The sequence below is a fragment of the Natrix helvetica genome (genome assembly GCF_964273705.1).
Source record: "Natrix helvetica genome assembly, chromosome: Z".
Classification (NCBI taxonomy): Eukaryota; Metazoa; Chordata; class Lepidosauria; order Squamata; family Natricidae; genus Natrix; species Natrix helvetica.
In genome coordinates this window covers 35,137,660-35,209,748 of record NC_138554.1, presented here as the reverse complement: position 1 = coordinate 35,209,748, position 72,089 = coordinate 35,137,660, and the positions used below count along the sequence as shown (strand labels likewise).

The following is a 72,089-nucleotide window of genomic DNA, read 5'->3' as shown; positions in this document are numbered from 1 at the left end:
TTTCCCTGCGGTATTTGCTTCTATCTTCTGTCAAATTATTTTATTTTTAAAGATTAAAATCAGATAAGCAACTAAGGTCCACCAACTATTCAAGATTTCTTAAAATGTCTGGTGATTTATCTTAAAGCATTTCTTTCCATTTTCTTTTCATCTTTTCTTCTGCTAAATTTTCTAGTTTCACCATTGGGAGTTTATATTAATAAAGTTCATATGAAAAAGAATTCTGAATATGAACAAATTTATATATTCCTCAGTTATTGAGATCTATAAGAGGATGAATTGTGGGATTCCTTGGCTTTAACAGAGGATTTAACAATTATTGTTTGTCTTTCAGTTTCTCAATCCACTTGGTAAAAATCATGCCCAGCAAGGAGCTTGTCCGAACAGTTCTAAATTACATTCGATTCCAGATTCAATGTTGAAAACACAAATGAATGCTTGGAATTAGAGGTATATCTTAAAAAAGAAAATTGATGGGGAAAGTTTATTAAAGCATTCCAGATTGCTGCTGCCTCCAAATTTAAATTTTCCTTTATAACGAAGGCATCAACTTGGTGCAGTCAGCTAATATTCTTACAGCTCCCAATTGGCATGTTCCTAGGTAAAAGAGATGGGAATAGATACAATCATTCCAGTCCTACATCTTCTTATATGATGCAGAATGTTTGATCTGGTATTTTACATATGCTATCCTAGAATTCTATCAACCATCCATTCATTTATTATCAAGATTCCTGAGACATGGTGAAGTATATAATTAAGGGTGGTAGAGTAATGCCAAAGTTAATGGTTCTTTATTTTTGGAAATCTTCTACTTTTTCAGTAATCAGGATATATATATATATATATATATATATATATATATATATATATATATATATATATATATATATATATATATATATATATATATATATATATATATATATATATATATATATATATATATATATATATATATATATATATATATATATATATATATATATATATATATATATATATATATATATATATATATATATATATATATATATATATATATATATATATATATATATATATATATATATATATATATATATATATATATATATATATATATATATATATATATATATATATATATATATATATATATATATATATATATATATATATATATATATATATATATATATATATATATATATATATATATATATATATATATATATATATATATATATATATATATATATATATATATATATATAAATTTCAGCCTCCAAAATTCATCATCTCCTAGCTGGAAAGTTCCAATAATCTCAGGTGAGTCAATACCGAGACAGAACCTGTACATCAATTTTTCAGAGATTTTATGTTGATGATGCTTGAATGGGGGAAGCCTCACCCCAGCACCAAAATACAAATGTATGAATAAACCTGTATCTAGTATAACTTTACTATTATAATTAAATTCCTCAGCATCATCCAACCATTCCTTTATTATTTTGAAAAATCCAGGATGAATTAATTTGTCTCCTATATTCTCAAACTCCTTTAATTGAAATTAATATTTCTAGATTCCGCTGTATTTATAGCAGGCCATGACAAATAGGCATCTTAAATTATCTATTCATCAAACTGTCATAATGATAATTTCTGTTTTGTAACACAGAGAATCTTATTTAGTGTTGGTGTTATTTTTGGCTTCATTCCCATTTGCATTGTTATTTCCAAAATATGATTCATATAAAAAGTTGCAATGGCGTAGTAATAAAGTGTATTTCTTCCACAAAATTCAAAATTCATTTCCCTTTCCCTTCCCTTTCCCTTTCCTTTCACCTAGTTTTTGATAACTGAGTATATACTTCTTTGTTTTATTTATTTTATTTATTAATAAACTTCTATGCCATCCATCTCTGGGCAACTCTAGGCAGCTTATGTGTGTTATGTAGTTTTAAAACATAAAAAAGGTTAACTTTTACTCTTTTTTAATTGTGTGAATTGCTTGGCAAAATATTTTGCCTGATAGAAGTTGTCCTGTTTTTATCTTTGGTACCTGAAATTTTTTTAAAAAAACCTGATCTGCTTTTTTTTAAAGCTTTCATAATGGAAGAATGCTGGAGATAAAGTATCCAAATCGCCCCAAGAATCTTGATTTCTCCTTTAGTGTTATATTCAGAATTCTAATGTCAAGGTTACCAATTTAATCCTTGCGTAAACATTACTTCTTATGACAATGTTGCTCTCTTCAAAATGAAAATGAATGAAGTCTTTAAAATGAAAGATTGACTTGCTAATTAATGCTAAAAAATATGCCATTGGCATACCTTTGATTATTTGTCTGTACATGTATATTTGCTGTCTGTATTTGCGTGAAGGTGTATGTAAAAGCAATAATAAAATTCTGGAAACATTAAGAGGATTCAATAATCCACACAATAAAAATCAAGCAATAGCTATTAGCCATAGTTTCATACTGTTTATTCTGATCATTTAGTATCTCCTTCCTCCTAAAAGAGGCTGATAGCTTACATGTTTTCTTCCTGAATGTCCATAACTTTCTTCGTGAGTCAGACACATAAAATAATTTCTGGGTAATAAAAATCTCTTTTTGAAAAGTCCTGAAGTGGGTAATATCCTTTGCTTTGTTTGATAACCATTGCTGAATTGAAAAACCTACACAGAAGGTATCAGTATTGTCAACTCGCAAAGCATCCCTGGCCTGTTTTTGTTTCTTACTTTCTCTTTTAAAAAGTCAGGTTTTTTCAGACCTTGATTTAATTGTTCAGATTTGTATTGAATTTATAGTACTACTTTGGAAACACAGTGTAAAACCTTAGTCCCCAACGAATTCCTTCAATGGAATTTTCCAGAGAATGCACCAGTTTCTCTTCAATTTCATTCTGGGAATATTGAGAGGATTCAATAATCACTTCTCATCCAAGAAGACTTTCTCAGGCAGATATAGAATCTTAAAATAATTCAGGTATATTTATACTTCTTCATTATACAGGATGTGTTTGATGAATCCTCCTGAAAAATTTTTTCATCATGTTCCTACCATATTTTTGTAGCTTGGTACATTGTATCTCTCATAACACTTTGTACAGAGCAGAAAATAAGAAAAGAACATCATTTACCAAAGAAAAATGATTGATCTTTAAAGATTGAGGGAGACTGAAAGAATTTTGTGTCCTAAATGTAAGCACAACTTTGAATTAGACGCAATGTCTAATTCTTTGTTAATCTCTTAAAAAGATTGGCCAATGAACAGATATTTTCTGATATTTTCAAGTCTTACTGCCTACAGGCAAATAACTGAAATTATACTTTCCTTCTTTGAAAGCTGCTAGTTTAAAAAAGAGAGAGAATAGTTTTCCCTAAGAAACTTGTACTTATGCACTGCTACTTATTTGGGGGAGTGTGTGTTTGTATGTGTCTTCAGAGTCTAACAATCTCAAGTGAGTTAAAAGATTTTAAAAGAAAACTTGTCAAGTGTAAACGTTTATCACCAGAGCAAGTTAAAAATGCTCAAGGAATGTTCAGTCCAACTGCTGTGTAATTATATATTTTTATATAGTAGATAGCTAATAGATCACATCGCAGGAATATAGAGGATGAAAGATAAATGTGGTAATCGAAAAAGAAATGATCAATTTTGTTGACACCATAGAAAGGTAATGGAAAACTGAAGAAGGTGGTGACTGTGGCAGCCACAAGTCCAATCATCCAAGATATTGAATACAGATTGTACTGTGTTAAAAAAATAGCTTGAACCTATTTCACAATATATTTCTTGCATTCACAATATGGGTCACACTAACATATTATAAACACAAAACAGAACTATCTGACTTTAAACTCTTTGGTTTCTATGAAGAACCAATAACACTTGAGTGGGTATTATTAGGAACAGATGAAAAATTAATAAATAAAACATATAGCTATTTATTAAAACTTAAAATGGAAGATGAACAAGTGAAAGAAACAATGATAGCATGGGCAAATATTTGTTGATATACTATAAAATTAGATAAAAGGCAAAAACCATGGGGTAGAAATTATAAATTGATAACGGCAACTATGTATAAGGAAAATCTGTATAAAATGTTTTACAGGTGGTATTTACTAAAATTTTTAAAAAACATTTCTGCCAAATGTTGGAAATGCAATCAGTTCCTGGGCAACATCCTACCATATGTGGTGGACATGTTCAAAGGCAAAAAAAGTGGATGAAAATACATGTGAACAACACAACTACAATTTGTGTTATCATTGGTGGACCATTTCCTTTCAACCTGTGAAATACAAAATACCTTTCATTTTTACTATTTCATTTTAAATATGAAAATTCTTCAGCTCTAGCTTGCACAGTCCATCAACAATACTGAAAAGATCACTGAAGAGTCATTACCAAAAATCAAACATTCAGGGATGCAGAACTGGCTTTTGAAAAATGTGAAAATGAAAGACCAGTAAGCAATAGTAGATTAGTAGAACAACATAGATAACAAGAAAGGGAAATAGATATTAAATATGATAGCTTATAAGAGCAGGCCCTGAAACAACCTATAAACTGACATCCCCCCCCCCCCAAGAAGCATTAAAAGAGAAAATTATGACATACACAGAATTACCAGTAGAAAGACAAAAACTGCCAACACAGAGAGTGGTACAGCTGTTGGTTGCTGCCGGTGTTACTGCCAGTTTGCTTTGTGCATTCTTTCTAACTCTAGCTAATATTCAATTTACAAGACATTTTATGTGCTGCAACAGGAAACAGGAAAAGAAGACAGTTCTCTGTTATGGAGACATTATAGGTAAAAGGGCTTCTATTGAATGAGATCTTTAATGTATAAAATAGTGAAGTGGCCTGATACAATTTCTGAAAGTGAAAGGTGGAGCAATTCTAAGTATTACTTCATTTGACTTTTTGTCTAATAGTCTTGGTTTTCATTACCAATTCGAGAGGAAAAGTGCCAACAATATCCATAGTTGTTCTTGCCCTTCCATTTTGAAAATTAACCCTTTGATGTTTAAAAGGAGTCATTATAAGAGGCCGATTTATGTTGAATTACTGAAAATAAAATAAAACTAAGATAGTTTTCAGAGTCACAAAACTCTGTTACCTTCAGTTAGGGGCAACAGTTTTAGGATAAGCATGAAAAGAGAGATGAAAGTGTGCACTAGGCTAAAATACCTGTTTCTTTTATTTGGTACATTTTATCACTCTTAACACTCTGTACAGAGAATAAAATAAGAAAAGAACAACATCTACCCAAGAAAGATGATTCATCTTTACTGATTGAGGTGGACGGAAAGAATTTTGTGTCCTGAGCTGTAAGCACAGCTTTGAATTAAACACAATAGGATCATTCTTTTTTAAAGTCTTAAAAACATTGGGCAATGCATTGTTTTCTTTCCAGTAATCCTGCCTACAGGCAAAGATCTGAAATTATACTTTCCTTCTTTGAAAGATGCTAGTTTAGTTTTTTTGAAAAAGAGAGAGGAATGTTCACTAACAGACTCAATCATATTCACGACTGCTGCTTTGGGGAGTGTGCGTTTGTATTTGTCTTCAGAGCCTAAAACATCTAATATGAGTGAGAAGATTTTAACAGAAAACATTTTTTTCTTTTGTGTGTAAACAATGTTTACTACAGTCAAAGACCAGAGCAAGTTAAAAATGCTCAAGGAAAGTCCAGTTAAAACTTCCAGAATAAAATAATAAATAACAAATGAAATCTATATTAAAATCTTAATTTGGCATCTAATTTACTAGTTATACATGTACAAAACACAATGGGGCCTTACTATAATATGATATCAATCTTCAACTGCTGTGTAACTATCTATTTTTATATAGTAGACAGTTAATGGGTCACATTGGAGTAATATAGAGAATGAACACAAGACCAACATTGTCATTTTGATCTGCCCAGTGAGATTACATGAAAAAATTATAATGCTGTGTAATCAAAAAAGTTATTATCAATTTTGTTGACACCATAAAAAGTTAATGGAAAAGTGATGAAGGTGATGACTGTTGCAACCACAAGTTCAATCATCCAGGATATTGAATACAAGATTGCACTGTATTAGCTTGAACCTATTTCACAATATATTTTTTCATTCACAATATGGGTCACACTAACATCTTATAAACACAAAGTAGAATTACCTGAATTTAAGTTATTTGGTTTCTATAAAGGACCAATAACACTTGAGTGGATACTATTAGGAACGGATGAAAAATTAATAAAGAAAATATATAGCTATTCATTAAGCCTTAAAATGGAAGATGAACAAGTGAAAAAAAACAATGATAAAATGAGCAACATTTGTTGGATATACTATAGAATTACATAAATGGCAAAAACCGTTGGGTAGAAATTATAAATTGACAACGGCAACTATGTACAAGGAAAATCTGTATAAAATATTTTATAGATAGCATTTGCCACCAGCAAGGGTAGCTAAGATATTTAAAAACATGTCCACCAAATGTTGGAAATGAAATCAATTAAAAGTCCACATATTGTCATATGTGGTAGACATGTCCAAAGGCAAAAAGTGGCCAAAATGCATACATGGCTAAAGAAAATGATAAAGCAACATACAGATTTAAAGCCAGAAATATTTGGTTACATATATTGCCAGAAAAAGATGATAAAGGGGATTTATCTTTAATATTACTTGTTTTGTTAACAACAAGAATTGTATTTGCACAATGCTAGAAAAATGAAAAAAATGTCTATCGATTAAAACATAATTTAAAAAATATTGGACTATGTGGAAATGGATAAGGTAACATTAAAGATAAAGAACAAAGATGATACAGAATATTTTTTTTAACTTGAGCTTTGTTTTACCAATGGTTAGATAATAAAGATAGAAATTATAAGTTGTTCAACCAAGCAGTTATGGAGAACAAAATGATTGAAGCTTAGACACCAATAGAAAGTTATTCATGGCCTGTTACTTTTTGAATGTGCTTATATTTTGAGGGCTGGATCAAATGAACTCAGAAGAACTTGCTGGAAGTTTGATTCAAACTTATGTACTTTTTCTGAGAAATTGAAGAGAATAGGCTAAATAACTGGAATAAAAAAACGTTGCAATCTTTTCAAAGGAGGGAAAACAATAGAGGTAGAGTCAGTCTAAAATTAATATTTTACACAATGGAAGCCATCTGGGTGCCTTTGGGCCAATCTCTCTCTTTCTGTGGCTTTCAGTCAAAGTTATTAAAACATTTAATTAAATATATCGCTGATTACACAGAATAAAAATTACACAGAAAAATTACACAGAACTATTCAAGAACAAGCTTAACATCACTGATAACCAAGATGGGGTGGTCACTGATCTCAAGCCAGACATCCTGGAATGTGAAGTCAAATGGGCATTAGGAAGTCTGAGAAACAGCAAAGCTATTGAAGGTGACAGTATTCCAGCTGAGCTATTCGAAATCTGAAAAGACGATGCAATAAAAGTGCTATACTTAATTTTCCAGCAAATATGGAAAACTCAACAGTGGCCACAGGATTGAAAAAGGTCAGTTAACATTCCAATTCCAAGGAAGGGCCATGCCAAAGAATGTTCAAACTATCGCACCATTGCACTCATTTCACATGTAAGCAAAGTTATGCTCAAAATCCTACAAGTTAGTCTCCAGCAGTATGTGGACTGAGAACTACCAGAAGGACAGAGAGGATTTTGAAGAGGCAGAATAACTAGAGATCAATTTGCCAACATAGCTGGATCATAGAGAAAACTAGGGATTTCCAGAAAAAAACATCTACTTCTGCTTCATTGACTATGCTAAAGCCTTTGATTGTATGGATCACAACAAATTGTGGCAAGTTCTTAAAGAGATGGGAGTGCCAGACCATCTTATTTGTCTCTTGAGAAACCTATATGAGAGTCAAGAAGCAACAGTGAAAACTGGACATGGAACCACTGACTGGTTCAAAATTAGGAAAGGAGTCTGGCAAGGCTAAATACTGTCACCCTGCCTATTTAACATATGCAGAGCACATCATGAGAAAGGTGGGGCTAGATGAATCAAAAGTTGGAATTAAGATTGCTGGGAGAAATATCAACAATCTCAGATATGCAGATGATACCACTCTAACGGCAGAAAGTGAAGAGGAACTAGAGAGCCTCTTGATGCGGGTGAAGAAGGAGAGTGTAAAAGTTGTCTTGAAACTCAACATTAAGAAAACGAAGATCATGGCATCTGGCTCTCTCAATTCCTGGCAAATAGATGGAGAAGAAATGGAGGTAATGCCAGATTTTATTTTCCTTGGTTCCAAGATCACAGCAGATAGGGCTACAGCCAAGAAATTAAAAGATGCTTGCTCCTGAGAGGAGGAGCTATGCGTCACAGCGAGACTGTGAATTTCCGGTCACTCCGAAATAGCAGTTGAATCCGGATCGTCTGGACAGTCCAATTTGGACCCAAGCCGTCCCGAAGAGATGGTGAGAGAAAGGGGAACACCCGAGGCATCCAGAGACACTCTCAAAGTCTCTGGAGACCTGGGAAAAAGCGCCTTTTGCCGGCGATCAAGTGCCAGCCCCCGGGCTGCCGAAGCTGCTGACAGCTCCATAAAGCTGAGAGCAGGAGAGAGAAGCATGCCGTTTTGGTGAGACTTTTTCTAATTTTTTTAATGCAAAAAGAGCACCCTAAATTTGGAAACTTAAGGTAAAATAGAGAAGAACCGGCGATTTTAAGCATAGTTAATTGAAACCGTCCGTGTCCCCCCCACTTTTATTACCGAAAGCCAGGCTGGACTTTCGCTACAGTTTAAAGTGGATTCGTTGTTGGAGCTTTCTCTTTATTGCTAATTTCTTAACTTTTTGAAATGAATTGAATAGACTTATCCTTTTATTTTTAAACTGCCCTAATTTTTTCTTTCTTTCCTTATTATCTTTTTACTCTTTGGGCTTTTTCCTTTGAACATTCCATTCTAAAGGCAGAATTGTAAGAGGCTTGAGATTGGATACAATTTAATACTGCCACCTAGCAGATCTTGAAACAAAGTTGCCAATTCTTACTGCTGGAACTGTTTAGAGAGAAACTCTTTTACTCAAGGTTAAGACCTGATAAGAGGCAAGAACACAGTTGTTTATGCAGGTGTTTAGCATCTGGAAACCTATTTTGGAAGATGAATGAAAACATATAAGGGAAAATTGGAGTGACCTTGGAAAAGCCTCAACACTAAAAGGGAAAAAACTTTGAATTCTCTCTTCCCCCTCCCCCCTTTTTTTGCTGACAGTGTTTACACTACTTTGCCTGAGATGTGATGATTTCTTTTTGTCCACCCTCTTTTCTCTTTTTTGTTGAAGCTTTGAAGTTTTGAAGTGTTGAATATTGTTTTTTATCCTTTTCTTCTTACCTTTTTGAGATATTTGAGATATATGAGACATCTGGATGGTTTGTTTTTAAATCTAAATGGACTGAACTAAAAGAATCTGCAAGCAAAATTTTTCTTGCTCCTTTTTTCTTTTTAGTCCCCTCCCATTTTTATAATGTTCCAATTCCCCTATTCTTCTTTTTTCACTTTTTTAAGTTGGACTTTATGATTTGGAACTAATTGGACAAGGTGGTTAAGACTTTTATTGTCTTTTTGGTTTTTTTTTTAATACTACATTTAATATATTCTTTTTTAATTTAACTTTGACCTTCTTGCCCATTTTTTATACTAATTTACTCTTTCTTGTTCTATATTCTTGAGATATCCCAGTGGTCTTCTGGGATATCTTTTTCTCACTTTTTTCTCTGCCCTTTCTTTTTTTTCCTGATAGTCAATCTTAATTGGACATGACTTCACAACTAACAAAAACATATGATTATATTATTTTTTTAAATTAAGAACTTGAAAATCATTGATCTAGCAACCATTGATTGGGGTGATGATAATGATAATAATAAGCACACACACACATACACACTTCTGTGTTTGGAACAAGGAGATGCGGGTTCTATTCCTCCTTTATACATGGAAGCCAACTGGATGACTTAAATCTGTCACTTTATCTTATCCCTATCCTTACAATATTTCTGTATCACCCAGTACTGGATCAGAATGATAGTTAATGGTCCTTAAATTTCAAGGAAGGGATGGCACAGACTTAGACATAAGTTATATTAAAACTACTTATTCTTCTTTCTCACAGCTTTCTACCCTTGCAAACTAGTCTCATGTCATATGCAGACACCACTTCATATGGTAACCTTTTATTATTTGATTCTATCACCCAGTACTGGATCAAGATGATAGTTAAAGGTCCTTAAATTTCAATGAAGAAATGGCAGGTACATAGACATAGGCATAGGCCCACTTCGTGTGATGATATGCATAAAGTAGTAGTGATTCCCATTCTACTAGTTATTAGGGTCTAGTTCAGAATTGCAAAAGTCAAATGTTTACTCAGATGTGTAGCCTTGAAAATTAACATCATGGACCTTTGCTATGAAAGTGACACAATACTGCTAGTCCAATCACATCAGTTAAAATCACTTTTGAACAAACTTTTAAAGGGCCTAAGGTTATAGGGCAGCAAAAAACAACAACAGTGCAATAAGTTTGAAGTCTATGTACCCATTTTTTTTTATTTGCAGACATTTCTTGAGGCAAGACTTGTCTTTAAAAATGAAATGGGCACAAATTTTTTTACAGTAATTATCAACAAGAGTTCCTTTTTTTCTTTCCTATGGTAATAGCATGACATATGTGGTAATTAGCCTGAGATCCAGGGACATATAGCAGTAGCACTAGGACTTAAACTTATGGTATATTCTACTTCAAAGTGCTTTACAGCCCTCTCTGAGTGGCTAAAAGAATCAGCATATTGCCCCCAATGTGTTACTTGTTCTTAAAAAATTGTTGACCTTGGTTTATTTCAAAATTCTAAGCAGGATCATATTTAATTAATGGTTATATAATAGATTACTAAGAAATATGCTACAGACGGGTAGTTATATTCAGGCACCTAAAGAATCCGTGAAAAGAGGGAAATGGTAAAACTAATTTGCTTTGTCACTAAGAAGGCCACATAAGAAGTCTTCAAGTAATTCCTGAGAACTGCATTACCTGTACTATTCTCTTTTATTTCATTACAAAAGGAATCAAATTTTAAAACACAATTATTTTGTAAATATTTTTATATATTGGTAGATTTCAAATTTACCAAAGGTACAAAGTATATTAATTCTTTGTGGAATAGTGAATAACATTTGTTCATTAATTTCTTTACAGAAGACCATCATTGGACCAATGGCCTTGCCTCTCAAGTATCAACTAAAAATGTTGTTGCAATGCAATTATTTCAGAAAATTGTTTTATATGTTTTATTATTTAAAACAAAATAATAAAGAGATTGAAATATATACTGTATATATTTATTTATATATATATATATATATATATATATATATATATATATATATATATATATATATATATATATACATACACACACATACATACATACATACATACATACATACATACATACATACATACATACATACATACATACATATATATATATATATATATATATATATATATATATATATATATATATATATAATTAGTGTGGTGGGTTAAGGCCAACATTAATTGTTCTTTATTTTTGGTCATCTTCTGCTTTTTCAGCAATCAGGATAGCTTATAGCAATAAACAATATAAAATTGAAACTTCAAAGTAAAAATATTGTGTATGTGTGCATTATTGAAAACAAAGTTGCAGACCAAAAGTCCACATCATGCAAGTTTTATCCTTTTCTGTTTTGGAAATACCTTCTCCAAAATTGGTTTGGTCTAGTGCAGGGCCTGTAACCTTCAACACTCAAAGAGCCATTTAGACCCATTCCCAACAGAAAATAAAGCACAGGGAGGCAAAAAATCTGGGTGGATATGGCCAACTCTACATCACTCATTCCCACCCAATCACATGACCTCCACCCCCACCCAGCCATGCCTATCCAGGTCTTGGGGCGCCTGGTGCTTTCTGGTCTGTACCAAACAGATATTTCTCCCTCTCCCTCTCCCTCGCCCTCTCCCTCTCCCTCTCCCTCTCCCTCTCTCTCTCTCTCTCTCTCTCTCTGGCTTTCTGTCTCTCTTTCTCTCTCTCTCATTCTCTCTTTGCTTCTGTCTCTTTCTCTCTCTCTCTTTCCCTCTCTTTCTCTCTCTCCCTCTGTCTCATTCTCTCTGTGTCTCTCTCTCTATCCCTCTGTTTCTGTCTCTCTGTCCTTTCTCTTACTCTGTTTCTCTCTTTCCTCTCTCTTACTCTCTCTCTCTCTCTCTCTCTCTCTCTCTCTCTCTCTCTCTCTTTGTCTCTCTTTTTCTCTGTCTCTTTGTCTCAATTATCCATCCATTCATCCACCCACCCACTTACCTACCTACCTACGTACCTATTTACCTACCTACCTATCTATTTCTCCATGCTCTCCTGGCCAGCTTCACGTGTTATGTGAATTCAAGCACTTGGACTGTGAAGGGGAAATGGAGGCTGACAGGCAAAGCAAAGCATTGGAGATCCATGCAAAATAAGGCAACTCCAACCTGAATCCTGTTCAGAGAGATGCTCCCCTTCCCTCTTCCTCTATCTCTCCCACAGTGGAGGCCTGGGTGGAGGGAGGTGATGACAGCAAGAACCAGGCAGAGGCTTATGGGTGGAGTTAAAGTAGATGCCTGACAAATTGTAAACCAATATGATCTTATACATTTGGGAGAGGAACCATCTTCCTTCCTTCCTTCCTTCCTTCCTTCCTTCCTTCCTTCCTTCCTTCCTTCCTTCCTTCCTTCCTTCCTTCCTTCCTTCCTTCCTTCCTTCCTTCCTTCTCACTGTTAATTTATTCTTTATCTGTGACATTTTGCTTCAAAAAGTCCGTAGATGTAATAGTATTTTAGAATATGATTGTAGAAATAATTAGTGAAAACTCCATGGACTGTATGATTCATTTATCTTGTGAATTTATATAATTTCTAGATGCCACTTGATGTATTATGCAAAAGATGTGAAAACCAGGCTCTCTATCTTTAACAGTACTTTTGATTGTCCATTTGTTTTCTCACTGCCTTTGCTCTTGTTTCTCCTCTGCTTTATTATTATTTTTTTGGCAATTTGAAAATCTGTAATATTTTAATACCTTTATGACGAAATCATTTTTATGCGTTTTCACAATAACATTTTTATATATTTCAATCACCAAAAATAAAAAACAAATGAATTTTAAGTTTTCATGTAAATCATCATAACTGTAACATTAGCTCAATTGTTATTATATGTGGAAATTTTCCTGCCCTACATACACATATGTAGGCGCAGACTTAGGGGTTTTTTAGCTAAATGTCTGATTCGTTTTTTAGGGGGGTCTAGGGTGGGGGGAGGGGCTAGTCAGACTGAGGGAGGGACCAATGCCAAGCCGGCGGGTGGAGTTAATAAGGAAGTGAGCGGAGCCATTAAGGGGGGGGGGAGTAGTAGTGATACTCCAGAAGAGGGTCTTTTTATTCTGACAGTCGTGGGGAGGGGCAGGTGCGAGGGTAGCTAGAGATTACATCACCGGTTGGGAGACCGTGGCCGTGGTCGTTGGGTACGGCCGGTCATATGCCCCAACCCCCGCAATCAAGGTGGTCAGGCCCTACAGAGCCAGCGCCTGAGACTGATGCTATGCAATGCCAGGTCTGTTGTCAACAAAGCCCCCCTCATTAACGACTTGGTGTCGGAGGGGGAGCCGGACCTGGCAGGAATCACGGAGACCTGGCTGGGCCACGAGGGAGGTCTCCCTCTCGTGGAAATGTGCCCGCCAGGTTACCGCGCATTTCATCAGTCACGGGCACTAGGCAGGGGTGGTGGGGTAGCGGTCATTGTGAGGGAAGGTCTTGAGCCGAGAGAGACCACTGTGCCACAGATAACCAGGTGTGAGTCCCTATGTGTGAAGTAGGGCCCAGGGAGACAGTTGGGCTTGCTGATTGCATACTTGGCTCCTCGCTATGCATCAGCAGCCCTGCCCGAGCTCCTCGAGGTGATCGCCGAGATGGCAGTTGAGACCCCCAGGCTGTTGGTCATGGGGGACTTTAATTTGCCATCGGTAGGGGAGACATCCGAGGTAGCTCGGGAGTTCATGGCCTCCATGACAGCCATGGACCTGACCTGAGTAATTCAGGGCCCCACACATGAGGGAGGTCACACACTGGATCTTATCTTTGTCTCTGGCCGGTGGAGGAGTGATCTGGGAGTAGGGGACTTAGTTATTACACCCCTGTCATGGTCAGATCACTCACTTCTCTGGCTCGACTTCCCAGCCACTACTCCCCATTGCGGGGAGGCGGAACCGGAATGTCCAAGATCGTTCCGCCCCAGAAACCTGATGGAACCTGACAGGTTCCAGACGGAGCTTGGGCCATTTCCTGTAGCCCTGACCCGCACCCGGATGGAGGTCCTAGTGGCTGCATGGAACAGTGCGGCCACCGGGGCCTTGGACCGGGTTGCGTCTTTGTGTCCTCTCTTGCGGCAGCGAACCACCCAGGCCCCTTGGTTTACCGAGGGGCTGAGGGTGATGAAGCGCCGCAAGAGACGCCTAGAGAGCAGATGGAGATCGTCACGCTCTGAATCTGACCGATCACAGGTGAGAGCCCATTTACGGACTTACCTTGTGGCGTTAAGAGTGGCCAAGCATCAGTATTGTGCCACTCTTATTGCGTCCGCAGATAACCGCCCTGCCGCCCTGTTTGGGGTAACCCACTCCCTCCTTCAACAGAGGCCGCGGGAAGCCCCTTTGCAGGGTAGAGCAGAGGAATTTGGGGAGTATCTGCAGGACAAAATCGCTCAGATTCGAAGCGAGTTGGTCCCTACCAGTGGTCCGGAGGGGACGTTGGAGGTAGGTCTTGAGGTTCCTCTCTGGGAGAAGTTTGACTCTGTTACTTCCGACGATATGGACAGGTTGCGTAGGTGACTGCGAGCCACCACATGTTTACTGGACCCATGTCCCTCCTGGCTTGTACTGGCATCCTGGGAGGTTACACGAGGCTGGCTCCAGGAGTTAGTCAATGCTTCTTTGAGTGAGGGGTTCTTGCCGGCCGTCCTGAAAGAGGCGGTGGTGAGGCCCCTACTCAAGAAGCCTTCCCTGGACCCAGCTGTGTTAGCCAACTACCGTCCCGTCTCCAACCTTTGCTTTCTGGCAAAGGTTGTAGAGAGTGTGGTGGCACAACAGTTTCCATGCCACTTGGAGGAAACTGATTATCTGGACCCGCACCAGTCCGGTTTCCGGCCCAGTCACAGCACGGAGACAGCATTGGTCGCATTGGTGGATGATCTCTGGAGGGCCAGAGATGGGGGTTGTTCCTCCATCCTGGTCCTATTAGACCTCTAGGTGGCTTTTGATACCATCGACCATGGTATCCTATTGCATCGACTGGAGGGGCTGGGGGTGAGGGGCACCATTTTGTGGTGGTTCTCCTCCTACCTCTCTGGCCGAGTGCAATTTGTGTTGGTAGGGGGGCAGAGGTCGACATCGAGGCCGCTCACTTGTGGGGTGCCACAAGGGTTGGTCCTCTCACCTCTCCTGTTCAACACATATATGAAGCCGCTGGGCGAGATCATTCGTGGGTTTGGGGTAGACTACCATCTGTATGCGGATGATATCCAGCTGTACATCTCTACCCCAAACCACCCCAACGATGCCATCAAAGTGATGTCCCGATGTCTGGAAGCCGTACAGATCTGGATGGGAAGTAACAGACTCAGGCTCAACCCGTCCAAGACGGAGTGGCTGTGGCTACCGGCACCGCGGTTCAACCAGCTGATTCCATCACTGGTCATTGGGGGCGAACATCTGGCCCCCGTGGATCGGGTACGCAATCTGGGTGTCCTCCTAGATGCCCGGCTGTCAATGGACGACCATGTGACAGCCGTGGCAAGGGGGGCGTTTCACCAGGTTCACCTGGTGGGCCAATTGCGTCCCCTATTGGACCGGAACGCCCTTCGCACAGTCACCCATGCACTTGTGACGTCCCGGCTGTAATGCTCTCTACATGGGATGCACCCGAAGACTGCAGTTGGTTCAGAATGCGGCCGCGCGGGCAGTTTCGGGAGTCGCCAGATACTCCCACATAACACCTCTCCTGCGCGGGCTGCACTGGCTACCTGTAGCTTTTCGGGTGCGTTTCAAGGTGCTGATTATCATCTTCAAAGCGCTCCATGGCACAGGACCGAGTTACTTGCGGGATCGTATCCTGCCCCATACATCCCTTCGGCCGATCCGCTCACACAGAGAGGGACTCCTCCGGGTGCCATCCACTAGGCTGTGCCAGCGGGCAATGCCCAGGGGAAGGGCCTTCTCTGTGATGGGCCTGACCCTCTGGAATGACCTTCCCCCCGATATTAGAACAACCACGGACCTCCGCTCCTTCCGCAAGAAGCTCAAAACCCACCTGTTTAATCTAGCCGGCTTGGCCTAACTCCAGCTCTCCCACCTCAGTCTGTATTTTTAAATTTTACGGGTTGGTCTTAAAGCTAAGTTTTTAATTTTTATAAATTTGTACAGGGGTTTAAAGTTTAATCTGGTTTTAATTATATTTATTGTTATCTGTAGGGTTTTTAATTTGGTACCTGTACACCGCCCCAAGTCCCTTCGGGGAGAGGGGGCAATCTAGAAATCAAATAAAATAAATAAATAAAATAATAAATATATTTCTAATATAATTTTGCATAAGACAACACTCAACATCAATGAAATGAATGCAAAATGTTAAAAAAAACCCACCTAATTACAATATAGTAGGAAGAATCATGGAACTAGTTAATAAAGTTCACCCTAAGTTACAATTTAAAGGAAGCTGGTACATATTGTTTTACAATCATATGCATCTTCATTGGTAAGTGCCTAAATGCATAAGTCACATAGTAATAAATGCCATGATTGAAAAAGAACACTTTACTACATGCCGTGCGTGCGAAATGTTTCACAGATAGAAAGAGGGGATCTTGTATATGACATCTTGATTTATATTTTGTCATTTTTATGAAGTCACTAAATTTGGATATATCTGTTTAGTCACCAAGATTTGGTCAGTTAAGGTGTGCAATGCCTTGTTTATGCAAGCTTGACGGCAACAGAAAACAGGAAAAGAAGACAGTTCTCTGTTATGGAGACATTATAGGTAAAAGGGATTCTATTGAATGAGATCTTTAATGTATAAAATAGAGAAATAGCCTGATACTATTTCTTAAAGTGAAAGGTGGAACAGTTCTAAGCATTACTGTATTCGGGTTTTTTTTGTCGAATAGTCTTAGGAAAAAGTGAATATTTAGCTAATTATGTGATATCAAACGGGCAAACTTTTGTGCCCAACAGCTGTATTAAAAATTGGGGCAATGAGGAACTTATAATATGGGTGTAGACATAAAGCATAATTGGATTCAGGGTAATATGATAGAAAGTGTTGAAAAAAATGATAGAAGGTGTTGAAGCCACAGGAAACCTGGGGGCAAGTGACCATGCAATATTGGAATTCAACATTATGCAAATGAAAGTATTAGAACAAAGTGCAACTAGAGTTGGACTTCAAGAGAGCTAATTTCAATAAACTTAGAGAGAGCTTGGGAAAAATTCCATGGATGAGAATCCTCAAGGGGAAAACAACTCAAGAAGCTTAGGAAATTTTGAAAAATGAGATTACAAAAGCCCAATCTAGCACAATATCAATGAAGAAGAAAAATAACTGCTCCCAAAAGAAACCAGCATGGCTGCATAAATAACTCTCTGACAAATTGAAAGACAAAAAAGATAAGTATAAAAAGTGGAAAGGGGGGGACATAACTAAGGCAGAATATCAGCAAATAGCCGGAGCATGTAAAGATGAAGTGAGGAAAGCTAAGGCTCACAATGAAGAAAGGCTTGCCACAAAAGTAAAAAATAGCAAGAAAAGCTTCTTCCAACATGTTGAAAACAAGAAAAAGGTTAAGGAAATAATTGGTCCATTGCTGGGAGAAAGTGGCAAGAAAGTAACAAGCAACAGGGAGAAAGCAGAACTATTTAACTCATGTTTTGCATCAGTCTTTACACAAAGGGATAAAACAGTCCAACCTATCAAAAACAGCACCGCAAAAATCAGATTAGGAACACAAGTTGAAATAGGGAAGAAAATGGTAAGTGAGCACCTGTCTACCTTAGATGAGTTCAAATCACCAGGACTGGATGGATTACACACCAGGGTTCTGAAGGAACTGGAAGACAAGATCTCAGAAACACTAAACTATATCTTTCAGAGATCCTGGAGCACCCAAGAACTACCAGAGGACTGGAAAAGAGCTGATGTGGTTCCCATCTTCAAAAAAAGGGGGAAAAACAGATCCAGGAAACCACAGACATATCAGCCTAATCTCAATAATTCTGGAATTAGATTCTGGAAAAGATAATCAAGCAATGAATTAGCGAATACCTAGAAGCAAACAAAGTAATAGCCAAAAGTCAACATGGGTTTGTCAAAAACAGATCATGCCAGACTAATCTTATTGCATTCTTTGACAAAGTGACAAAATTAGTGGACCAGAGGAATACCATCGATATAGTTTACTTGGACTTCAGTAAGGCATTTGATAAGGTAGACCATAACCTACCACTAGATAAAGTAGAAGAATGTGGGTTAGACAATGTCACCACCAGATGGATTCGTAACTGGCTGACCAATGGCACTCAACATGTAGTCGTCAATGGAACTGCATCTACATGGAGGGAGGTATGCAGTGGAGTACCCCAAGGTTCTGTTTTGGGCCCAGTACTCTTCAACATCTTCATCAATGATTTGGATGAGGGAATAAATGGGGAACTCATCAAATTTGCAGATGACACCAAGCTGGCAGGAATAGCCAACACTCCAGAAGATAGGCTAAAGATACAGAAGGATCTTGACAAACTTGAACATTGGGCACTCTCTAATAAAATGAAATTCAATGGTGAAAAGAGTAAGGTTCTACATTTAGACAACAAAAGCAAAATGCACAGGTACAGTATAGGTGGTACCTTGCTCAACAGTAGTAACTGGGAAAGGGATCTTGAAGTCCTAGTGGACAACCTTTTAAATATGAGCCAGCAGTGTGCAGCAGCTGCCAAAAAAGCCAACACAGTTCTACGCTGCATCAACAGAGGGATAGAATCAAGATCACGTGAAGTGTTAATACCACTTTACAATACCTTGGTAAGGCCACACTTGGAATACTGCATTCAGTTTTGGTCACTACGATGTAGAAAAGATGTGGAGACTCTAGAAAGAGTGCAGAGAAGAGGAACAAAGATGATTAGGGGACTGGAGACTAAAACATATGAAGAACAGTTGCAGGAACTGGGTATGTCTAGTTTAATAGAAAGAAAGACTAGGGGAGACATGATAGCAGTGTTCCAATATCTCAGGGGTTGCCACAAAGAAGAGGGAGTTAAACTATTTTCCAAGGCACCTGAGGGTAGAACAAGAAGCAATGGGTGGAAACTAATCAAGGAGAGAAGCAACTTAGAACTAAGGAGAAACTTCCTGACAGTTAGAACAATTAATCAGTGGAACAACTTGCCTCCAGAAGTTGTGAATGCCCCAACACTGGAAGTCTTCAAGAAGATGTTGGATAGCCATTTGTCTGAAACGGTATAGGGTTTACTGCCTAGGCAGGGGGTTGGACTAGAAGACCTCCAAGGTCCCTTCCAACTCTGCTATTGTATTGTATTGTATAACATCTGGAGATTTTAAAAAATAAATATAATAAGTCTTTGTCTCATTTTTTGTTGGTTTCCCATTCCCAAATGGAGAAGAAAAGTGTTATCTGCTGTTTATAAGAATGCTCATAGTTGTTCTTGCCTTTCTATTTTGAAAATTAACCCATTTGTGTTTAAAATGAATTATTATAGGAGACTGATTTATGTTGGATTACTGAAAATAAAATAAAACTTAAGATATTGGTAGTCACAAAACTCTGTTAGCTTGAGTTAAGGGAAACAATTTTAGGATAAGCACGAAGATTGATGATAGTGTGCATTATGCTAAAATAAAGGTTTCTCAGAATACACTCAAATGCTGGAGAAAGAACTAAAACAATTTTTAGAATAAATAAAAAAGAAGATACCTCAATTCAAAATCTCTGGGACACTATGAAAGCATACACAAGAGGCCTTACGATTGCCTATATGGCGAGGAAAACTAGAAAACAAATAGAGCAACAAGAATGTATGCAAAAGGAACTTATGGAAGCCGAAGATGAACTCCAGAAAGACCCAAAGAATAAAATTAAAAAAGAAAAAAGAGAGATAATCAAACATAAGCTCAACTTAATAAATCAAAAGGAATTAGCACAGAAAATTAAAGCAGCCAGACAAAATTACTTTGAACAAGCCAACAAACCTGGACGATGGCTGGCATACAGACTGAAGAATGAAAGAGAAAAAAGGATGATATATCAATTAAAAGATGATGGGGGAAGAATTCAATACAAAGCAGAAGAAAATTATTCATAAATACTTCACAAAACTATACGCATAAGATAGTATGGAGGAAAATAAAATAAAGCATTATTTAAACACAGCAAAGATAACACCAATCTCAAAAGAGCAAAGGGAGGTGATAAATAACATTAGCCGAAGTGGAACTAGTCTTGAAAAACCAGAAAAATAATAAAACACCAGGACCAGATGGAATACCGATGGAGCTATACAAATATAATAAAATAATATTGGAAGAGTTAGGGGTGGAAATGTTTAATGAAGTTTTAGGAAAAGCCAAGATACCGGAATCATGGACAGAAGCAATAATATTGCTAATCCCAAAAGAAGAAACCAGCCTACAAGAAATTCAAAACTACAGGCCAATTTCATTACTAAACTCCGATTATAAAATATTTGCAGCAATTATGGCAGGAAGAATCAAACAGGTTTTAAATGAACGAATACACCCAGACCAAAACGGATTTTTACCTCACAGACACATTAGAAATAATATGAGAATCATCCTAGATATAATAGAGTACTATGAGGCGCATCCAGGAAAACAAATGGTACTGGTTTTCTTTGATGCACAAAAAGCATTTGACAACGTAATCTGGAAATTTGTAATAACAATATTGGATGAGATAAAATTCGGTGAAAAATTTATAAAAATGATAGAAGAATTTTATAACAATCAGACATCCAAAGTTCTGATGAATGGAGAATTAACAGAGAAGATCGAAATAAAAAAAGGAGTCAGACAGGGATGCCCCCTCTCTCCTTTGCTGTTTATATTGACTTTGGAAATTTTATTAAATGAAATTCGGAAGGACCAGGGAATAAAAGGTTTAAGACTCAAAAATGAAGAATATAAGGCCCAAGCCTATGCCGATGACCTAGTATTTGTACTAGAGGACCCATTAGAATCCAGTCGGAAATTAATTCAAAAATTAGAAGAATATGGCGAAGTGGCAGGATTAAAGATCAATAAAAACAAAACAAAAATGATAACCAAGAACATGACAAAAAAGCAAGAAGAAGAACTGGAAGTAGTAACCAGAATGCAAATAACTAAGAAAGTGAAATACTTGGGGATCTGGGTGTCGGCAAAATTAATTAAAGATGATAACTATAATAAATTAGTGATACAAATAAAGAAAGTGTTAGAAAATTGGAAAAATATTCAACTATCACTCATGGGACGTATAGCGACAATTAAAATGAATATTTTACCAAGAATCTTATTCCTGCTGCAAGCCGCACCTATTAATCCGGGTAAAAAATTATTTCAAGAATTAAACAAAATAACCGCTAGGTTTATTTGGCAGGGACGAAAAGCGAGGATTAAACTAAAGTCAATGCAAGACAGCAAGGAGAGGGGAGGTTTAGCATTACCAAATTGGGATTTATACGCATCGGCAGTATCAATAACATTGGTGAAGGATTGGATAGAGCTAAAGAATAAAAGAATTTTGACTCTGGAAGGCCATGATTTGCAAGCAGGCTGGCATACATTCCTATGGGATGATAAAAATAAAACACACAAATACTTTCAAAAACATTTAATTAGGAGAGTGTTATTGCATAAATGGCTCAAATAAAAAAAAAAAAACCCACTATGTGAAAATTCCGAATTGGCTATCACCGACAGAAAGGACAACTCATCCAAATTTTATAGATTGGAACAAAATGCTAAGATATAGAGACTTAATTGATAGACAGGGAAACTTAAAAACAATTGAAGAATTGGCAAAATAGAACATGAAAGTTGACTGGTTAACTTACCTTCAAATCCAAACTAAATACAATAAAGATACCAAATTATATGACATTGAAACAGAACCACACGAATTGGATAAAATCATTCAAAGCCCAGATAGAAAAATGATAGGGAGAATATATAAATTTCTCCTGAAGTATAAAATGGAAGAGGAAATTGTGAAAGAACAAATGATAAAATGGGCACAGAACTTTGGATATAGTATTAAATTAGACAAATAGGAAAAATTTTGGGGAACAAACTTAAAAATGACACTCTCAGTTGCATACAAGGAAAACCAGTATAAAATGTTTTATAGATGGCACCTGGCACCAACAAGGTTAGCTAAAATATCATCAAATACCTCCCCAAAATGTTGGAAATGTGAATCGATACACGGAACGTATTACCATTTATGGTGGACCTGTGAGGAGGCTAAAAAGTTTTGGAAAAAGATCAAAAATTGGCTGGAGGCAATAACGGGAGTTAAAATAGAATGGAAACCGGAAATCTTCTTATTAGGAATAATGTCTGCGAAATACAAAAAATAAATCCAGTACTTAATACTACATATAATAACAGCGGCAAGGATTGCCTATGCCCAGAAATGGAAAAACAAACTAACTCCAAGTGAAGATGAAATAATAAGAAAGGTTATGGACTGTGCTGAAATGGACAAACTAACTAAAGAAATTCAGGGAAAAGAAGAATCAGAATTCTACCAGATGTGGGATAAATGGTATAGGTGGATGGAGGAAAGAAACAAGAATCAATGAACGAATGTAACAAAACTTAAAAATAATAGTTATGGGTAAAATAAGAAAGTTAAGAATGGTGAAACCCAAATAAAACATAATTGAATGGGAAAAAATTTTTTCTCTAGATTTATTATAATATAAATATAAATGATTCTAGACAAAAGCACATTTAAACAAATATAGTTAAATGAGAATGATGGTATATTGCTGGTATAAAGATTTTTGATTTAAAATGTACAATTCAATATGAATGAAATATAAAGAATGATTATAGTAACGCACGAAATTTAATTGTAACCAATCGACAGGCTTTCTGGAAGATGTAATGAAGAATGTTTTTGTTTGTGTTTTTTGCTTAATTAAAACAAAAAAAAAGAAATTCAAAAAAAATGTTTCTTTTATTTTAGTAATCTAATGATATTGTTGATTCATTACTTTGAACTAGCAAATATAATTAGATACAATACAATACAATAGCAGAGTTGGAAGGGACCTTGGAGGTCTTCTAGTTCAACCGCTGCCTAGGCAGGAAACCCTATACCATTTCAGACAAATGGCTATCCAACATCTTCTTAAAGAGTTCCAGTGTTGCGGCAGATTATTGAATAATAATCTGCCGCAACATTGAATATTGAATAAATCATAGTTAAGAATGCTATGGTGTGGCATAGCATGTGGACTCAATTTATATGAATTGGCTTCTGAGAACTAACTAAAGTACCAATTTGAATTTTCAGGAAGAAGGAGAGCCACCCTGCCTGGTTATAATAATTCCATTCTAATGATGTTGCTGATTCACCTACCTCACATGTGAAGTCTTTGTCAGGCAAATATAAAATCTTAAAACAATCCATGTATATTTATACCTCTTTATTATACAGGATGTGTTTCCTGAATCCTCCTGAAAAAGTTTTCATCATGTTCCTACCATATTTTTGTAGCTTGGTACACCATATCTTTCATAACACTTTGTACAGAGCATAAAATAAGAAAAGAACATCATCTACCAAAAAAAGATGATAGATCTTTACTGATTGAGGGAAACTGAAAGAATTTTGTGTCCCAAAGTGTGAGCACAACTTTGAATTAGACACAGTTAGTAATTCTTTCTTAATGCCTTTCTTAATTGGCCAATGAACTGATATTTCCTACCTAAAGGCAAAGATCTGAAATAGTATTTTCCTTCTTTGAAAGTTGCTATTTTAGTTTTTTTTTTAAAGAGAGGAGTTTTCCCTAACCCACTCATCCATATGCACTGCTGCTGCTTTGAGGGAGTGTGTTGTTGTATGTGTCTTCAGAGTCTAACACATCTAAAGTGAGTTAGAAAAGTTTAAAAGAAAATTTGTCAAATCAAACCAATGTTTATTGCAATGTTTATTGAATATCCAGTTAAAAGTTCCAGAATAAAATAATAAATAGCAAATAAAATATATATTAATATCTTAATTTGGCATCCAATCTGTCAGTTGCATAGGGACAAAACACAACATGGCATAACTATAATATAATATGAATCCATGACTACTGTGTTTTGTTCATGTTCAACTGTTAGTAGTTTTTTTTTCCTGAAATTTTTAGCTAGATATTCCTTGAGTTAACTTTCTCTGGTCTTTGACTGTAATAAATATTGACTTGTCCTGAAAATAAAATGTAGTTTGTTAACAGAGAGTTTTGAAGTTTAACTTTGCTATTGGTTTTACCTGTCAATGATTTTTTATTTAGTAGATAGATGATAAGTCACACAGGAAGTATATAGAGGTGATAGGTAGATGTGATAATGGGCATGCAGAATCCAACACAAATATTGCCATTTTGGTCTGCCCAATGGGATTACCTGAAAATATGTAATGCTGCATAATCAAAAAAGAAATTATCAATTTTGTTGGCAACATAGAAAATGAAGAAGGTGATGACTGCAGCAACCAAAAGTCCAATCATCCAAGATAATTGAGTACAAGATTGCACTGTGTTTTTAAAAAAATAATCTGAACCTATACGTATTTCAAATAGCACATGGGTTGTGCTAACATGTTATCCACATAAAATGGAACTACCACACTTTAACCTGTTTGGTTTAATATTCTCAGATAAAGAACATTTGTTCTACCAAGCAGTTATGAAGAACAAAATAGTCTTAACCTTTATGTATTTCACAATACATATTCTTGCATCCACGATAACACATGGGTCACACTAACATGTTACATATACAAAGCAGAACTACCTGACTTTAACATGTTTGGTTTAACATACTCATAAAAGAGCATTTGTTCCACCAAGGCTGTTATGAAGAACAAAATGATCGAAGTTTAGACACCAGTAGAAAGATAGTCATGATTTCCAGAGCTGGTTCAAGTGAACCCAGAGGAAGTTGCTGAAAGTCTGATTGAACCTTATGTACTTTTTCTGACAAATTAAAGAGAAAAGGCCAAATGCCTGGAAGTAAACAAATGTTGTGGCAATCTTCTCAATGGAGGGGAAGCAATAGAAGTAGAGTCAGTCTGAAATTAATATTTTACACAATGGAAGCCAGCTGGATGATTTTGGGCCAACCACTTTCTTTCAGTGACTTTCAGTCCAAGAGATTAAAACATTTAATTAAATATGTACATTATTATACTTTCTTTTGAAATTAAGAACTTGAAAATAATTGATCTATCAATTTTAAGGGATTGACTGGAGATGATGATGATAATCTTATTCATACACACAAACAACACACAGACACACACAGACACACACACACACACACAGTGAATTCCATACTAGGAGCAAGGAGGTGCGAGTTCTATTCCTCCTTTATGCATGGAAGTGAACTAGATGACTTAAATCTGTCATTTTATCTCATTCTTAGCCTTAAGATATTTCTTATCACCCAGTTCTGAATCAGAATGATATGAAATGATCTTTACATTTCAATGAAGGGATGGCACAAACATAAGCACATTTAATGTGGTGATTGCATGAAATAGCAGTGATTGCCATTTTATTAGTTATTAGATTGTAGCCCAGGATTGCAAAAGTCAAATGTTTCCTCAGATATGTAGCCTTGAAAATTAACATTATGGACTTTTGCTTCAAACCTGATACAAAACTGCTAATTCCACCACATAAATTTAATTCACTTTTGGACAATATTTGGAAGGGCCAAAGGTTATAAGGCAACAAGAAAATAGTTTTTTTGAAGTGCAATATGTTTAAAATCTATTTACCATTTTTAAAAATTAAAAATGTAGACATTTCTTAAGGCAAGACTTGTCTTTAAAAATAAAGTGAGCATAAATTTTATTACAGTAATTATTAACAAGAGTCTTTGCTTTCACTTACAATTGGTAATAGCATGAGGTGGGCAGTAATTACCCTGAGATCCAGGATGAGATAGTATAAAAGTTCACTCCTACCTTGTCCACTGTAGTGTCAAAACAATTTGAAACATGAAGTGGGCAATATTCATTTCTTTGCTTTGCTTGGTAGCAATTGTTGAATTGAAAAACCTACCCAAAATGTATCAGGATACTGGTATGATATTTTTGTTTCTCATTTTCTCTTTTAAAAAGCCCCCCCCCCAAGATCTTCATTTAATTATGCAGATTTGTATTGAATTCATAGTGCTACTTTGGAAGCACAGTGTAAAAGCTTAATTCCCAGGAGACTGTGTTTTCCTTCAATGGAATTTTCCAGAGTACACCCTAGTCTTTCTTCAATTTATACAGAAGACCATCGTTGGACCAATGGTCTTGCCTCTCAAGTATCAACTAACAAGACTGTTGTCACGCAAGTATTTCAGAAAATTGTTCTATATGTTTTATTATTTAAAGCTAAATTTAAAGATACCCATATACAGAGATTGAGAGTTATAGTATGATAGTTTGTAATAAAGACTTGTATAAAACCTCCATAAAATGGCTATTCTTCTTCCCTATGAATAATGTTCACTTTTTCACCATTCTTGTTGCTATATCTATAATTTTAACAAACTGAGAAGATCTTTGATTCTTATTTAAGTTATCTTAATTTCAGATCTCCTCCTCTGATTGTCCCTGAAAATATTTGTTCTTCATCTAATGAAGAGGCTAACATGGATTATATGGAAAGGTAAGAAAATGTTCAATATTTTGTTACAGGTTTTACATCAAACATGATATAATAAACTACACCTCCGCAGTTCCTCAGTGCATTCTATTATTTTTTGAATATGGTTTTGTTAAATTACCTCCCATATCAATTTCTTTTATAAGCCATTTCACTTGCCCTTCCATTTTTTTTATTTTTCTGGAGTATTTGCTTCTATCTTATGTCCAACTGTTTTCTCTTGAGTATAAAATGAGATAGCAACTTAGATCCATCAACTATCAAAGACCTCTTAAAATGTCTTTGCTGATTTATCTTAAAGCATTTTTTCCATTTTCTTTTCATATTTTCTTCCACAAAACTTTCTGATTTCACCATTGGGAGTTTATATTACAAAAGTCCACATGAAACAAATAATTCTGTATATGCATTAAATTATGTATTGCTCAGTTCTTGGGATCTACAAGAGGATGAAATTGTGGGGTTCTTTAGCTTCAACAGAGTTTTTAATAATTATTGTTTTTCTTTCAGTTTCTTAATCCACTTGCTAAAAGCCATGCCCAACATCTCAAGCATGGAGCTTACCTATGCAATTCTAAGTTACGGTGTGCTCGAGGATTTTTGCTGTAAAGCTGAAAACAAAAAGGAATGCTTTGAATCAGAGGTATATCTTTAAAAGGAGGATTGATGGGGAAAGTTTAATAAAGTGTCCCCGCTTGCTCATGCCTCCAAATTTAAATTTTCCTTTATAAAGAAGGCATCAACTTGGTTCAGTCAGCTAATACTCTTACAGCTCCCAATTGGCATGTTCCTATGTAGAAGAAATGGGAATAGATATAATCATTCCAGACCTCCATCTTATTATATGCTGAAGAATGGTTGATCAGGTATTTTACATATGCTCTTCTAGAATTCTATCAACTATCCAACCATCTATTATCAAAGATTCTGCAACATTCATATTTATTTTATTTTATTTTATTTATTTAGTTTGTCAAACATGTATGAGATAACAGGTATAACTATAAACATGGGCATGAAGACAGGAAATGGGTACGAATAAATGGGAACAATAGGACAGGGATGGTAGGCATGCTGGTGTGCTTATTCACGCCCCCTTACAGACCTCTTAGGAAAGGGGTGAGGTCCAAACTAGACAGTTTAAGGTTAAAGTTACAGGGGTTTGAGGATGTAACAATCTAGTCAGGTTGTGCATTCCAGGCATTGACCATTCTGTTGCTGAAGTCATATTTTGTGCAATTGAGTTTGGAGCAGTTTACTGTTAGTTTGTATCTATTGTTTGCCCATGTATTATTGCGGTTGAAGCTGAAGCCTACCTGGATCCATTTCAGTCGTGTTTCAGGCCCGGGTACAGGACGGAGACAGCATTGTTAGTTGATGATCTCTGATGGGCCTGGAACAGAGGTTGTTCCTCTGTCCTGGTCTTATTAGACCTCTCAGCGGCTTTCAATATCATTGACCATGGTATTCTATTGCAATGACTCAGGGGGTGAGTGGGCCTGGGGGGCACTGTTTTATGGTGGTTCTCCTCCTACCTCTCGGATTGATCACAGTTTCTGTTGACTGGAGGCCAGAGATCGACCCTGAGGCGCCTCACTTGTGGGTTGCCCCAGGGGTTGGTTCTCTCACCCCTCCTGTTCAACATATATATGAAACCGCTGGATGAGATCATCCATGGTTTTGGGGTATGGTATCATCAATACGGTGATGATACCCAACTTTTCATCTCTATCCCTAGCCACCCCAATGATGCCCTCGATGTGATGTTCCGGTGCCTGGAGGCTGTGTGGATCTGGGTGGGGACGAACAGGCTCAAGCTTAATCCTCCCAAGACTGAGTGGCTGTGGTTCCCGTCATCCTGATTTGTGCATCACATACCATCTTTGATGATTGGGGGAGAAATTTTAGCCCCCTCAGAGAGGGTCCGCAATCTGGGAGTCCTCCTGGATACACGGTTTAGTTTAGAAGAATAGGGGGACCTTTTACCAAGTTTGCCTGGTATGCCAGTTGCGTGCCTTCCTGGATCAGGATGCCCTGTGCACAGTCACTAACACCCTCGTCCTTTCTCGCCTGGACTACTGTAATGCTCTCTAAATGGGACTGCCCTTGAAGAGCATCCGGAGTCTCCAGCTGGTCCAGAATGTGGCCAGGCGGGTTGTCATGGGCGTACCTAGGTGCTCCCATATTACACCCCTTTTAGGCGGCCTGCACTGGTTGCCGGTTGTTTTCTGAGTGCGATTCAAAGTGTTAATTATGATCTTTAAAGTGCTCCATAGCTTAGGTCCAGGGTACTTGTGAGACCGCCTACTGCCACTGGTCGCCTCCCACCATCCAATATGATCCCACAGAGTTGGCCTCCTCAGGGTGCCATCAGCCAGGCAGTGTCAGCTGGCGACCCCCAGGTGAAGAGCCTTCTCTGTGGGAGCGCCCTCCCTTTGGAATGAGCTGCCCCCGGAGCTTCACATAACCTCCAACCACCAGTCCTTCTGGCGCGCCCTAAAAAGTTGGCTTTTTCAGCAAGCTGGCCTGGCCTGAATAGAATGAAGTAAATTATTAATTTTAAATTGTCAATTTTAATTTACTTAACTTTGATGTAAATTGTCAACTGAAGGTTATTGGATTTTCTATTTAATCTTTTTTAACTTTTGTGATATGCGTTTTTATGTTGTCCACTGCCCTGAGTCCTTTGGGAGAAGGGCGCAATATAAGTCCAATAAAACCAAACCAAACCAAACTAAGTAGTTTCAAAAGGTGAAGCAGATATAATTACAGATAGCAGCCAACATTAATAGTTCTTTATTTGGTTGTCTTCTACTTTTTTCATTAACCAGGATAGCTTTTAGCAATAAACAATATCAAACTAAAACTTCAGAGTAAATGGATTGTGTGTGTGTGAATTATTGAAAGGAAGGGTGCAGACCAAAAGTCGACATCATACTAGTTTTATCCTTTATACTTTCTGTGAAAGTGGTTTGGTCTAGTGGTTGAGGCACATGACTAGAAATCTGGGGAAGCCTATCTTTCTCATAAAAGTTGACTGGGTGACTATGGACTACTTTGTCCAAGTCACCCCATAGGTTTGTTGTGTGAAAAAAATAAGAGGAGGAGGATTAGGTGCATTTGCAAATTACTGATAAAAGTAATAAAGGGAGTTTGTGTGTGTGTGTGTGTGTGTTTGTATGTGTGTGTGTCTGTGTATATAGCAGGGACGTGCGGTCATTGGAGGCAGGGGAGGCAGAGCCTCACCTCTCATCATGAAATAATAATATATAAAATAATAATATCCATGAGGGAGTTTCATATATATAAGAGGAAGAGGAGGGAGGAGGAGGAGCGCGTGTGGGGTGGTGCCAGCTGGGCAACCGGCGGAGGCAGGAGGGTTCTCGGAAGCGCCAATAACCTTCCTGCCTTCGCTGTACTTTGCGCACTCCTCGCGACTGCAATTGACGTCCAGAAGTGGCAGGGGCTTGATGATGTCTCCACAGCTGCCATGCGCGGACGAACGGAGGTAGCCAGAGTGGCGCCAAGGCAGTCCGGCAGACAAGCGACCGAGGATCAGGCTGCCTGATCCTCCATCGCTCGCTCGCTCACTCTTTCGTCCGCCCGGACCCCTCGGCGCCACTCTGGTTACCTCCATCCGGCCGCGCCTAGCAGCGACGTCGGCGACGTCATCAAGATGAAGTGGCTTGGAGGTGAAGTGCTTTTCAGTGCTTTTCGGTGCATCTGGTGTTTAGGTAGATAGCCGGATGTCCTAAATGCCAGACGCACAGAAAAGCACTAAAAAGCAGCTGCTGTTGGGGAGCGCGAGCCGGCGGAGCACGCTCAGGAAGGCGGGGAATGGGACCACGTGTGCTGGAGACTGAGGCAGCCTCAGCCTCCAGCACTTGTGGTCCCATTCCCCGCCTTCCTGATGACGTCACCAGCCTCACCAGGCGTAAACCTCACCGCACGTCACTGGTATATAGATAGATAGATAGATAGATAGATAGATAGATAGATAGATAGATAGATGGATGGATGGATGGATGGATGGATGGATGGATGGATGGATGGATGGATGGATAGATAGATAGATAGATAGATAGATAGATAACTAGATAGTCAGACATGTTTTGTAATCTTTGTGTTGAATAAGGAACTGACAAATATAAGAAGCATTACCACATATATATTGAAAAGAAGAATGTGAACAGTTAGATTTAAATATATGCTATGTCTTTAACATTGTAGAATTGCAAAGTCCAATATTTTCAACATTTTTATTCAGTATATCAATGAACATGAAGAAGGAGGATTTCAGGCACATAAGCAGCCTTTCTGTTCATAATAAAAACAGCTAGGAAAAGCACAATTAAATTATTTAAGTGGGTGGAGATTTATTTTGTCTGGCAAACTCTCAGAATATATATATTTTCAATTTCAGACTAAAAAAATATTGGATCATATTGTAACCTGAAAGTAGCAATAATCTCAGGTGAGTCAATTCAGAAAAATAATCTTTACATCATTTTTTCAATGATTTTTTGTTGATTATTGTTGAATGGGATAGGAAGCCCCACTCCTGTATCAAAGATAAAAGTGTGTGAATAAACGTGTATCTAGTATAACATGACTAAATAACATGACTCCTCAGCCCCTTCAAATATTTCATTTTTTTTATTTTGAAAAATCCAGAATGAATTAATTCATGTTCTTTATTCTCAAAATCCTTTAGTTGAACCTAATATTTTTAGATGCCACTGAACTTATAGCAGTCCATGACAAATAACCATGTTGAATTACCTATTTATCAAGCTGCCATAATGAATAGTGATGATCTTTGTTTTGCAATACATAGGGTCTTATATAGTGTTAGGGTTTTCTTTGGCTTCATTGCCATTTGTATTGTTGTTGCCAAAATATGATTTGTATAGCAATGTGTATGATTTGTATAGCAAAAAGTAACGATGATACATTTCTTCCATAATATCTCTGTCAAAATTTTCCTTTCAGTTTATAACTGTGGGAATTGCTTAACAGATCTTTTCCTGATATGATTTAGCCTATCTATATCTTTGATACCTGAAATAACAGATTGGTCTGATTTGTTTTTAGCTTTCATAATGGAAGAATGCTGGAGATAAAGTATCCAAATATTCCCAAGGATCTTGGTTTCTTCTTTACTTTCATATTTAGAGTTCTAATTCCAAGAAAATCTATGTAATTCTTGCCTAAACGTTACTTCTCATGATAACACTCTTTTCAAAATGAAAATGAATGAAGTCTTTAAAATAAAAGATTGACCAATCAATGTTAAAAGATATGGTGTCAACATGCTTTTGATTATTTGTGTGTACATGTATATTCACTGTCTGTATTTTCATGAAGGTGTATGTAATAAATAGTATTAAAAAGCAATAATAAAATTCTGGGAACATTGAAAGGATTGAATAACCAACACAATAAAATTTTAGCAATATCAGCTAGCCATAGTTTCATACTTTTTATTCTGATTGTTTACTATCTCCTTCCTCTTAAAAGAGGTTAATAGCTTATATGTTTTCTTCCTGAATGTCAATAACTTTCTTCATGAGGTAGAGATAAAAATTAATTTTTGGATAATAAATATCTTTTTTTGAAAAGTCACCCACTTCCCCAAATAATACACACACCACAGTAAAAATCTCTTCCACTATGATTCATGCTTTCATACTCATGGTTAACTAGGACTGTCTTTTTGATTTAGTGGAAAACAAAAGGAAAAAAAAACCTTACTTTCCATGTAATTTTAAAGTAAACAAAAGCTACAAATGAGCAACCAAGGCTACTGTTGAAGATGAGAGTCAGGTTTTCATGTCTTTTGCATAAAACATCATGTAGCATCCATAAATCTATATAAATTTACCAGATAAATGAAGCATACAGTCCAATGTGTTTGTGCTGATTATTTCTATCATATTTCTTTTAAATCACCATCATTCCCCCGTACTATTACATCTCTGGACTTTTTGAAATCAAATGTAATAGATAAAGAACTATTAATAGGAAAGGAGGGATGGCGGGAGGGAGGAGGAAGGAAGGAAGGTTCTTCACTCAAATATCTAAGATCATGTTGGTTTACAATATGTCAGACATGTCAGGGGGAAAATTTCACCCTGAACTAGATGAGGTCTTAGATCGCGGCTTTTCCAAACAGCATTTTCCTTAAGGTGCGAAAAATGAAAATAAAATCCCGGAAACATATTCTAATGAGAAACAAAACTTTTAAAACAAAAATAAGAAATAGAAAATAAAACAAATCTATCTAATTGTTATATTTTGGCAAGAGCAATTTGTCTACCAGCTTCCTGGCAGATGGACAAAGATCAAAAGGAAAGAAGTCTCTGGAATGTGTGATGAGCAGGCGCAGTACATCATTGCTGATAAGACCTTATGACCTGCGCAGTAACTCTTTCAGTTCAGCTAGCAAACATTTAATGCAGTGACAAGACATCTACCTAAAAAAATGTTAATTTATTCTATATAACTAGACAAAACTGTCCAAATTTTAGTGGGAAAATCAAAACATTACAACATAATTCCTTCTCCATAACTGATGTTATGCTATCTGCTATCTCGTATTCTCTTGTAAGATGAATTATTTCAATAATTAAACAATGGAAATGTTGGTGATGAACTCAAATAAAAATCTTTTTGTTCTTTTTGTTAAAACTTTCTGGCATATTCACCTTTTTATTTATCAGCTCTATACTGTACTAAGCACCAACTACATCAGTTGCACACACTTTTGGAGCTTGATGTGTCAGGAAACAGATAAAAAGTCAGCAGAATGACTTGGGAATCAGTTATTTAAGGAATGTACATGGAATGAAATTAGGATGAAACATGAAAAAATAATAATCTGAATATGGATACAAAAATGAATGACTAGTACAGTGGTGGGTTCCGGATTCAGTTCCAACTAGTATGGTTGGAATAGGCCTGACATCACCCACATGGATGCATGCGGCACTCATGCACATGAGCATGGTGCGCGCATGCATCATACTTGCCTGCGACACCTCCGCAAGCCTCCATGATGCTCCAGCTACTCTGCGGAGTGTCACGCATGTGCCGTATGTGCATGGGGAAGCGCCAAAGGCTTAAAGGACAGGTAAGGAGCTTGGGCGGGCGGGTGGGCCCTCTGGAGCACGGTACCGGAACAGTACCTGGTGCTCTGGGCAGGCTCCTGTACGCCCGTACCGGGGCATACTACCTGCAACCCACCACTGGGCTAGTACAATATGTGCCCATTTTAAAATAGTTTGGTCACATAGTACAGAAGGAATACAAAATGGCCTTGAAGAAAGGGAGGAAAAGCCATACCAAGGTGAAAGAAATCAGACAAGGGGGCTTTAGACCATTCCAAGAATCTTAGTTGATAAACCATTTCAGATAAGCTGCTAACTTTCACACAAAGATAAAGTGGGAGAGGAGAAACTCCATTTAGACTTATGTTATGATAGCTCTTACAATAAAAGTAGTTCTAATCTATATGGCATTAGTTTCTTCATTCAGTCTATATGATAGGGCTAACATATTGTTAAAAACCTAATCAAATTCCAGAAGAAATACAGAAAGGACAGGATAGGGAAATATGGAGAAAGTGGTGGTGGATTATTTGTTGGTTTGTTTGTTGGTCTGTTTGTCAAACATGTACAAGGTAATAGGGTATAGGTATAAACATAAACATAAAAAAGGAAGTAAGTAAGTAGAGATCAATAGGGACAATAAGACAAGGATGGTAGGCACACTGGTGTGCACACCTCCTCTACAGATGTCTTAGGAATGGGGTGAGATCCATGGTAGACAGTTTGAGGTTGAAGCTGCGCGGGTTTGAAACTGGAGTTGGGTACAGTATTCCATGCGTTTACCACTTAACAAAATCTCAAAAGGAGGGAGATATGAGGTATGTAAAGAATAAAAGGCTACATATGAAGTGGTGATATGAGTATGACATGAGGCTAGTTTGTAAAGATATAAAACTATGGGAAAGAAGAGTAAATAGCTTTGGTATAATGTATAATACTATGTATGTTGTCAGGGTTCCAAGTAATATACCCCTAACAAGCAGAACTCCAAGGCAAGCAGTTTCCTCAAAGAACAAGTTTATTGGATATATCATATTGGTACAGGCTGCGAAAACTAGAGGTCCCCGTGGTTTTCACCTAATTAAAAGTAAAAGTTTTTCTCCCTTTCCCAAACAATCAATCACACGGTCCAATCAAGGTGCTGTCCGGTTGCTTGGAAACTTCACTCTCCCTCTCTTCAGCCACCTGTGGGAATGTCCTTCGTTCACAGGGGAAACGATTTTGTTTTGGCTACAAAACATCAGCTATGTCTATTCCTCCTCCCTATCCCTCAGCACCATTGTAGCCAGCAATGAAGTCTCCAACATGGCCTCAGTCAAGTCAGCTTCAGAGTTGACATATGTATCACATTTGTAGCTTTCATTTACTTTAAAATTACATGGAAAGTAAGGGGTTTTTTTCTTTTGTTTTCCTCTAAATGAAAAAGACAATCCAAGTTAATCATGAGTATTGAAGCATGAATCATAGTGGAAGTGACTTTTATTGTGGTGTGTCTGTTATTTGGGGAAGTGGGTGCTTTTCAAAAAAAGATATTTATTACCCATAAATTATTTTTTCTCTCTACCTCATGAAGAAAGTTATTAACATTCAGGAAGAAAACATATAAACCTCTTTTAGGAGGAAGGAGATAGTAAACAATCAGAATAAACAGTATGAAACTATGGCTAGCAGGTATTGCTTATTGTGTTGGTTATTTAATCCTTTCAATGTTCCCAGAATTTAATTATTGCTTTTTAATACTATTTCTTACATACACCTTCACTCAAATACAGATTTGTTGTCCTCCATATCAAAATGACCATTCTAGTTAACTCTGGATATCAAAGCATGGATCATGGTGGTTGAAACTTTTATTGTGTGTGTATTATTTGGGGCCATGGGTGACATTTTGCAAAATATATTAACTGTCAGTTTTAAAATTAGGCATTGGAATTGTTCACTTAAAAGGGTTTTTACCAAATAGACATTCTGACCAAGAAAACTACTGAGTTTGCTGTAAAATTATCAGGATCTGCTTTACAGAAGCAGAAAACTTAAGCATGGGCAAACTTTACTTTTTTTTACAATATTTTTTGTTAAAAAATGCATTTTGTAAAAAAATATATTTTTTTAAATTTATGAAGAGACAGATGTATTTCCCATGCTTCCAATTACTGTTACTGAAACATCTATGGTTAGCTGATTTTATACCTACCGTCCATCCATCCATCCATCCATCCATCCATCCATCCATCCATCCATCCATCCATCCATCTATCTATCTATCTATCTATCTATCTATCTATCTATCTATCTATCTGCCTCTTTTAGGAAAAAGAAGACAATAAATGACCAGAATAAACATTATGAAACAATGAGCAGAAACTATTACTTTATTTTTGTTTCTTTGGTTATTGAATCCTCTCACTATACGCAAAATTTGATTCTCTTCATTCTCTCTTTTTCATACTATCTCTTGCACATACACACATACACAGACAGATGCAAAGACATTTAAGTCCATTGCTGCTGTTGTTAGTCGCAAAGTCATGTCCGACCCATTGTGACCCCATGGACAATGTTCCTCCAGGCCTTCCTATCCTCTACCATACCCCAGAATCCATTTAAGCTCACATTGACTGTTTCAGTGACTCCATCCAGACACCTCATTCTCTGTCATCCCCTTCTTCTTTTGTTCTCAGTCTTCCCAACATTAGGCTCTTCTCCAGTGAGTCCTTCCTTCTCGTTAGGTGGCCAAAGTATTTGAGTTTCATCTTCAGGATCTGGCCTTCTAAAGAGCAGTCAGGGTTGATCTCTAGGACTGACCAGTTTGATCACCTTGCAGTCCAAGGGACTCACAGGAGTCTTCTCCAGCACCATAGTTCAAAGGCCTCAATTCTTTGGCGCTCAGCTTTCCCTATGGTCCAAATTTCACATCCATACATTGCAACTGGGAAAACAATAGTCTTGATGTCCCTGCTTTTAAGTATACTGTCTAGATTTGCCATAGCTTTCCTCCCCAGAAGCAAGCATCTTTTAATTTCTTGGCTGTAGTCCCTATCTGAGGTGATCTTGGAGCCCAGGAAAATAAAATCTGTACTACCTCCAATCCTTCCACATCTATTTGCCAGGAATTGAGAGGGTCAGATGCCACAATTTTATTTTTATTAATGTTGAGGGTTTTTGCACTCTCGTCCTTCACCCGCATTAAGAGGTTCTTTAGTTCCTCTTCACTTACTGCCATTAGAATGGTATCTGCATATATGAGGTTGTTGATACTTCTCCTGGCAACCAACGTTTGATTTATCTAGCCCCACCTTTCTTACAATGTGCTCTACATATAAGTTAAATAGGCAGGGTGACAGGATTCAGCCTTTCCGGACTCCTTTCCCAATTTTGAACCAATCAATGATTCCGTGTCTAGTTCTCATTGTTGCTTCTTGACCCGCATATAGATTTGTCAAGAGACAAATTAGATGGTCTAGTACTCCCATCTCTTTAAGAACTTGCCACAATTCGTTGTGATCCACACAATCAAAGGCTTGAAACAGAAGTAGATGTTTTTCTGGAACTCCCTAGCTTTTCATAATCCAGCATATCAGGGGTGGGTTTGTTACACACTGGCACGGGCGTACCGGATGGGGAAATTTAGCATGCCTTTCCATATCTGATCTTCCAGAGACACTCTACCGGAATGCCCCTCCCCTGGCCTGCCCCCCCACTCACTCCCCTTGCCTGCCTGCCTAGTCATTGCTTGCTCACTCGCCCCGCCTGTCCACACCAGGCTTGCCCCACCCACCCACTTCCTTTACTGGAGCGGAGGATTCGGAGAAGCCCACATGGTGTGCGCTCCCTTCTCTTTGACAGCCCCCTCTTTTCCAATAGGGGGAGGAAATCCATGCATTTTTCCTCTCTCTGCATGGATTCCCCACCCATTGGAAACAAGGTGGCTGTCAAAGAGAAGGGAGCAATGCGACCACATGGGCTTGTCCAACAGCCAAAGAAGGAACAGGAGGCAAGGATTCAGCTGTTGACAAGCCACATGGCATGTGCTCCTTTTTCTTTGTCAGCCACTTCATTTCCAATGGAGGGGGGGGGATCAATGCTTTTCCTTCCTCTGCATGGATTCCAACCCCTCCATTGGAAACAAGGCATCTGTCAAAAAGAAGAAAGCACAGACTTCTTCCACAGCTGAGAAAGGAACAGGAGCAGAGGACTCACCCACCCTGCCAGGCACCCCAAGGGCTCTGCAACCCCCCAGAAACAGGGGATCTAAGGAAGGTCCCTCCCTGTCCCAGGATCTTCTGGGAAAGGACTGGGGACTGCACTGGACCTCATTCCAACTGCTGTTTTTCTCTTGCCCTCTGTTGCGGGAGCCAGGCAGGGCAGTGGGAATCTGAACAATCTTGCCTGGCACCTTTGGTGCCTGAAGCCCAAGGGGGCAGGACTGAAGTTTTGGCACCCAGAGTTGGGGCATGGGGGGGAGCCAAGTCCCACTGATCTCATCTGGCCCAAGCATCAGCCTCTCCTTCGCCTGCAGCACCAGGGCAGATGATGGCCACCTCCCCGGCACAGCCCCTGCCCACCTGCTAGAGAAAGGCAAAGCCCCAGGAGAGGCAGGGGGGTCAGTTGTGCCAGATGTAAGCACCGAGGCGGGGAAGATAGAGAGACATGGACCCACAGACTCCCCCCTTTCCCCTGCCCCTCAGCTCACCTCCTTTGGTGGGACCAGGGTGCACATGGGATGAGTAGAGTTTGCGACCAACTTCAAAGTGAATGGGGCTCTATATCCCATTTGTGACTAAATGGACATAGAGGGATCCAAGGGAACATGGAAGTAATCTAGAATCACTTTCCAAGGCAGGAGTCCTTACACTTTCTTCTCTTTTAGAGCTGACAGTGGCAGATATGAGGGAAATGGTGTGTGTGTGTGCATGTGTGTGAGAGAGAGAGAGAGAAAGAGAAAGAAAAAGAGAAAGAAGGAAAGAGAAAGAAAGTTGGAAAGAGAGACACCAGAAAGAAAGAAAGAAGGAAGGGAGGGAGGGAGGGAGGGAGGAAGAAAGAAAAAGAAAGGTAGGAAAGAAAGAAAGTTGGAGAGAGAGACAAGAAAGAAGGAAGGAAGGAAGGAAGGAAGGAAGGAAGGAAGGAAGGAAGGAAGGAAGGAAGGAAAAGAAAGTAAGTAAGTGGGGTAGAGAGACACAAGAAAGAAGGAAGAAAGAAAAAAGAGGAAGAGAAGGAAAGAAAGAAAGGAAGAAAGAGGGAGATAGAGACATAAGAAAGAAAGGAAGGAAGGAAGAAAAGAAGAAAAAGAAAGGAAGGAAGAAAAAAGGAAGAGAGAGAGACACACACAAGAAGGAAGGAAGGAAGGAAGGAAAGAAGGAAGGAAGGAAGGAAGGAAGGAAGGAAGGAAGGAAGGAAGGAAGGAAGGGAACTTATGATCACAATTGAGTCCAAAATTTTAGTTGCTAAGCAAGAGCGTTGTTAAGTGAGTTTCATCACATTTTCCAAGGTGGCTACGCCCACCTGGTCACAGGACCACCAAGCCACTCCCACCCGGTCACATGACTGCCAAGCCACTCCCACAAAACAGGCCACATCTACAGAATAGGCTCTAAAAAAATTGAAACTCACCACTGCAGCATACGTTGGCAATTTGAACTCTAGTTCCCCTACCTCTTCAAAATCCTATCTGTACTTCTGGTAGTTCTCAGTCCACATACTGCTAGAGCCTAGCTTACAGGATTTTGAGCATAACTTTGCTAGTATGCATGCAATGGTGGGGTACGTTGAACATTCTTTGGCATTGCCCTTTATGGAATTGGAATGTAAGCTGACTTTTTCCAATCCTGTGGCCACTGTTCAGTTTACCAAATTTGTTGGCAAATTGAATGTAGCACTTTTTCTGCACCGTCTTTTAAGATTTTGAATAGCTCAGCTGGAACACTGTCATCTCCACTAGTTTTGTTTTTGCTCAGACTTCCTAATGCCCATTTGACTTCACATTCCAGGATGTCTGGCATGAAGTCAATGACCACCCCATCTTGATTATCAGTAATGTTAAGCATATTCTTGTATAATTTTTCTGTGTAATTTTGCCATCTCTTTTTAATCTCTTATGCCTCTGTTTGGTCCCTGCCATTTTGGTCCTTTATCATGCCCATCTTTGTATAAAACGTCCTCTTCATATCTCCAGTTTTCTTGAAGATATCTCTAGTCCTCCCTTTCTATTTTTTTCTTCTATTTCTTTGCACTCTTAATTTAAAAAGGCATTCTTATCTCTTCTTGCTATTCTCTAAAATTTTGCATTCTATTGGGTGTATCTTTCTCTTTCTCCCTTGCCTTTTGCTTCCCTTCTTTCCTCAGCTAGTTGTAAAGCTTTCTGGGACAGCCATTTTTCTTTCTTTCATTTCTTTTTTTTTGGGGGGGGTAGTTTTAGTTGCTACCACTCGTACAATGTTACGAACCTCCATTTATAGTTCTTCAGGAACTCTGTCTATCAGATCTAATTCCTTAAATCTATTTGTCACCTCTATTGGATATTCACCATGGATATGATTTAGTTCATACCTAAGTAGCTATTAGTACTAGCCCTCTGCTCTTCCCCAGTAGCATATTGGACACCTTCCAACCTGAGGGGGCATCCTCTAGCATCATATCTTTTTGCCTTTTGGTACTGCCCATGGAGTTTTCATGGCAAAGATATGGGAGTGGGTTCCCACTTCCTTCTCCAGTGGATCACATTTTGTCAGAGCTCGTATTCTATGACCTGTATACCTTGGGTGGCCCTGCACCACATAGCTCATAGCTTCTTTGAGCTACGCAAGCCCCTTCGCCACGACAAGGCAGTTGATACATGAAGGGGCACAGATCCATACATGGAAACAAATAATCAGATGCATGCTGATACAATATCTTTTTTAGCATTAATTGGAAAGTCAATGTCTCTTTTTAAAGACTTTATTTATTTTCATTTTAAAGATAGTGACAATTTCATAAGAATTAATTTTTGTCCTTGGCATTAGACAGCTGACACGTACCAACCAAGGGTGTTTGAGAATGTTTGGATTCTTTATCTTCAGCATTCTTCCAGTGAGGAAGCTACAAAAAAGAATAGGACCAATCTGTTATTTCTAGTGCCAAAGATATACAAATAGAATATTTAAACTCAGTTATCAAGAGTTAAGGGGAAAAATGAATTTTGAGAGAGATATTATGAGAAAAAAATGTTTTAGTGACAATGCCATTGCTTATTTTTTACATGAATCATATATTTGGGATGACAATGCAAATAGAAACGAAACTAAAAAAAACAACAGTGATACTGCATTGGAATCTATGTGTTGCAAAGCAGAAATTATCAACATATATTATAGCAGATTGTTAAATAGATAATTCAACATGGCAATTTGTTATAGTCTATTATAAATTCAAAGAGAAAATACTATCTTAAACTAAATGATTTTGAGAATATAGAAAATAAATCAATTCACCATAAGGAAGGAATTGTTTGAAGAGAATGAAGAGTCATGTTATATTAAGCTAAGGAATATCATTACTGAATACAGGTTTATTCATACATTTGTATCTTTGATGCACAAGGATGGCACCTATCTAGTGGTGAAATCTAATTTTTTTGCCCACTGGTTTGGTGGTAGGGGGTCGTGTGACTGGGTGGGGATTTTTCACTTTTTAAAGCATTTTTTCCTGCCGGTTCGGGCAAAGAGGCAGGAAAAAAATGATTTAAAAAGTTTTTTAAAAAGCTTCCGACAATTGTGTAGATCAATTGTGAGCTGGACGATCATCAGAAGGTTTTTTTTCCCCACTTTAAAAACATTTTTTCCTGCCAATTCGCCTGAACCGGCAGGGAAAAATGCTTTAAAAAGCGGGGAAAAAAGCTTCCCACAATCACATGACTCACAGCTGAGCTGCGTGACCCTAAGAAACTTTTTTTTTACTACTGGTTTGCAGAACCAGGGATAATTGTCCCTACTGGTTCAACCGAACCAGGCCGAACCGGGAGGATTTCAGCCTGCATCTATCCCATTCAAGCATCATCAGCAGAAAATCAGAAAAACGTCAAGGTACAAACTATATCTTCATCTTAGCTCACCTAAGATAGTCACTCGATTATCTGATCACTTTGGATCCGTTCAACCAGTTTTTGACCCTGAAAAAGAAAAAAAAGACATAATCTGAAATTTTGTTGAACAAAATAAATCACACATATCTTCACCTGGTTGAATAAATTAATGGTTTTCTTCCTAACAGTCATTGTTATGAATAGAATTCTGCTTTTGTGCCTAAAACCCATCATGCCTATATTCATGGGACATGCTTCTTAGATTTGTCAGTTTCTCATTCCACAAGAAGATAAAGGCATATGGCTATACATGTACAGTTACACACACATTGTGTGTGTGTATCGGCACATATATAGCCATATACCTTGCTTCACATACATATATAGCCATACACATACTTCATTGTTCCTCCCTCCCTCCCTCGCTCTTTCTCTCTCTTCCCCCCCCCTCTTTCTCTCTCAGTGTCGGTGTGTACGTATGTATATTTTCCCACAACAACAACCCTATGGTCCAGTCACCCAGTTGGTTTTCATGCCTAAAGCAGGATTAGAACTCACAATTTCAAGGATTCAAGCCTCTAGATCAAACTGGCTTACTACAAGGTAGATAGAAAAGGATAAAGCTAGCTTTATGTGGATTTTTGGTCTGCAACATTTCTGTGGTAATGCACATATACAATCCTTCTATTTTGAAGCTGTTTGGAACCTTTTATGACTGTTATCTATTTGCTTTGCATAATACAGGGGACAAAATTTCATTTTTTTCTTTTTGTGCTGCAAATCTGCAGAATTATCTTCTAATAGGTAAATTACATTTTAGTATCAAATTTTAGATGTCTGTGAAGACTGTAGGCTAGATTTCTGATAGCTACATTCCATCCAAATGCATGCAGCTTGTACACAAATTAAATTTGATTTGTCCTTTACAGTGAGATGCACATCTGCTTATATTATGACAGTATATCCTTACTAATTGCAAATGTTACTAATAGTTAATATATTAAAACTGTACTAATTATAAATGTAAAACGACAAAAAAATCAATACTAAGATGGATGGCATGGAGATGAGGCATCTCATAAACAAACATAATTTATGCTACTCTTTTTCACAATACAGATGTCACAGAGTCCTTAATAATAAATGGATAGTTGACTGAATTCTAGGAGCACGTATTTAAAATACAAGATCAAACATTGGTGTGCATAACAAAAGAGGAAAAAATTAGGGCTGGAATCCTTATGTCTCTCTCCTTTCTTTTACATATGCCAACTGAAATGGTAAGAGGAATATAGTGATGTGGACGACATCTGGATGATGAGGTGTTTTGATCTGCCCCACGGGGCCACCTTGGAAACAGCAAAGGTCTGCCCCATGGTGCTTCTGCCAACAAAAATGGAGCTTGGGAAGGTCTCATGTAGGCCCTGTTTTGGGCCACAATGGCTTCCTGCAGCCATTGGCTCCATTTTCACTGCAGAGGGCTGCAGGAGGCTGTCGCAGCCAAAAACATGGCTCAGGGGTCCCGCACATATCCCCCAGAGCTCCGTTTTCACTGGCAGAGAACTAGCAAAGCAAAAACATAAATAAAATAAAAGGAGAAATATTTCCCCTTTTGCATTTGAGCATGCAAGAAGGGACGGGAAAGGAGAAAAGGAAAGAGAAAAGACAAAGAAAAGGAAGGTAAGATGGGAAGAGAGCACGGAAGGAAAACTAAGGAAAGAGGAAGGGAGAAGAAAGGAGAATGAGGAAGAAAGGAAAAAGAAGAAAAGGAAGGAAAGAAGGAAGGGAGGGAAGAAGGGAGGGAGATTATAATGAGAATGAGTGAGGGTCTGAGGGAAGCCTTAGCACTTGGCCACCACAAGTGCCCCAACCCTGGCCATGCCCATCCCAGCTACACCCCTCATGCACCCCCCCTCCCGAGGTCAAACACAACCCTGATGTGGCCCTCAATGAAATTGAGCTTGACATCCCTGGAGTAATAGCTTATTGCACCAAACTGGAACTTATTTGATGAAAGGAAATGTACATTTGTAGGCAGCAATAAGCCAAAACACTTTATTAAACTTTCCCCATCCATTCTCCTGTTTAAGGTATACCTTTGTGTCAAAGCATTCCTTTTGGTTTTCAGCTACACAGCAATCTGTCTGAAGTTCACGGAAAGCTAGGATTGCAACGGCAAGCTCTTCATCTGAGATATTAGGTTTGGATTTTATCAAGTCAATTAGCAAACTGCAAGACAAACAATAACTATTAAATCCTCTGTTGAAACTAAGACCTTCACAATTTCACTCTTTTCTAGATCCCAAAATTGAGTAATATGTTCATGCATATATACACATTTTTAATATATACTTTGTTTGTGTAAACTCCCAGTGATGAAACGAGAATTTTTTAGCAGAAGAAAAGATGAAAAGAGGATGAAAACAAATGCTGCAAGATAAATCACCAAAGACATTTTGAGAAGGCAAGGTATCCTAAGATATGGGAGATATCTAAATAAACTCATGCCTAGCATATAGTAAGATGCATTCAGGAACTACAGATATGTAAAATATTATGTCTTGTTTGATGTAAAACCTGTAACAATATATTAGATTAAAATGACTATTTCCTTACCCTTGCTTATTTTCCTGTACAGTCTCTTCATTAGGTGAGCACAAATTCTCAGGGGCATCCAGTGCTTTAGGTTTGAATGGAGGAGGGACATGGGATGGATCTGGTCCTAAATTACTGATACATTCCCAACGGCTGATAAAGGAGGAATCACAGCAATGGCCAATTTGTTTGTTTAGGAAATGGTCTTTGTGACATCTACAAACAGATCCTATCACTTTATCCGTCTGAGAGGAGAGATGGGGTGGGGGGAATAATCCAAAGAACTTCTTCAGTTACAGATTATGGCACTATTATAAGATCTATGCTAGGCAGATAACATTTCAAGCATAAGCCTTTATTTGATGCTATAGGAGTTGCATGAGAGGTCAAAGCAAGTCTGGCTAAATTAATAGCTTTTTTTTTCTCCGAATGTTTAAAATCACACACTTTCCTTCATTAAGATTTGCCATAGATAACTGCTGATTCTGTCTATCTACTTGTCTGTCTGTTAATCTATTCCCATTCATCCCAAGGTATAACAAGAAACAAAATTACATGTACTGAATTGACTTAGTAACTTGCTTTACAAAAATGTTTTATCTGCCTGCTTTTTCAGTAGCAAGAGATTTTAAATTTTCAGATTTATAAAGATAACTTTTATTCATAAATGAAATATTAAAAAGACAAAATCAGAATTTTGACAACGAAAACCAATATTTCTCCGCTGATAAATATATGGCTTCAAATAATGGTATAAAATATTTTGAAAATGGATTTTTGAGTTAAAACTAAATGGATGATACACTGTTTGTCAGCAACTGGGAGTTAAGTAATTTGAAAGAGATATGTATGAAAAAATGTGAATGTGATTATATTCTTATAGCCCTACCAGGAACACTTATGAAATATGGCCTATTGGTAATAGGAAATCTAAAGAGCCAATTACCTATCTTCAAGTTAAAGATAAAATTGATTATCATAATGGTTCAATTGTGGGTGTGGAATTTAATGAAGTTATTTTTAATTCTATAAATACACAGCCTCCAATAAAGATATAAATATATTTTGAAAATGGATTTTTGTGTTCCACCAAAATGGATGGTACCCTGTTAGTCAGCAACACTGAATTAACTAATTTGAAATATATGTTTGAAAAAGATACACCGGAAAGCGTGCATGTAATGGATGTAAAACCTTATTTCAGTATGCATTGCAAATGAAAATATTTAAATTATTTGCAGTGAAAAATAAGATTTCCTGGAATTTCTGTGCATCAAGGGAACTTATATAAATCTATAAATGAAGAAAAATTATGGACACAGGTGCAGATATGTTTTGATTACATATGGATTAGATTACTGTAATACCCATCTATGAAGATGTGTAACTCATTCCTTAGTAGTTTATATTTGATTACCGGGAACTGTTTTGTTTCTGCTCTCATTTCAGTTTTCTGTCATCATAGTTTTCTGTCATTATAAGTTTGTTGCTTACTGAGATATTTGTGGAAGCTCTGTGCCTGAGTTCACTTGAAGATAGCATGCCTAACACTAATCCATGTGCAGACTTTTTATTGTGATGTGACACTAATGGAAATGGATTACAAGCAAAGGAGCAGAATATATGGAGGAAACAATACTCACATTTTCTAAAGCACATGAGACTTGCTGATCACCTTCTAAATTACAGCATTTCTCAGCAACCTTTGCTATTTTTTTGGTGAACTCAATCAGATTTGAAGTTTGAGCCTGTGGTATAATTTTGCTATACTTGATCAAATATCTGAAAGAAAAGGTAGATATTAATATTACATATTAATTAGAAATGTTGTATGCTGGTGATTAAGGCAAGTTTGTAAAAGCACTGTAAGTTACTAGGAAAAAAAGAATTGCTGAGAATTAATTTACAGGGTTTTATTAAATCCATACAATCTTTCCATTTGTATAAAATCTAATGATCCTGACTATGCAAACACATCTCAAGCATTGCATTTTCTTTGGGACACCAGAGAAGCACCTAGTCCTAGCAAATATTAGCTTTTATGTTAATTTAAATGGTTTATACATGTGACCACAAGTTTTATGATACTTTATTCGTTTGATGCATTTTAAAATCCTTTTATACCTTGAAAACTTTACTATTTTAGCATTTTACTACTATTAAAAGTAAGTTCATAGTTACAACTGAATCCTCTCCTTTATTAATAGGCAGCAAAACTTTTAGAAATTAATTTTCTGAATATTCATTTGAAAAAATCTGAAAATCTCTACAGGTACATGAAAACCTCAAGTCATTTTAAACATTTGCTAAATTATTATTTTCTTTAATCTTCCTCAAAATAGACAATTCTGCATCCACAAATGGTTCTGCTTATTGTATCCTTATCATTTATATCAATATTGATTTATTGCTGATTGCTTATTTGTACCCTATGACTATCATTAAGTACTATACCTTATGATTCTTGATGAATGTATCTTTTTATGTACACTGAGAGCATATGCACCAAAGACAAATAAAGAATTCTAACATTTGCAAATTTATCATTCAAGGAAAACTTACTCATTTTGGAAAAAGTATCCTCCTATTTCTTTATAATTGTTACAATTATTCTTCACAGCATCACTAATCTTAGCAATGTATAATCTGTTTTGTTCTTCCTAAAAGAGAATACACCTTTTTAAATATTTGCAATAACAATAGGCACGTCTAGGAAGAATCAATATAAATAATGCTGGATGTAAATTGGAGAAATATATAAATAATTCTTATTCTGGTCAAGGGATATTAAAGACAGTTGAAGATGGGATTGGCAACTTTGATTTTTCCCCAGATTAAAGGAAAATATGAATGGTAAAGGATGATAAAGATCATAATTTGTTAAAAACATTTTTGCTGTATTCATTAAGTATGCCAACATTATGACTATAAAGAAAGGGGCAAACAAAATGTATCTTCTAATCTGGCCAGTGCCATATATCCCTTTCAGATCTGGGTGTTTTTCCCCACATATTTTCTTTCCATATTTGTTTTCCTGCCACCTGTATTCAAAATTCAGGAATCTTTAGAAACCTGCAATGGTCATCATAATATTAGAGTAAGTCTGTGATCAATGTTTCCCTTTTTAAACATATCATAACAATGTCTTTATGCCTAATTCCATTCTGAACAAATATAAAGTCATTTATATTATGTACATAGTATCAGTAACTATACTTCCTTTCTATAGAGTGCTGCCATAGAAAATACTAGACCACATTCCTACCATCTGAACCTACTATTTCGTAGATATATTTTAGGATCTCTAAAACTGACATGAAGATATAACCAGATACTTTTAAATACGATGAAGTGATATGTAGGGATTTATAATAACTAAAAAACTAAATTTGGCCTGAAAATGAAACCAATGCAGGCATTATACATAAAGCCCGTGTAATAGTAGTTAGAAAAACAAATACAAATAAAACTATCTGGCTATTATACTTTATAACAGTTATGATTTCCAAATATTTTTCAAGGGCTGGTCCACTCAGTATACATTGTAATAATCTAAAAACTGACTTTTGGTGTAATAAATCTTCCATCTTTTCAAGCAAAATAAAACATTTCAAAACAAAACTGGGAACAAACCAATAAACACATTGCCTAGGGCTAAAATGTTCCTTTCTTAGCATGATTTTTAATAAATATCTTGTCTGAATCCATAATGTGAGAAATTTTATATCAAAATATATTTTGTTCTTTATACTGTTTCCGTCTTCTTTTAAAACATTGACAAAATCCACAATGGTCTGAGAATCAGTGTCTCCACTAGATAATTAATAGTCAAGCTGAAAGTAATTAATCAAGTAAAACTAGCAAATGGGAGAAAATATTTTACCCAAGTTTCCCCACACCTCCAAATAAGTTAACCTGACCTAATCCACATATCAAAGGATAAGGTCTGCAAACAAATAAGAATAAACACTGTAGACATACCCCCCCCCACACACACATGTGTTCCTCAAACATCACCATAGAATCAGCACAAAGGCCCTTCCACACCTAAGACAAGTCCCCTCCCCCCATGTATCTATGTTATTTTAACTCATTTCTCTGCTCTGTCCCTAAAGGCAAACATTTTGTTTTTAGGAATAAATATTTCTTCTTACCTCACCACTGTTGGATCTCAGTTTTATTTATTCTTGAAAAACCCAGGCTTAAATTGCAACCCCAAATTATCCTTCTGACAATAATTTATCTTCCAGTTCTTATAATTATTAATAATGCTACAATTGGGGTGGGTAGGGTTAGTCAAGGGTGGGCAGGGAATCAACAGGAATTCCACTGGACAGAGACAAAGGAACTCACCCCTGCATTCAAACACTGTACTTTGTCTTCTAGTTTGCAGCATTTTCCCAACAATTCGTCATATTTATGCAAAATTTCCAGATCAAACAGCTCAGAAAGTTCAGGGTGGGTTCTTATTAACTCTAAGAGGAAGCTAAAACAGGTGAAAAATGGGATCAGAAAATACTTTTAGGAACAAAAAGGAGACAATTTATTCCATATTCTGAAATGTATTGCTTTAGTAATCTGTAAAAAAAAATCTTGTCATTTTGCTATTCTAGATTTTGAAGAAGTCCTTCTAAGCAGCCATTTGAAATTATGATATGAACTGAAAGTATGTTAATGTCCTTCAGTTCCCCATCATGTTTTATAACCAACTGGAAATAATATTACTCAAATATATATGTTTTCCAAGATCAATTCTTCTCTGTCTCAGACTGAGTTTGCCAGATCACTTTGCTTCTTAACTATTAATTTTTCTCCCTCCCCCCTTTGCCTCTTATATTTGTTTTGAATTAAAAATATTCCTCAGTTTTTTAATTCCAGTTTCTTATCTCTAGATTAGCCTACTTATTCTCCCCCATCTGCCTGAATATTTAACAGCCAGTGTCTCGGGGCAGGATCGCGTCACCAGCTGATCCAACAAAGGCTGGAAGTAGCCACTTGCCATTTCCTTGTGCAAAAACCTTTTTTTAACATCCTGGCTGTCAGGCAGCAAGACCCAGGAAGAGATGAGGCATTGGAGAATCACCATTGCTGTTACTGCACAAAGGTAAGTCTAAGGCTCCAGCCAATGCCTCTTTGGCCTGCCTGCGTCTCCCCACCTTGCTGGAAGTGACACCAAATTGGCCATGCCCACTCAGTCACATGACTCCCCCAGCCATGCCGACGCTGTCTTTAGGACGAACCAGTTGTTAAATTAGTTGGAACCTACCACTGCTTAGAGGGAAATAGCCAATATTCTTCCCCCCATAAGCCATTGCCTTATTATATCTAATACAGTATAGCTTTTTCTATTCATTTGGAGAACAAGACTGTAAGTTCTTCCATACAGTCTAGTTCCACCAGTTAGTGTGGAATAGTGTGGAATTCTCTAAACCGTACCTTTCCTTGTTTATAGTTCCATGTTCAGCATAATATTTACATGCTTCTGTCTCCTTAAAGGCTTCTCCAGATAGTATGGGCAGATCAGGAGATTTTACGTCATTTTCCATAGTAACAATGCATTGTGGTATTTCCACCAGATCCTTTTTACAGCAATAATCAAGGTTATTAGATATAACATCTTTGTGCTTACACATATATTCTGACAGGGTTGCCTGTAAGAAAAGAGAGAAATTGGTTCTTTAAAGACAGGTGGGTTACAATTTGTGGAACTATGGAATATTGCAAAACCCTTTTGAGGCTTTTCCTAGAGAAAATTACTAACTATGAACAATTAACTCTTCAAAAGATCTTGCTCTGACGTAAATATATTAAATAAATTTATTTATTTATTATAAATAAATATTTTATGGATCTATCTCCTAGTATTATTTATTAATGGTTGATAAATATAGTGTGATATATATATATGCTGGTTTTGTTGTATTCGGGTCTTTTCCCGTGTAAGGTTGAGATTGTCTTTGCAACGTTTCGGCAGGATCTCACCTGCCATCCTCAAGCGTGGGCTCAAAATGTGGGCTTAAAATGGGAACCAAATATATATATTTGTAGATTTTCACGGGTGTAGGTATGCTGGTTTTGTTGTATTCGGGTCTTTTCCCGTGTAAGGTTGAGATTGTCTTTGCAACGTTTCGGCAGGATCTCACCTGCCATCTTCAAGCGTGGGCTTAATTTAAGCGTGGGCTAGATGTTGGAGTTCCTGGACATCTGGTGAAAAGTGGGCTACAGTACTCAGGACCTTTGGCTGAGTAACCAGGGCTACCAGCTGCAGAACTACTGGAAGGAAAAGTGTTTAACCATTGCAAATATAGAGCAATTGAATAGAGATGATGATGATGATGATGATGATGATGATGATGATGATGATGATGATGATGATGATGATGATTCTTGATTTGACATAGTCAGCCAAATATGTAGACTGGATTTGGAATTTTTGTCTACCTACCTTTCCAAGGACCTGGGATATGTATCCAAGGTGCCTATTATTACATTATTACAGTATTATTGGTATTTCCTTTGGTTGCTTTTGCTACAGCCATTCCATTTTATTTATGTGACAGGTACCTGTCTGTTTAAATTGTACAGGCCTGGAGCAATTTAGCATCTTCATTTTCTTTGACTTTCTCTATTTTATGGTCCCACCAGTTCTTGCTTGCAGGCAAGTGGTATTTCTTGCAGATCTTCCAATGCACTATTGTTGTTGCTTTGTCATGCTTTATCAGCATACTTAGTCATGTTGTTGCTTGTAGTTAGTTTGGATAATCTTCTTACAGCAGCTAACCAAGTGGTCTACTGTTTCTTAAGCTTCTTTGCAGAGATGGAATTTGCTATCTGTTTCTATCTTCACAATTCTGGCTTTATATGCATTTGTCCTTAAGGCTTGGTCTTGTGCAGCCAGAGTTAGCTTCTTTCTTCAATTTTCCTGCTCTTAGCCGTTTCCAGGTCCTGTTATTACCTGCTTTCCCTGCTATTTTTTTAAAATATATATATATATATCAATAGCACTTAGACTTATATACCACTTCATATTGTTTTTTACAGCCCTTTCTAAGTGGTTTACAGAGTCAGCATATTGCCCCCAACAATCTGGGTCTTCATTTTAACCACCTTGGAAGGATGGAAGGCTGAGTAAACCTTGAGCTGGTGAGATTTGCCAAACTGCAGCTAGCAGTTAGCTGAAGTAGCCTGCAGTGCTGTTTCCTAACTGTGCCAACTCGGCTCATTGATCAAGTATATACTGACCATGTAATCCTTTGTCTTCCCATGAAAGATTTTCATTTGATCTTTCTTGTACTCTGTATGCCTTCCTAGTATACTAGTTTCAGTACATGTTTTTCACTATCCTTCAGATAGTCTTCCAATGCAATACCCTTTTTTATTCTTCAATCATCTGATGTACTTGCAACATTCCATGGTCACCCATTTTCTTGGAAGATCTGTCAATGTCACTATGTAGAAGAAGGGCATGATTCATTTGTCATTATTTTTTTAATCTTCCCATTTCTATTCCTCTCCCGTTTTATCACCATTGATCAGCAACTGTGTCTTCCATTGATCTTTGCACAAACCTTCTGATGTTTCTACTGACTCCTGATATTTCTAGGCACTTGATTATCTAGTCATGTGGCAAGGAATCAAATGCTTTCCTGTAATCAATCCATGCTACATTGAAATTGGTCTCTGCAGTTTTCCAGAATCATCTTGTGAATTAGAAGTTGATCTTTTGTTTTTCTGCCCAGAGTTGTACTGTTTCTTCCTTGTAGTTACTGACTGATTTACTTCCATTTCTTCATTGATGAATTGGTAGAAATGTTTCTGATTGGATTAAACTGGAGATTCTGCCTATAGTTTGCAATTCAACTCTCGTGTTTGCTTATCTTCTTAGCTATAGATGTTATTGCTGCTTTATTATTTCAAGTTCTTTCATCTTCCCTTTTTTTCTAGTGGTATTTCTTGACTAGGTCCTCTTTGGTCTAATTGTTCTTCAGCTATTTTTCTTTCATCTCTTCTAGCTTCCTTACATCTGATCTCAGCTTACCAATCTTATTTTCCAGTCTGATCTTCCATTTTGGTGGTGTACCATTTGGTTTTCTTCTTATTTGTTGATTTTGAACCCTGGATATTCAGTTGTAACTGCAGCTGTATATATGTTGGTTTGCTTCTTGCAGTAAGCTGGTACTCCTGTTTGATATCATAATATTGGCATCCTTTAATGCTTGTCTGGCTATTTCTTTGGAACAAGCTTTTATACAGACGACATTTTTCTGATGTTTTTGTGCTGTTCTAGATGCTAAGTTATTCTTTGTTTCAATTCTACTTCTTTAGTTAAAGGACTTTGTTCTTTATGATATCACAGCTATCTCCTCCTTTTCCGCATCTTTTTTTTCTATCTGCTTGATTGCAGGATCTGCTTTTTGTTATATCCTGATGGTTTGAGCTTGGGAAAATTTGACTTGTTGAAGATCAGGTAGCCATCTTATGTGCCTCAAGGAGAACCAGAACCTGGGTCTCTCTATTTTTATACCAGGAAATTAAAGAAGTGTCCTACCTATAATCATATCAATCCTCAATTGTCTAAACAGAATAAAAACATATCTCTATATGCATATGTGTGTGGGTAAGTCCAATTTTAAGAATTTAAGAAATTGGAAGATAAGTTAGAAGAACTTTGAAACATCACCAGAGAAATTTGAAAAATTCAAAAGATGGTACTAGAAGAAAAGACCAAGTCAAAACCAAACTAAAACAAAACAAAAATATTGAGGTTGAGATAGAGTGTTTAAGAAGCCATCACTTGACTTTGTACATGCTATTGGGTATATTCATTGAATGAGTATCTTATTCACTCAAAAGCATTTTTGAATGCTTAAAAACCAGCTCCATAAACTCAAACAATCAAACACAAAAGAGTCTCCTTCTTGGCACTTCCATATCCATATATCATAGGCTTGAAACAGCAGAAATAAAAGAAATACATCTTACTTTGTCAAGTAAAGCCTCCAATGAATCCCCCTTACAAGTTGCTTCATGGACGTGTACAACATCTTTAGCAATATGGCTTAAAGTTTCTACATTAGCATTTATGAACTTTTCTGCTATCTGAATAAATTTTCTAGAAATAAAAGCAAAAAAAAAAGCATTAAGTTTATTTCAAAGCAAACATTAAATATCTACAATGTACATTATTTCCACAATATCATGTACAGCTAGTCCTCAACTTATGACCATAATTGAACTCAAAATTTCTGTTGCTAAGCGAGACAGTTGATAAGTCAGTTTTGCCCTATTTCGCAAACTTTCTTGTTAAGTGAATCTCTACTGCTATTAACTTAGCAACAAGATTGTAAAGTGAATCTTTCTTCTACATTGACTTTGCTTGACAGAAAGACACAAAAGGTGATCACATGACTCTGGGACAGTGCAACCAGCATATATACATGCCAATTGCCAGCACCTGACTTTTGACCGCATGATAACACAAGTGCTGCAATGGTTGTAAGTGTGAGTAACTTTTTTCACTGTCTTTATAACTTCAAATGATCTCTAAATGAACAGCTGATGACTACTTGTAATACAGTGTAGCTATGATGTTTATGAATATTCCAAGTATTTAATCATATCTTTCAAACTATTTCCACATCACTTTTTACTAGCCAACATTCTCTTCCATTTTTAAAATTTGATCATCCACATAATTACATAAGGTAATTATGTTAATTTTGCAATCAGATTTGGAGATTTAGGTTTCCTTTGTTGCAATATCACATAGGTAAGTTACAATTATTTTTCTTTCAATGAACAATAATTACATTAGTAATATGCAACATTAGTTCGCCATGCATCACTTCAGTATCCAGGGAAGGGATATTGTTGGAATTCTTCCCATGGGGACTTTTTAAAATTAGGATAAAGGCATAACCAAATTGATCTGGAAAGATGTGTATGAATCGTAACTCTGAATAAGCGGAATCCTCTTCACCTGCCAACAGAACAGTAAACTGAAAGACACCACTTAGAAAAATCTGAAACAAATTCTCAAGGATCATGAAGATGTTTTTGTAAAAAAACAAAAACAAAACCAAGGATTACAGAACAGATTTTAGCATAGCATCAGAATTTAACAGGAATAACAATTTCTTGAACTTTATAGACCCAAGAGCTTTTCATATATTCAGAAAAAAGTCTCTTTCAAGATGAGTAATCTTTTGGCAAGTATCAGAAAATATAAAAGATAAAGGTGGTCACTGATATGTCACATCATATGACATTTACTGATGTCAAAAAAGTATGTAAGGGTTCAACTTGCTAAGCATTTGTGTGGTAAAACACCATGAAACACAAGTCTTGTAAACAGATTGGGAAGTAAAAGAAAAAAGAAAATCCTTGGACAAAATCAGCAACAAACTAGATGTAGGAGACGGCCAGGCTGAGCCCGAGGGAAGGATCAAGTGCATATCAGTTTAGCCTCCCTTTCACTCCTACAAAAAATCCACACACACCCTTGAATTCCACTAACTCTAATCTACCACCAATATGCCTTGGCTTATAGTAATTCAGATTCTTGTTTAGACATAGAATAAAATAAACTTGTATTCATTTTAGACCTAACCCTGGACTCTGATTTCTTATACCTGACACTAAAATGCAAAACAAAGGTATATCAATGTACTCATTAGGTTGAGTCAAAGAGACGTTTCCATTTTGCTTAAGTAATGTGTGTGTGTGTGTTGTATTTGCTCCGTTCCCATTTAAGCCCACATTTTGAGCCCACGCTTGAGGATGGCAGGTGCGATCCTGCCGAAACGTTGCAAAGACAATCTCAACTTTACACGGGAAAAGACCCGAATACAACAAAACCAGCATATATATATTCAGTTTTCAGGTGGTCTTTGTCGGCTAGGCGTTTGGTTCTGGAGATGAGGGTCTTGGCTACAGAGTTGATCTGTGCAGGGTGGTGATGGGATTGTGCATTTAAGTAGCGGTTGGTGTGTGTTTTTTTCTGGTAGACACACACAAACACACACCAACCGCTACTTAAATGCACAATCCCATCACCACCCTGCACAGATCAACTCTGTAGCCAAGACCCTCATCTCCAGAACCAAACGCCTAGCCGACAAAGACCACCTGAAAACTGAATTACACAAACTCACAAATGTATTAATCTCCAATGGATTCCAAAGAAAAACAATCACCAACCTAATCCAAAAGGAGACTCCCCCAAAAAACCAAGATACAGAACAGGAAAATGGCATCGCCCTCCTCCCTTACATCAAAGGCACCACAGATAAAATCAGCAAAATTCTCCACAAGCACAATATCAGGACAGCCTTCACCACTGACCAAAAAATAGCCAACATCTTAAGAAACCCCAAAGACAAAATCCAGCTAGAAAACCAAGGAGTCTACGAAATACCATGCAAAATCTGCCCAGCAATATACATAGGACAAACAAACAGGAGAATAAATGCACGCATCACAGAACACAAAAATGCAGTAGGAAAAAAAGAAAAAACTTCTTCCCTTTTCCAGCACCTTAAAGCTACAGGACACGAAATCAACTTTGAAGGAGCCAGGTTAATCTCCAAAACAGAACACCTCCACAAGATAATAATCATGGAAGCCATCGAAATAGAGAAACACCCTCACAGCATGAACAAACGTGATGATACCTCCCGCCTACCAAACATCTGGAAACCAGCCCTAGCCAACAAACGAACACCATCCACCACCCAAGCCGTTAAAATACAAAACAACAATGCACACACAACCTGCACCAATCAGCACCAATCTACCAATCATGATACAACCACACAACCAATCATTCCACTTACTGAAACAAAGCCACCACCCCATCCCCTCCCACCAAGACTTACAGAAAAACGGCAGCTCCGTTCCCATTTTAAGCCCACAGCTTGAAGATGGCAGGTGTGATCCTGCCGAAACGTTGCAAAGACAATCTCAACCTTACACGGGAAAAGACCCGAATACAACAAAACCAGCATACCTACACCCGTGAAAATCTACGAAAACAAATATATATTGATCAAAAGTTTTCAAGAATTTTGCAAAACTACTTAACAATCTCTAGTTATTCATCTTGCTATTTCTATATAAGCATATTGCTCTATAGGTATTCCTTGTTTAGCAACCATAATTGATACCAACAATTGGTTGTTAAGTGAAGTCCTTTCTAAATGAAACCATAACTGTGCTTCTGATCTGATCTTTCTTTTTTTTATAGATCTACAAAAGTTGTAAATGCCACTGTGAAGTTCTTTTTTATGTTAACTTTTTCCTAAATTAGTATTTTCATTAATCTTTCTTTGATAGAACCATTACATATGAATGTAAGATTATTTATATGAATTTATACATAAAATTACTAATGGTGGTTCTCCTTCCTTCCTTCCTTCCTTTCATCCATCCATCCATCCTTGTAATTTAAGCTCCTCATATGGGATCTTTTGTTTGTTTCAAAAAGTATATGGATATAATGGTATATGGGAATGGATTTGGAACCCAATAGTCTAGTCAACCATCTCAGCCCACATAAGTGAAAAGGGGAGTGTGAATCACTTCAGAAGGGATCCCCTGTTCTTTCCATGAAAGTATAAATAAAGGATGGGAGAAGTACTTTCAGATTTGTAAGATTCTGTTATTTAAAGATAGTATTTGTAAGTTTGTGCTTTTCGTCTGCACTATCTAAAATGATTGGTTATAGCAACATATTAATTTATTAAACCTTTACAGGTCTTTCCCAGATTGTTAAAATACAAAATCATGAGGCCAGACCTTGTCATTATTCACACTTTTTTGAAATGTCTTGTGTTTCTGAATAAATAAAACTCGAAGAATTATAAAAAGCCTCTTTATTCCCATCAGTCTTTGGAGATTATCCCTAGAACTTTCTCTTATCAATCAAATAGCTTAATTTGATCTATCCCCTTTCCCTTTTGAGGTATTTCATAGACAACGGCAGAATCAATGAATATTATGTCAATAATATCAAAAAGCTATTGTCTGCTTATTTTCAGTTTTCACTACCAGAGTCTCTTCTGAATATGCCTGATTGCTACCCTTCCAGATAAGCCAGATAGGACACATGACAAGATGAATTAATTCTCCTTTATTTTATAGCTACATCAACAGTATTTTGTAAGTCTGGTTACAAAGTCCCACCCCCCTTTTAACCATCAGTTCAGTTTAGAGTAGGTCTTTCCTAAGCATTTTACTCTGACTTTAAGCCCTTGGGTTTCCCTCTTTTCTTGTTTAATTATTTGCTATGCAGCAATATTTTGACTTTCCCCAAGGTCACTAATAAATTTGTTTTGGATACAGAATAGATGAAACCTATTAAAATCTGCTCAAGACAGTCCCAAAGCCTATTTTCAGAATATTGTTATATTTGATGCACGTTCTTAGGATTTCATTCCTCACTCCATCTCAAATAAACTGGACTTACAATGCATATAAAGTGTCCTTCCCATAATTGTTCAGATTGAAACAAGTGTTCTCCTGTTCCTCAATAATTTCCCTGGCTTTCTTTCTGACCTCTGTTGCCTATTACAAAACCAAAAGAGAAAAGAAGAAGAAAATATTTTGCATTATTGTCCAATAAATTGGGGGGGGGGGAAGATATAAGAAAAGAGATTAATAATAACAATTACATCTTGGATACATTCCCAATCGCAAAAGGCAGTTTACAGTTACATTTTATATCTTTATGCTATTTTTAATATAATTTATATTGTTTATATTTATACAGAATTACTAGAGTTGCAATGGCCTCACTTGATATAAAACAACTTATGATGATGCTTGAAGGAGTAAATACTGCAATTGTTTTCTACAAAGATACAAGTTGCAAAGTGAAATACCTTTTCTTGGATGCAGGTATCTTTTTCAACTCCTTCACAGCAAGTTTCCAATATTTTATCAAAGCTTTTAGTTGCTGCAGAGAGTACAGTAACTAGTACTGTTGGATTTCTTCTGGCGATCCCATAAAGATGGCTATAAAAAATAAACATGCGTGTGTGTTTTTATATTACAAAAATAATAATAATAGACAGATGAAAGTTTTTTTTTAAGTTAGTCAAAAGTGCTGTTCTCCAATAACCTAATGAGGAAAAAATTCAGATTTGCTATCTAATGGATAGTAGACTTACACAACAATAAACCTAAAATAATATGGTGATGGAATTATGTTTGCACTGCAACATCCTTGTACTTGTAAATTGCTGCTATTATGGGGCAAATGAAGATTGAATCTTCTCATTTTAATTAGTATGTATGTCTGTGCACGTGTTCTTGTACTCACTTTACTGAAATAATAGACATAATAAAATATCATCACATCTTTCTTACCATCGTTAATATTTCCAAAATTATCTAACTGCACTGCACTGCATCAACAGATGTTTGCTGTTGGAATGTTATAGAATGAAACTTCCTGGAAGAAGCAAGGGATAATTGAATGAAACCGTAAGCAACAATACCCTGTTGGAAATAGTCAATACAGTTCATATATTGTTTGCATTTGATAAATGAAATTAAGAATCAGTATGTGTCATTCACTTAAACAAGTTCTAATGATTCTAAGCTACAACCTTTAGCCAATTGACTTACTGGGCTAGAACATCATTTCTGTCATTGTGATATGCTTGGCAAGTTTCTTCTGCAGTAGGATGAACAAAGGGAGGAACACTTCCTATTGATGAAACTTTATGGGACAAAAGACATTCAGTTCTTTCTGGATCACCCTTAGCACAACAGTCATTAATTCCATATTTCTTGGAAAACTCTTCATCATGGCAGAGCACGTCCGGGAAAATTATACACTAGAGAACAGAAAAATAAGCTGGCTAAATAAGCATTATTTAGCAGTAATTTATAAAATTAATATATGATTAATTTACATAATTAATATAATATCCATATTCCATTAAATCTTGTTTAAACCAGATGATATGAGATCAGAATCCAGATTCATATATGGGAGATCAGATGTTTTTTGTTTGCTTATCTGTACTCACTTTTCCTTCAAAGAACATATTAAGAGACAAGAAATTATTTTTTAAAAAAACTGTTAAGCAATATGTTTCTGCCCATCGTTTAAAAAATGTCTGAGTGAATCCAGGAAGATGGAAGAGGCAGAGGGGCTGGAAGAGTGTGTGCTGTGCACAGGCTGTGAGTTTTAAAAATGTCTGAGTGAATCCAAGAAGAGGGAAGAGGCAGAGGGGCTAGAAGAGTGTGTTCCTATAGTATCTTCCAGCCCCTCTGCCTCTTCCCTCTTCCTGGATTCACTCCAGGGGTGGGTTTCTGCCAGTTCTAAACTCTTCTATAGAAGAGGTTCCACAAATCTACAATGCCATTTAGAACCGGTTCCAGCTCCCTCCCCCTGCCCGTCTGCACATCATTAAGATGGAGAGAAAGAAGAGGAATTCTGGAAGTTGAAGTCCACAAGTCTTAAAGCTGTCAAGTTTGAACATCCCTGGGTTTTTTTCTTAAGGGTTAGGGGTGCAAGGGTCTTGTAACTTGACAGCTTTAAGACTTGCACACTTCAATGCCAGAATTCCTGAGTCAACATGACTGTAGGAGGAATTCTGGGAGTTGAAGTCCACAAGTCTTAAAGCTGTCAAGTTTGAACACCCCTGATTTTTTTCTAAAGGGTTAGGGGTACAAGGATCTTGTAACTTGACAGCTTTAAGACTTGCATGCTTCAAATGCCAGAGTTTCTGAGCCAACATTTTGGTTGCTAAGTAAGTGTTGTTAAGTGAGTTTCATCACATTTTACAAGTTGGCCATACCCACCCAGTCACTTGGCTGGCAAGCCACTCCCACCTGTCACATGGCCAGCAAGCCTCTCCCACAAAGCAGGCCACACCTACAGAAGAGGTTCTAAAAAAACCTGAAACCCACCACTGATTCACTCAGATGTTTTTTTTTAAATCCATAGCCTGTGCACATGCACTCACTCTTCCAGCAGCCCCTCTGCCTCTTCCCTCTTCCCCAAGATCCTCCCCCACCAGCCACTCACCAGTTTTTTCTTCTTCTAGTTCTTTTTCTGAGAACATTTCGGCAGCATGGTGAGGATGGATGGGGCGAGTGAAAGAGTGAACGAGGGGAGGGAGTGTTCTGGTATGGGGCCTCCTGATCAATGGGTATTGGAAGGCATGCTAAATTTCACCATCCGACATGGCCGTACCAGGCCATACTGATTGAAACCCATCCCTGATTCATATATACTGTATATAGGTTGTATGTACAAAAATGTATGATACTTCAAATTGTCAAAGTTATTATTGTAAATTTCTTCCTGTTCAGATACATCTTTCATTTTAAACTATTTTGCTAAACTAGTTGTTACTAGAGAACTAGATGCTAACTTATAGTTCTCTTTTCCAATAAAGAATCCTTCATTAGCTTTGTATCTCAAAACTTTCCCAAAACTAGAATCTTTCAGAAAGATTCTAACAAGCCAGATTAATGAATTTCATACTGTTAACATTATTTTTTCTTTTTATTGCTATTTTCTTGAAATAAATCAATCTTTCTAACATTTGAAATCTCCAGTTATGTGGATCATTTGAATACTTTGAATTGACAGCAATGGCCATGCTATCTGGTGAATTTTGAAACTGAATTTGTATGGATCTCAGAGTTTCCAAATTGGGGGTCTCAAAGTTAAAGGGCACAAAATACTTACCCAGAAGTAAGCAAGTGTGTATTTATTAATCACATTTGCATAAGATTTCCAGCAAAGTCATGAATTTTGGCTATAATAATCGAGTCCACCCATTGTGTTATGTTTGTTTTATTTTGGAATAGCATATGACCTCACCAGCTGTAATTTGTCTGATAACTCAATTTAATAAAATGTAGCTTAATGCACTCATGAATAGAGTTTGGGATATTACAGTAAGACAAGACAGATAGTGAAACTTGTTTCAAAGCTTGACGGACAAAAATGTTAATGATTTGGGGAGGGGCCAGTGTCTCAATAGTATGCGAACGAGCTTCAGAGCTTCAGAGGAGCGACGATATCCTAACACTCTGGGGGGCTCATTTGAGCTTGGAACTGTCTTGAAGGGACAGTGAAGAATGAGAGCACAGGCAGAGGTGAAGAGGGGTACCACAAACTACCTCAAACATCCGCAATAGCTTTCGACCCAGATGGGAAGGAAAACAGTCATTGCGAGTTGTCAAAAGTCAAGGTGGCTTCACAAAAAGAGAGAAAGAAAGTGGCTTGAAACATTTGGGTGAGATCTTGATAAGACCCTGGAACACACTGTTTCCAAAAGTTTGTTTGTTTGTTTTCCTCCCTGATTGACTGACTGAGAACAAAGAGAGAAAGCAAAGGGAGGGCACTGGATTACCCATCCAGGAAGTAGCAGTGAAACGAATTCCAATATAAATAAGGGATTCAGCAAAAAGTTTTGGGAAGATGGTCTGGAGAAATAGAGAGCAGTCTGGATAGAGTTGATTGCCAGTATAGTTTTTAAATTTTTGGTATTGATATTTGGAGAATTTGAGCTCTGAGATTGTTCTTGGAATTTTTCTTCTTTTCTAACTACCCCTTTAAGAAACAACAGTGCCATCTAGTGGCAACAGAGAGAAAAAAAATAACATTGAACACATGGTTTGATAAATAGACTGATGATAAGAACTGCTACATAAGACAAAACGCTAGCTTTCCTGATTATTAAAAAAAGGAAAAACATTAGGTCCAGATGGATTACCAGTGGAATTTTATAAAACATTACAATATGTGCTAAGTAACATCCTGCTAGAACTATTCAATGGAGACATAAATATCGGATTCTTGGTTAGAGGGACCAAAGGGACCAAGAAAGAGTGCCCACTATCTCCATTATTATTCATATTGATACTAGAAGTTTTGAACAGAAAGATAAAGATATAAAAGGAATGAACATTAAAAAGGAAGTGTTAGATTGGTGGAAACCACTGTAGTTGGAGCAAGTATCTAACAGGAAGAATATAAATTGCAAGCATTTGCAGATGACTTGGTATTTATTATTGAAGATCCAAAAGAAACAGGTCCAAAACTATTAGAACAAATAGAAGAGTATGGAGGAGTGACAGAATTAAAAATTAATAAAGATAAAACAAAAATTTTAGTGAAAAATATAACAGAAAAACAGAAAAGAGAAATAATGGACAAATTTGATATTCAAATAGTAAAAAAAGTGAAATATTTGGGAATACAGTTGACCTCGAGATGTGTAACTATTAAGGAAGATAATTATTATAAACTAAGAAATCAATTTGAAATGAATATAGAGAAATGGAAATCTTATAGCTATCACTGATGGGTAGAATAGCAGTAATTAAGATTACTATATTACCAAGAATATTATTTTTATTCCAAACAATACTAATAAAACTGGAAAAAATATTTCAAAAAATTAAATAAAATAATAGGAAAATATATTTGGCAAGGAAAGAAAGGGAGAGTAAATAGAATAATGCTACAAGATTATTGGATTAGAGGTGGATATGGTGTACTGAATTGGGAATTATACTATCAAGCAGCAACTCTAATGTGGATAAAAGAATGGATATTACTAAGAAATGCAAGGTTACTATCCTTGGAGGGACACAATATACAACTGGGTTGGCACACATTTTTGTGGTATGGGAAAAATAGAATACATGGTTATTTTCAGAGACACTGTGTAAGAAATGGTTTATACACAGTATGGGAAAAAGTAAAAGAAAAGCACTATATGGAAATACCAATGTGGCTTTCAACTGTAGAGGCTTTGACACATCCGAATACTACAAGTATGAAAAAGGTAATTAGGTACCAAGGTATATTAACAGCACAGGGAGAACTAAAACAGAATAAAGAATTAGAAGAACAAGGAATTGATATAGGATGGTTTAAACAAATGCAAATACAAACAAGATATGAGAAAGGTGTTAAAGAGTATGGTTTTAATATGGAAAACTCAGAATTAGATAGGATACTCATGGGAATAGATAAAAAAATGATTAAAATTGTTATCTACTTAGAATATACCTAGAAGAAGAAGAGGTTAAAGAAACAATGATAAGATTTGGAAAAAAAAACTTTGGATGTACAATAGAACTAGAAAAATGGCAACAATTATGGAAAAGGAATTATGATCTAACAATGGCGACAGCATATAAAGAGAATTTATATAAAATGTTTTATAGATAGCACATGACACCTGAAAAAATAGAAAAATGTTTAAGGATAACTCAGCTAAAAATTAGAAATGTCACCAATTGCCAGGAACATATTATTATATTTGGTCGATGTGTAGGGATGCAAAAAGTTATTGGGTTAAAAGACAAACATGGTTAGAGAAAATGATACATAAGCCTGTGGAGTTTAAGCCATATATATTTTTATTGGGTATTCTACCAGAGAAATACAATAAAGAAGATTCATATTTAATTGTACAAATAATAACAGCAGCTAGAATTGTATTTGCACCAAATTGGAAAGCAGAAAAAATCTCATCGGAAGGAAAGGTAATAACGAAGATATTAAGACTGTGCAGAAATGAAGAGGTTGATATTGAGAATAAAGTACAAGGAGGAATCAGTGTACTACAGGGCATTAGGGTGATTTTATGAGTGACTTGAAAAAAGATGTAAATAGAAAGAAAAAGGAACAAAACATGAAATAAGAATCTCAGATGACACATGATTAAAATAGGGGGAGGGGAAATAAGAAAATATCAAAATGTAAATATACAGGCGGAAAAATGATATGAATTGACATATGTTAAATAACAATTATAAGAATGTATGTCTAAGAATGAATTTGAAAGGAAAAGTAAAAAAAAACTTTTTACAAAAAATGTTAATTATTTTGATTTGTAGAGAAATTGTTTTCTTAGGATGGATAGAAGATGGATAGAATTAATGCACTAATTTTACTCTTAAAAGTATGTAGACAACAATTTTACTCTTAAAAGTATGTAGACAATAAAGGAGCTAAACACAACTTTAAGTAATGTATTTAGTTAATCAATATGTCTGTAGTATCCAATTTAGCTTCCAAATACTTACCAAAGCCTTTGTACATTCTGGGGTTGAATATTCATTATCAACACATTTCTGGTGAATAGCTTTAACATTTGCTGTCAATGTTTTCACCTCCTCAAGTGTGGCATTTGGTATACTTTGGGCAAATAAGCCTAAAACACTGGACAAAAGTACAGATTATTAAAAATACAATCTGTGAATAGCAGTATATTCAACAGTGGAGTCCTTGGTGGTCTCTGAGCTTGATTGTTCACTTGCATACATTTTATTACCCAACTATATAATATCATTAGAGCACCATGGATTCCACAGTTCAACTTGAACAATATTTATTTCCTTCTGTTGTAGTGGGTGCAGAAAAGCCCTGGAAAATGCCCGGATTCAAAGGTCTTTTTTTCCTGACCATGAGAGTTTCAAGGTCATGGTACTATAGATATATCAAAATTGCTGAATGCAGAGACAATTTTTTTTTCTTAGGGGAGAAGAATTGCAATTTTATGGTGGTTTTAAACCATTTTATTGTAAACCTTCACTATATTATAATTCTCACTCTGTGTATAGTGTACTATTTATTATTATAATTGATGACACAATTTACTGGCAGACTTACATGGCACCAAAATCATTAGTTGATATTTGAGAGGCAAGACGGATGGTCCAATAATGGTCACCTGTAAAGAAAGTAGTGAACACATTTTACTCACTATTCCAAGCAAGAATTATTATTCTTTGTGGTTTTGCTAAACTACTCTAATTGAGTATGATGATATCTTATTCTATGTGAGAACAAATTGATGTATTCCAAAGTTATTGAAAAGAACTTGTAATCTTCAGAATATTTTCTTTTCTTCTCTTCTCTCTCTCTCTCTCTCTCTCTCTCCCTCTCTCTTTTGCAAATCTGCCCAATAATATAAATAAAATCATTACAATTTGTTTTAAAATTTGATTTCATTTGTAATGAAATAAAAGATAGTAACGCATGTAATGCAAAACCCAGAAACTGATGGTATCATGCCATATGCAAGAACAAATTGATGTTTTCTAAACTTATTTAACACATTGCAAAAACAGAGAAGATACTGCAATGTTCAGATGTACTCCAATATTTTTGCATATCTAGCAATAATATAAATAAAATAATTTAAAAAATAATTGTTTTAAAATTTGTTGTCCCTTGTAATGAAATAAAGGAGATAATACTTATAATGTAGTTCCCAGAAATTAATTGAACACATCTTATATGGTATTCTTGGTAATAAATATATATATTATCTCCTCCTCACAAGTGTTTAGATGTTTCAATGGGACTACCTTCTAGTATTTCTTAATAGTCCACTATATTATACTAACTAGATATGATCCAGCTTAGAATTTAGAAATAAATTAATGTCAACAAATGCTGCAGAACAAATAACTTCTTAGTAATTTTTATAAGCATCTTGTAAACTTTGCAGGATTATACCTGATTAAAAGAGACGCCAGGGTCTGGAATATAAAATGCTATAATTTGGGACATGGAAAATGTACATTAAAAATCATTAGTCACATAAATACCATTTTAGATTTATTGTGAGATATTTCTTGCCCTCCAAATATACCTAACCATGACAAACAGATTCTATTGTTTTTTTTATAGACAACTCAAATCATCAATCAAACATTATTCACTGGGAAATTCTTGGATACAAATTATGTTGAAAATGCAAAAGATTCATATGGTTTGAAGAGAAACTTGGGTATAGTCTAGAAAATTATGTTGAAGGAACATACAGTCCCCTGGGGACTCAGCTTTTCTCCTATGCTTCTAGGGTAGTACTATGAATTCAATATCAATCTGAACAACCAAATGAAAATATGAAAAACTGAGATTGAGAAACATAAAACATCATACCAGTATGCCGATATCGTCTAGGTAGGTTTTTCAGTTCAGCCAAGCTTACAAAGCAAAGCAAAGAAACAAATATTACCCACTTCATGTTTCCAAATTGTTTGGGAGCTGTACTGAACAGGGTAGGAAGAACACATGGACAGATGGATATTTTATACTATATCACACAGGGTAATCATTACCCACTGTATCCTGTACATATGGAAAGTTCAAAAGAAAGACACTTGTTAATAATTACTGTAATAAAATATTTGCTCATTTTCTTTGTTAAAGGACAAATCTTGCCTGAAGAAATATCAGTGGTTTTTTTTTCCCAGAACATGAATAAATAGACTTTTGGCCTATCACATTTCAAAAAAGTAAAGTAAACTGTTTTCTCTCTTGCCCTATAACCTTAAACCATTGGAAATTTTGTCCAAAGGTGAATCAGATGAGTGTGATTGGATTAGAATGTTTGTGTTCAGAGCAAAGGTCCGTGATGTTAATGTCAAGGTTTCACATCTGAGCAAACATTTGAATTTTGCTATTCCAGGCTAAAATCTAATAGCTAATAGAATAGCAATGCACATCATCATATGTTGTGTGCCTATATCTATATAAATGTGTGATCTCTTCATTAAACATAATTTTATGGAATTTTCTTTCTTTCTTGTGTGCATATCTATGTTTGTGTGTGTGTGTGTGTGTGTGTGTATGTGTGTTATTGTTATCATTCTAATCAATTCCTTCAGGCTGGTAGATCATAATTGTCAAGTTCTTAATCTAACAAAGTGTAATAATGGACAATCAAAATAAGAAAAAATGATTTGCTTGCACTGAAAGAACCTGAAAGAGAGTAGCTGGCCCAAAATCACCCAGCTGGCTTGATGGAGGGCTAGAACTTGTAATTCTCCACTCCTACTCTAGCATTTTACCTAATACGCTATTTCAGCTTCATGCATATAGTTATTTTTACTGGTAATTGTTCATACTTTCTTCAAGAATAAATTTGTTTAGTTTTGACTCCTTCACTGAAATTGCTAATGTTTTATGAATGACGTGTGCATGTATTTTGATCTTCATTTTGTATCAAATGAATACTTACATAACATAGCATAGGACTTTGCTTAAATGAGAATTGAAAGAGTGTTCTATACTACAGCTAGTTCCTTTTTGGGTGCAATTCAAGATGCTGGTCATCATTTTCAAAATCTTATGCAGTACCTGGCCACCTCGTCCTGGAAATACAGATCCCTACTGCATTCCAACACATCTTCTGTGTCATCCATGTCATTGCAGAATGCTGTGACACTGAATCTTCATTTGTCATTAAAGATGAGAAGTTTTGTGCCAAAATTGGCAGCTCCTGTGAGGCAGCAACCTCACACTCTACCCCTCTCTGCTAGCCCCCTTCTTAATATGGGATCGGCCAGCAATGGAGAGGGAGAAGGGGTGGCATTTCTGTGTATGCTCCCATTTGTGTGTGGCACTCTTCCCTCAATTCTAGCAGCCGCTGCTGGCCCTTTCTCCCTCTCTGCCACTGGGCAATCCCATGTGAAGAAGGGAGCTAGCAGAGAGGGGAGAAGTGTGAGGTTGCTGCTTTTGGGATAAGGGGCCCCGGGAAGCATCTGGGTCCAGCTTACCCAGCTTCTCTTCCTCTCACAGTCAGCTTTCCCAATCTAGCTTGATGCAGTCTCTCTCTCTCTCTCTCTCTCTCTCTCTCTCTCTCTCTCTCTCTCTCTCTCTCTCTCTCTCTCTCTCACACACACACACACACACACTGACTGGATATTTATTTCCTCCTGCCCACCCCCGACTGGAGGCCTCTGCATTCCCTCCTGAATCCTGCATGTCTCACACAGATACCACACAAGTGACATAGAGTTGGCTATACTGACATACTCAGTCACATGATTCTGAGGTGACCAACTTTTTTACAATGAAAAGGAGGACAAAACACGTTCTATTGTCCAAAATGCTAAGGTGACCAACTTTTTTACAATGAAAAGGAGGACAAATAAATTGGAAAAAATATATCGTAAAGAAAAGAAATATTTTATTCATTGCAACAATAATACACTAAAATATGATGTATGCATAATAAAACATTTGCAACATTTTATATTGTAATTATGCTTACATGCCTGTTAATTATTATTTAAATGAGTACTTTTCCATTGAATTAATATTTTTTGTCAATGTATCATCTTCTAACAATGTATTGGAAATATCCGAACAAGAAATATCCTTCATATTGAATTTTACGGCAAGTGCTGCAGCTAGAGTATCAACATTCAATCTCGATTTCTCACTTGTCGAAAAATCATTGGCAATTGAAAAAAACTCTTTCAACTGCTGCATTAGTTACAGGGCAGCACAACGTAAATTGAACAAGTATAAATAAATGTTCACATGGAATATGTTCATTTTTGAAATGGCTGAAAATATCCACCCATCTTTTATCAATTTCAACATGTTGATTTTCCCATTGTATTATTTTTTCAGAATTTAAATATACATTCAGTCTTCTAATTTCTTCAAAGAGACAATTGTCGTCTATTTTAATGTCTAGCATTTCTTTAGATAAAAATTCAACACAAGATTCAATATCTGTTCAATATACTTGCGATGAAGTAAAAAAAAACACCATTAAAAACTGTTTAATAAAATACGTCACATAACGTGCAACAGATTAGCCTTCAAATATCAAAAAGGAGGACATGTAGGAGGACACTTTTCAAGGGAGAACAGAACTTACAAAAGAAGGACTGTCCTCCCTAAAGGAGGACAGTTGGTCACCTTAATGATTCCCCCAGCAGCCACCCCCAGTCACATCCACCCAGCCAGCCATTAGGGTAGAGAACTAATTGTTAAAAAATTTGGAGCCTCTACTGGTGTCAGGGTTCCAAGTAATACCCCCAACCAAGTAAGACTCCAAGGCAGGCAGTTCCTCAAAAATCCATTTAATTAGATATGTCTTATTGGCACATCTGGGAAAACCAAAATCTGAAAGCTCCCAAGCTCCAGGAAAGCTCCCAGGTTTTTCCCACCCAAAGGAAAATCAATGTCCCTTTCCCTGCACCCACATGTCCATCACATGGTCCAATTTATCCACTATGCCAACTGGAGATGCCATCCAGTCATGCCTCTCCAGGTATAGTCTGAACATCCTTGACTCTCAGAGAAAAGAATGTTGTTATGGCTAAATAACTCTACCAACTCCATGAAACTGCCATCCCACTTTCCCATAGCACTAAGTGTGGCATCCCTGAAGATCCAAAGAAAAGATGACCACCAGGGCTGGCAGAGAGAATTTCAGAAATATGGAGTTTTATGGAGGTCATCTAATGTATCCTTCAGCTTTGTCAAACCTAACTCTCAGAAATAATAAAAAAATATTGGTGATCATCTCTCATAGTAAGGATTAAAACATTGGATAGGTTTCAGATTAAATCATGTATATGAGCATTAAAGACAGTCTATTTGACATAGTGGTTAAGGTATCAAACTAGAAACCAGGAAACTGAGTCTAGCCCATGTTAGGCACAAAAACCTAGCTGATTATTTTGGGCTACTCATTCTCTCTAAGCACTAAGCACTAGGAAGGTAAGGGCAAACTACTTTCCAAAAAAACCTTTGCAAAAAAAAATGCATGGATTTGCAGGGAGTATTTGGGAATAAAATAAACAGATTTGAAATAACACAGACATACATATAGGCAGGACAATCAAAATTGATGAAGCTAAAATTTGCATTAATTAAATTTGATGGTTTTTAAGATGACAATGCTACGTATTAGTCAATGTTTCATTTATTAAAAAAATGGTGTTTGCCACTCTTTTAGAAGTCTAAATTTACATATGGCTTCTTAATGGACACCTGATGAACCCTGTATATGAGTGCGAACCAGGGGTGGGTTTCAGCTGGTACAGACCAGTACGGGCATACCAGTTGTTGAAATTTAGCATGCCTTAGCGTATCCTTTCTTCTGGAGGCCCCAACAAGCAGACATGGCATGTGCTGCCCTCTTCTCTTTGATAGCCACCTCGATTCCAATGAAGGTGGTGGGGAATTCTTGCAGAGGGAGGAAATCACATGGATTCCCCAACCTCTTCATTGGAAATGAGGTGGCTGTCAGAGGAGAGAGCAGCACTTGCCTATGGGCTTGTCCAACAAATCCTTGCTTCCTGTTCCTTCTTTGGCTGTTTGAAGAAGCCACGAGGGGCATGTTCCCTTGTCTTTCACAGCCACCTCATTTCCAATTGGGATGGGGGATCCATGCAGAGGATTTCTGCCCCCAATTGGAAATGAGGCGGCTGTCAAAGACAAGGGAATGCACCCCACATGGCTTCTTCAAACAGCCAAAGAAGGAACAGGAGGGGAGTTCCATGCCGGGCTTTTCTAACAGCCAAACTCTTCTTTCACAGTCGCCACATTTCCAATTGGGGGGGATCCATGCTGAGGGGGAAAAACATAGATTTCTCCTCTCCCCAATTGGCGATACCAGCAGCTGCATTTTGCCTTGAAACTTCTGTCCCAGAATGTTCTCCCAGCAGTGTCTCAGGTGCTCCCACCCTTAGCCTGGAGGGAGTAAGTATGGCCAGGTGCAGTTTGGCTCCTTCCAACTCCCCTCAGATCATCAAGGGGCCTTGTATGCATGCTCACTCACGTGGCCTCCATGCTTATAACAGAAATGGGAAGTGCAGGGATCTTAATGTAGTAAGGCAGGGGAGGCTGGAGCAGGAGATTCTTGTGTGGCAAGAGAGAAAGTTGCCTGAGAGAGTTGCCGCTGGGAGAATGTCCCCTCTGGGCTGCTGGGGCAGCAAGTTTCAAGTCAAAACGCAGCTACTGGTGTGCCTGCCACTTAATGCTCTCTGAGAAGCCTGCCTTATCAGGAGCAGCAGCAACAGCGGCCACCATCGCCACCCCTGGTGTCCATCCTCCTCCTCAGGAGGCTCCTGACCATTTGTGTGTCTCTCCCGAGTTTTTCTCAGGAGGCCACCACCTCCAGGTGAAAGGTGAGTGATGGGTGCAGTGGTGGGAGAGGCTGGCTGTCCCTGAAGTCAGCTCTCAAGGAAGGGGCAGAGCTGAGGACCTGGGCTGGGCAGCAGGGAAAATGAGGCTTCTTTGCCAGCCTCCCAGCTGGCAAAACATAATTTTTCGCCAACTGGAAGGTATGTGTGCATGAGAGAGGGGGAGGTGAAAGAGAGAGAGAAAGAAAGAAAGAGAAAGAGTAAGAGAGAAAGAATGGAGGGAAGGAAGGGGGAGGAGGGAGAGAAAAGAGAGAGACAAAGGTAGAAAGAGAAAGAAGGGAAGAGAAAGAAAGAAAGTTGGAGAGAGAGA

General features: G+C 37.0%; 1 protein-coding gene across 1 annotated transcript; it reads right to left on the bottom strand.

The window, feature by feature from the left end:
• Positions 1-41,104: 41,104 nt before the first annotated feature.
• On the bottom strand, positions 41,105-66,903 carry LOC309400931 (serum albumin-like). The gene is made up of 15 exons (XM_081969699.1): positions 66,771-66,903; positions 65,490-65,550; positions 64,904-65,039; positions 59,465-59,676; positions 58,717-58,849; positions 58,302-58,399; positions 53,819-53,948; positions 50,273-50,487; positions 49,190-49,322; positions 47,399-47,496; positions 46,480-46,618; positions 44,858-45,081; positions 44,338-44,470; positions 42,272-42,328; positions 41,105-41,259 (listed from the first exon to the last, which is right to left on the bottom strand). The coding sequence occupies exons 1-14, from the start codon at positions 66,853-66,855 to the stop codon at positions 42,281-42,283; spliced, it is 1,845 nt and encodes a 614-aa protein (XP_081825825.1). The 5' UTR covers positions 66,856-66,903; the 3' UTR covers positions 41,105-41,259; positions 42,272-42,280.
• Positions 66,904-72,089: the final 5,186 nt, after the last annotated feature.

Coding starts and splice junctions, on each gene's coding strand:
- LOC309400931 (XM_081969699.1), bottom strand. CDS start 66,855: ATGAAGTGGGTAATATTTGTTTCTTTGCTTTGCTTTGTAAGCTTGGCT. Junction 59,677..64,903: donor CAGAATGTACAAAGGCTTTG/GTAAGTATTTGG, acceptor TCTGTTCTCTAG/TGTATAATTTTCCCGGACGT. Junction 53,949..58,301: donor AAGGACACTTTATATGCATT/GTAAGTCCAGTT, acceptor TTTTATTTCTAG/AAAATTTATTCAGATAGCAG.